The sequence below is a fragment of the Centroberyx gerrardi genome, chromosome 1 (assembly GCF_048128805.1).
Source record: "Centroberyx gerrardi isolate f3 chromosome 1, fCenGer3.hap1.cur.20231027, whole genome shotgun sequence".
Taxonomy (NCBI): domain Eukaryota; kingdom Metazoa; phylum Chordata; class Actinopteri; order Beryciformes; family Berycidae; genus Centroberyx; species Centroberyx gerrardi.
The window spans coordinates 37,071,048-37,143,136 of NC_135997.1; the positions used below are offsets into that span (position 1 = coordinate 37,071,048).

Below are 72,089 nucleotides of genomic sequence, written 5' to 3' on the forward strand. Positions count from 1 at the left end.
TATTTTGGAATATTTTAATATGCGTGCTAGTTGTTTTCTTTCAATACATGCTTTACGTTCTGCAATTTTTATATAATTAACAGACATCAATATGGCCTTAGCTAATCTTGCCACACGTTCAATTTTATCTTGAGCGCATACGACCTCAGATTCTTGGCGTGGTCCGGTTGAGGCCTCTCGTCCCCGGCAGGATGTAGGCCTACGGGATGATCCTACTTGCTGCCCTTGCCCCCGGAAGGTTGTACGGGATGATCCTACTAGCTGTCCTTTTTCCTGGGGAAATTCGTTGTCATCCCAACACTGGATTTGCGCTTCAGACCACCTCTCCGGTTCTGAAGACAGATGAATAGCTTCTTCACGGGCTGGTTCTGCAATTGCGGCTGGGGGTTCTGGATCTGTGCTTGTCTGTGGATTCTCGTCACCGGATTCTGAAATCGAAAATAAATATCGCCGTATAAGAATTTTAATTCACAACACCAGTTTAGCAAAATATGTCTCATTTAAAACATTAGCATCTCACCAGGCAGAATTTGTGCATCTGTCCATTCTTCTGAATCTGAGAGTAAGCAAATAGTTTCTTCCTGGTTCCAGGGTTTTCTTGGCCCTACGGAAGTCTGAGCCGCAGGGCGTTTTGCGCCCAGAGTTTCGTCACAGGCTGCTGAAACAGAAAATGATGTATAAGATTTCTTAATTGCCTACACGTCGAAGACTCTGTTTGTTGTCTATTTAAAAACAAGAGACTCTCACCAGGTTCAAAGTTCAATCTTTTACGGCGAAAGAGAGGTCGTCTATTCTTGGTGCTTGAAGCCAATATAAACTTTGTCAGCTCATCGATGTTGTTCAGGGTGGTATCTTAAACAATAAAACACATCATCAAAACCCTGAAATCAACAGGGTGTGTAGTAATATGGAGAAATTAGTCTAAATAAGAGACTAACCGTAATTCGGAGTCTTTTTGGTGGGGGAATTATTTTTGGGCAAATATCTCTTCAGAGAAGGCCTCTTGGGGGTGTCTGGAACAACGTTGCAGTTTGCTACAACGATATTATTATTAGGTTACTATTTAGACACCTCCCCCCCCCAGCAGTAGTCCATTTAATATTAAAAATATTGTAGGCTAATATTACAAACATTTACCTTCTGCAGAATCTCTCTGATTTTTTTCTCACAACCCCGGATTTCTCCTCTCTGTGTGATCTCCGAATGTTGTTCACGCCCGTTTTAACAAACCTTGTTGGATTTAAAATATACATAACACTCTTAAATAATATTTAAAAATACTTTGAAATAAGAAAGATCTCAGACACTTACCAGATACGGATGCCATGATAAAAATAAAAGATTTCGGTTTTGCAGGTTCTAGTAGATCTGGGATCGCGGTCTGTAGGTCTAGTAGATCAGCAGGATCGTCTGACAGAGTGGCTATCTGACAGCTAAATACAACGCTTAATGTCTGGAGGGGCCAGGTATATATATAGGTCTTGACCGGAATACACCCCTTTTTATTATTCTTTTGATGTATCTCCCCCTCTCTTGTTTACCCCATCCTTTTGTAAGAAGACAGCTGATAGAACCCCTGCTGGGTTGTGTGAAAACGCTCCTGTTTTCGTCTGTTATGGCTGTGGAAAAACTTTTTTTAAGCTAAAAATAAAGTAACTGGTTTTCATTATAAAACTTTTGCTGTTTAGTGAAAAGTATTTTAGTATTGTTTTTCACCCAATAAAATAGATCTAATGGGTGATGGGATAATAGTTAACAGACGGTGTTCCTGTTCTCACATATGTATATCTATTTTTAGATATAGAATTTATTATTTCATTCAGAATGGAAAAAATGTATTTCCATGTGGTGTAAGAAATCCTAGATGGTAAACTGGCACCTAAATCGTTACAATAAGGTTAGATTACTAACATTAAAAGTCCACAGATTTAAAAAATAAAACGGTATATAGGAAGGATAAACGGCGTCCATATGTCTATCATCCTTCAGTTCCCTGGAAGTCACACTTGATTGTAAACACCTGGGCCCTAAGACTGTTAGGATAACCAGACATATAGCCGCACTCAACAACACTATCCTCTCTATGATATGGAGATTTTAGGACCCATCCCGATACACATCTCTCGGGGCTAATGGCTTGTGTAGGAGATAGAATGAGCTACTTCTCCTTAACCCACAATTTATAATGGACACCTATTTCAAAACATCATGTTATTGTTACTGTTGTAATTGTGACCCCCGCGGAATACTGGAAGATTTTTTATTTTTTATTTGGAGCCTGTTGGAAACATGTCGAGACACATACCCCGAAACGATGTTTATAATGACAGGACAGCAACACGCAGACACCCTCCTTTCTCCCCCACACTCCCGACTGACACCCCCCCCCCCCCCCCACATAGCCCAAACGCGCAGTCTGACAGACATCAATGCATACATAGGATACACATTATCGAAACAAGTCATTATAACAAATACATCCGATGACAAACGGGCAGAGGTGGTAACAAATGTTAAATTATAAAAGGGACACTTCCACTGACACACAGACACCTAAACTTCCTCCCATCCTTTCTCTCACACTTTACTTTCACTGACACTCAGACACACAAACCAACAGCGCACGTGACCAAAAGTCTCCACGTGGCCGTTGCCGACACACAGAACAGCACACACAGAAACACACACACACACACACACACACACACACACACACACACACACAACTCCCCCCCCCCCTTCCCTCCGCCCCTCCGCAGACACACAAACCAACAACGCACCCCAGTAACGCACACACCTCACATGCACGCGCGCACTGCCTCGCGCGTGCGTGGAAAAAAAGCCGGACTTGAACTACTACTTACATCCCTAACAAGACAATGAACAAGATGACGTTCCAGACTACAGCACTCTTCCTCGAGAGAAAGGTGGAGTCATACCAGCAATAGAGGTACCCCACATAACCCTTGCTGTTATGCAAAAGTTGTATCAAAGTCTAAACCAAGTACAAGCGTTCATATTCTACACTGTCCGTGACTGGTGCTACAAACGTGTAGGGCCAGAATCCCGAATAGTTCTTTTATTTTGTTTCTGGGAGGCGCTGGCTGTGGCAAATCCCATCTCATCAAATGCATACATATGGAGGCAACAAAGATACTGCAACAACTCCCCAGATTACATCAGGAAGCAGACATGTCTATGCCCACAGTGCTACTGGCACTGCGGCTTTCAACATCTCAGGAAAAACTTTGCATTCCATTTTAAAACTGCCAAGAACTTTGAAGCCACCTTACCAAGGACTTGGAAATGCACTGGACGAAGTGAGAGCGACATTATCAAATGCAGAGATTCTAATCATCGATGAAGTGTCCATGGTTTCGAAGAACCTGTTTGCTTATGTCAACTGCAGATTTCAGCAGATCAAAAGGCAGCAAGAAACCTTTTGGAGGGATGTCGGTTCTAGCAGTAGGAGACTTAAAAAAAGCCAAACCACTTTGCGTGTATGAGGAGGACGTACTTGACCTGTGGCAAGACCACTTCCAGATGATCACCCTGACAGATCATGCGACAGAAAGATGATCTTGCTTTTGCAGAGCTCTTGAACAGAATACGAGTGAAGCAAAAGAAAGAGCCTTTGGCTGAGAGTGACAAAGCTTTGCTTGCACAGGCTGTGACTGACACCAAAGAGTGCCCACCTAATGTACTTCACATATTTGCAACAAACAAAGAAGTAGACCAACACAATGCTGCAACAGTATTTGCCCTCCATACCAACATCATAAAGATTGATGCAGATGACTACAAAAGACCCATGAACAGGACCGATGACGAGACAGACTACACCCGTCAAAAAGGAGATTTACCCGACACTATACAAGCCGCAGAGGAGTTTGTGTAATGCTGATTCGAAATATAGATGTAGAAGATGGCCTAGTGAACGGTGCATTTGGAAAGATAGCCAAGATTGTGACTGAGACACAAAGTGGAACAAACGCAGTAAAGATGCTTGGACTTCAGCTGGACAATTCAAGTGCAGGTCAGAAACACCGCAACAAGACACAAGATGGACCACACAACTTGGTGTACATTGAGAGAACAGAGGAAAGCATGAGTTAAAAAGGAGTAGTTTGCAGGCAGTTGTGAAGTTAGCGTTCGCGTGTACAGCCCACAAAGTTCAAGGTATGACACTGCAGTCTGCTGTGGTCTCCTTGAAACGTGTATTTGAACCAGGAATGGCCTATGTTGCACTAAGTAGAACAACATCACTTCATGGACTGTATATGACAGACATTGATGAAAATAAAATATATGCTGATCCTAACATCACAACTTCACTGGAAAACATGAAAAGAGCATCATTCAGCAGTATAATGCCACTTTTGGAACATGTACAGATCACAAACCAAGTCCAAACATTCAAAATCATTCACCACAACACCCAAGGACTACCATCTCACATTGAAGACATCAAACGGCATCATGAGTTGACACTTGCAGATGTTTTATGTGTAACGGAAACCAAGCTGTCTGGCTCATTTGTTTCTACAAACCTCCAGTTGGAAGGTTACAACATGTTTACACGCAACAGACACCTCTTACACAAACTATCCTGACATTGCAAGCAAAGATGGAGGTGGAGTCGCTATCTACTGTAAAAGCCATATTCAAGCCCAGGCCAAGCAGTACATACAAAATGTGACGGACCTAGAGTTTGTAGTCATCAAGATTGAGGCCCCAATCAGAGCACTGATTGCTGCTGTCTACAGACCTCCATGTTACAATGTTGGAAATTTCCTACGAAACCTGCAAAGTCTTTTGGATTCTTTGGAAATTATGGGTCACCATCCAATCATTGTCTGTGGTGACTTTAATGAGGATCTCTCATCCAGTGGAAATAAACCCATATTCCAGCTGTTTCACTCAAGAGGATATGCACAACTCATTAGAGCTGCAACCACTGAAAAACACACACTCCTCGATCACATGTACATCTCTCAACCACAACTCTGCCTCCAGTCAGGTGTACTGCAAACATATTACAGCTATCACAGTCCTGTTTACTGCGTTTTAACCATGTGATGGCCCAGGATGAGGAACAATGCACTGTTCTCAGCTCTTGGTACAATGATTTGCTTCTAGGTGTTCGGTTTCTGAACTGCTGAGCGGGCTGTCTCAAGCCAGCAGTGTCAGCTGTCCCTTTAGCTTATTGTTGTTTAAATCAAGAGTGAGATCACAGATTATTCACTCATGTTGGGGATGTTCAGGGTACAGCAGGCTCATACTGGCACAAGGATCTGTTTAGGCTGGACAGACTTCCTTCATTAATTATACTACAGCTCTCCAAGATTAACATGTCATGCTTATCAAGCAGTATCATGGCAGTGTGTAGGGGGCACACTGCCTAGATGAGATCAAGCAACATAAAGTAAACAAGAAGTAAGCAGCAGCTCCAAACGAAACGGAACACCAAAACAAACAAAAGAAGACATTGAGGTAAAAATTATGAATAGGATTGCTAAGTGCACAAATGTTGACATGCAATTGCATGATTAAATCATCAGTAGTATGGGTTATAGTGTACAGCTAAAGCCTACTGTAGAAGTTTGTTTTCATTACTAATATTTCCTTCTGTACAGCCATGGATATGTGCAGATGGGAAAACATCTAATGCTAAAAGTTGCAGTTTTTCTCTTTAGTATGTTGTAAAATGTTTTCACTATTTGTACAATTTCCCATAAAGTATGTTATCACCTGATAGGAAAACATTTTAGTAATGTCGATATAAAAGGACTAGGACTAATGGAGCTACTGATGTTCTGATTATTTTCAGACACAGGACAGCGGATACAGATAAAGGAAAATGCTGACAACAGTGAAGACCACATAGAGGACAGCAGCAGGGTTAGGGTTAACCCTAACCCGTGCTATTAACACGGCGCTGGACTGAGATGGACCTTTTAGGACAATATTTAAAAACACCGTCAGGTGCTGCTAAACTGTAAATTAACTACTTCTGTTAATTTGTGTCTTAACAAAGCCAACGCTGAATTTAAACCCTAACCAAATAAAAACCATTAGTCAACTGAATTTGTTCCTCCAACAAGAAGGGAGTGTGTAAAACCACACAACCACTCAGAGTTTTACACCATGCCATGCGGTCCTCTTAGGTGAGGGGGAGTTCAGAAATGAAGCCTCTCCACCTTTTCTTCCCTCTTTTGAAGGGGAAGGGGAGGGGCTTCCACAACACCAAAGACTCAATTAACTAAATGTCAGCACCTGATCTGTCCCTACTGATTGACAGGACAACCAAGCACTGAAGTGAAATGATTGACAGTTCCTAAAACAATGACAGACACATGAGCCATCAGAAAACAAAAAAAAGACACTTCTACAAGAAAACACTGTTCTTTTCAAAGATCCAAATGTGTTGCCAAAAAGAGAAAATTACTTTAGTGGACCATCTTAACCACCACAACCGTGTGTGTGTGTGTGAGTGTGTGAAAGAGAAAAACAAAGTGTGCAAATAAACAAGACTGATTGGGAGAGATAGTAAGTCTGACTACTACACTGACAGCAGTAATCAGACTATTGGCCTTATTCTAAATAAGACAATATCCGATTAAAGGATAACTCTGGTGTTTTTTTAATGCATTTCTTACAGTCAACAAATCCTATGAAAATAACAAAATCAGCAATGATTTTGTTTTGCCAACAAGTCTCGTCCATGTAGCCAGTGCCCAATAAAAGCCATGTCCCAGCAGCCATAGAACTCCATTGTATTAAAAAAATGATTAAAAACCCGTCACAGAGCCATGCTGCTGCTCTGCAACATATTTCATCATCACGATGCACCGGGCCGGCCGACTTTTTCCTCAAATAAGCCGACCGTAAACACGTTTGCAATCTCAGGAAAGTAGTTCCGTAGCACCGAAAATAGTCCCCGGCGTAATGAAAAATGTGTTCCCATTTGACTTTTCGTGGTAACAGTTAGCGATTTTTAAAATAGAAACTGTTTTTGTGAGTGTAACGTTTTTAGCTTACAATTGGAGCCAATGACTTCCGGGTTGAAGGCTAAAAACGGAACGTGGGAAGTCAGAAAGTAACGGGAGTAGAGCAAACGCATTGTTGATTTTGTTATTTTCATAGGATTTGTTGACTGTAAGAAATGCATTAAAAAACACCAGCCTTACGTTTAAGCTGTTTCCATGTGTTGCTTATAGAACTATTCCATTCATATTCCTGTTTACATGCTGCAGAGCAAAGTCCCATTAACAGCACAAAGGAGAATCATTGGAGACACGGGCAGTTTAAGACTTTACTGAGTGGTTAACTAGCTGACGTTGACACAGCACACCTGCTGACAATTTTCATAGTTTTGTGTAATGCCTTTAGCCTTGAGGACAACGCAGTTAGATCTGGTTTTAAAGGCACAGCTTTTTGGACCGCTGGACACCCATTCTACAATAGAATCACCCTCTAACTCGTCCGTCAGCTGCCCCAGGTATAGTCTGAGAGGAAATTAATACTCACCCTGCTGTGTCAAGATACAATAGTCTTTTGTTTAATTGCTCCATATAATTGTACAAGGCTAGACGACCGTAGGCTGTGGTAAAGGCAGGTGGGATGATGTACCTGTCATTGTATCGCCACTGCACCAGAGCTACTCGATCGTTTTGAAAGTTAAAGTAGCTAATGTCATATTTGTCTGAAACCAAATAGCTGAAAAAAATGTTCAGGCTCTCTGATCAGAGTGCTGGTCAGTAAGTTTGATCTTTGAGCAAATTTACCCCAGAGAGAGTTCAGGCAGAGTTTTGAAATTTGACGTTCGGCTGGGTTTGGACTGATTTTGTCTGCCTCTAACTAAAATCCTGATTCTCATAGTACTCTTGAATATACATTTATTTGCTTTGCTCCTCAGTGACATGAGGGGGGTAGCCTGACGCTTCCTGTTTGCCTTTCAGAAATGTTTTGATGTAGTCTGCAAAAATGCTATCAGCAAAGTGCCACACTTCAAAAATCTTAGCCACACGGCACCCCATCTCCAGAGCTTTGTTAAACTCTGGTGTGACCCACTCACCCATTAAGGCTTTCTGATCTGTGTGTGCACGGACCATGTTGATGATTCTGATCACTACATGTCCTGCAGAGGGTAAACACCAATTTACCGTTAAGTGTTTTGTAAAGCAGAACAGGGAAGAAAACCCCCAAGGCGGGTAGACTTTGGCATGGATGAGTCCTAAATAGTTTTGGGGGGTGTGAAAATCATTGTGGATGATGGTAGGGTGCCCAAGAGGACAGAGACACTTTTCATCGCTCATGACGTGTGGGTATTATAATCATAATAACCTTTATTTGTATAACACCTTTCATACACAACATGCAGCTCAAAGGGCTTTACATCAATACAGGGCAGATAAAAGACAGATGAAAAGATAAAATTCATATGAAAGATCAAGCAAAATGCATTGCATGAAAAGATATGTTTTTAGCAGTCGTTTGAAAATGCTTACAGAGCCCGCCTCTAATATTCTTTGTCAGGGTGTTCCCCAGTATAGGAACATAGCTAAAAAAGGCTGCATCCCCAATCTTCTAACAGACTAGTAGTAGAAGACCTGAGGAACAGCAGGGATTCTGTAATGTAGGCCGGTCCTAAGCCATTAAGAGCTTTGTATACCAGTAAAATAATTGTTAAAATCAATTCTGAAGGACACTTGGAGCCAGTGCCAATGAAGCTAAACCTGGAGTGATATGCTCTCGCTGATTATAACCCGATCAGGCCTCTCAGGTCATCAGGCAGAGGTCTTCTAGCTGTACCCAGAATTAGATCCAGGTCTGGTGAGGGTGCCTTCAGTTACTGTGGTCCTGCTCTCTGGAACAAGCTGCCTGCTGACTTGAGGTCCATCACAACTGTGTCCACTTTCAAAAACAAACTTTCCTATTCTCCAAAGCTTATGATTAGCTAGCGTGTGTGTGTGTGTGTGTGTGTGTGTATATATGTATGTATGTGTACTCGTATTGTGGCACTTGTTTCTTGTGCAGTTGGTTGCATGTGCGGTTATGCGACGGGGCGGGGGTTTCTGCTTGATTGTGTTGATGTTTTTGGGGTTTTTATTGCTGTGTGGTATGTTTAATATACGTTGGGTGTATGCTTCATTGGTTCGGTTTCTGCATTTTACTCATGCTTATATTCTTATATTTATGTTGCTCATGCTACCTATGTTCTCATGTTTTATGCCTGTATTTTTTGTCTTTCAATGTAAAGCACATTGAGTTTACTTGTAATGAAATGTGCTTCCCAGTCCCAGTGACCATCACAAAACTGGTCAGAAACTATTTTCATGATCTGCAGTTTTGCCTCACAACATCAGAGTACACCACATCTTGGCAATACCTGGAAATAGGAATAATGGCAGGATGCACCATCTCCCCACTAGCCTTTACCATGGCCATGGAACTGATCATCAGAGGATCCAAATGGGTGGCAGGAGGACAACGACTACCTCCCATCCACGCCTATATGGATGACATGACCACTCTGACCACAACCATCGCGTGCACAAAGCGACTCCTGGAAAAACTTCATTCTAACATAACATGGGCACGGATGAAGTTTAAGCCCAGCAAATCCAGGACCATCTCCATTATGAAAGGAAAGCTCAAAGACCAGAGATTCCATATTGACAGAACACCCATACCAACGGTGTCAGAGATGCCAGTCAAGAGCTTAGGGCGGTCGTACAATGCAAGCCTTAAGGACTCAGACCAGAGTAAGCAACTGAAGGAAGAAACCATCAAAGGCCTTGCTAACATAGACAAGACCCTACTTCCAGGGAAGTTTAAACTTTGGTGCCTGCAATTTGGATTGCTCCCCCGTCTGATGTGGCCTCTGATGATCTATGAGGTTCCCATCACCAAAGTCGAGAAGCTGGAGAGAACAGTCAGTACATACATCAAGAAATGGCTCGGTCTCCCACGCTGCCTCAGCAATATCGGCTTGTATGGGAAAGCGGCTCTTGAACTGCCTATCACTAGCCTTACTGAAGAATACAAATGCGCCAAGGTAAGGCTGGACATGACCCTGACAGAAATTTAGGACGCCACAATATGGGCGGCAGCTCCCAGAGTGGTAGCAGGCAGAAAGTGGAAACCATCTGAGGCGGTACAGCAGGCGAAATCCGCTCTCAGGTATGGAGATATTGTGGGCCAAGTGCAGCATGGAAGAGGCGGCTTTGGGCTAGGCACAAGTAGACCCACATGGCACAGAGCAACACCTGCCCAGAAGAGAGGGCTTGTGGTAAAAGAGATACGGCAGCAGGAGGAGGCAGAACGATGTGCAAAGGCAGTCTCACAGGCAAAACAGGGCCAATGGACAAGATGGGAAAACCTTGAACACTGGAAGCTTGCCTGGAAGGATCTTTGGGAAATGGAAGGAGGCAGACTTAGCTTCATCAGAGCCATCTACGATGTTCTTCCCAGTCCCAAGAACCTGAACCAGTGGCTTGGGGAAGACCCATCATGTCCCCTCTGCCAAACACCAGCAACCCTACGGCACATACTCACTGGCTGCAAGATCAGCCTTACCCAAGGACGCTACACCTGGAGGCACAACCAGGTCCTTCGGCAACTGGCACATGTACTGGAAGAAAGGAGGACTAACAACAATGCCCTCTCTCCCCCAACCCCTGGCTTTTCAAACACCATGGCCTTTATACCAGCTGGAAAGGTGCCAAAGAGGTCAACTGCAGGAAAAGATTCAAGCCTATTGGATACAGCCCGGGATTGGAAGATGAAGGTCGATCTAGACCAGAAGCTCACCTTTCCACCGGAGATCATTACAACCAGTCTTAGGCCGGATCTGATCCTGTGGTCAGCCTCACAAAAGGCCTTGTTCATCATAGAACTGACGGTGCCATGGGAGGATGCAGTTGGTGAAGCGTACGAACGCAAAAAGCTGAAGTACTCTGATCTAGCAACTGAAGCAGAACAAAAGGGCTGGAGAATACAGGTGCTCCCTGTAGAGGTCGGCTGCAGGGGTTTTGTGGCCATGTCGACCACCAAGCTGCTGAAAGGGATGGGAGTCCGAGGACAGGCTCTCCAACAGGCTATCAAGTCACTGGCAGAAGCTGCTGAGCGAAGCAGCAACTGGCTCTGTCTGAAAAGAAAGGACAAGAACTGTGCAGCAAGATGATCATCAGCCAGCAAGAGGGGTAAAAGGGGAGGGGGGTGCGCCTGGGACGCCAGGTATCACCGTTGAGCCCTCTTGAGGTGTCGTGGGCCTATCAACGAAACACCAAGGAAGGAGGGTGCCCACCCGATGACCCCAGTGAAGCGATTACCCCTACCCTCCCACTCAAGGAATGATTGCCGATTACAGTACGGGATTGTAAAATCTAGTCCTATGAGCTCAACTGATTAAAATACCTGGTACGTCGATCTACTTTCCTACCGACTACCAGCCGCCTTCAACCCAACAGGGAAGCAGGTCTGAAAAACATGAAAACAATAGATGTCACACACATTCAAACCTGACAGTATAAAACACTATACACAGAAAACAGCCTTAGGCCTACCAGTTGTTCCTGCACTCTCGTCTTCCCTGCACGCCAGCATGGAATGAGGTGTGCACCTGCCTCACTCCACCGGCCTGAACCAACAGTCGCAACCTGCATTCCTCCTGCAGGTATATATATATATCTGCAAACCTCACTAATTGGTGCACCTCCCCTTTTTTTTTACTCTGTGCCACCTGCCACACTAACCTTTTTATTTTTTAATTAATATTAGCACCAATGAGCTCAAGCAAAGAAATGCATCAAAGCGGAATGCCTTATTTGGGCAGAAAATGTACGCCAGACTGTGTGTTCCGTGGTCCAGGAGAGAAAGTTGCAGGCGTCCAATACTGCTGAGAGGTTGTACCATGGAGTCTATGGAACACCTGGTGCGTCCTATACAGACGCAGAAGGGAACTTTTAGCGTTGTTATAGCGACGCCAAGGGATTTGACGAAGAGTCAACATAGGACAAGTTGGGAATGAGAACGGGTTGGTGCCTCACATTTCCATATCAATTACTCAACAGCCTCTTGCCAACAACAGCCAGCCAGAGGAGACCAGAAGACAGGAAGTTCTGTGGGTGACTTTCCTTTCAAAATAAAAGTCTAACATGTGTCACTTTTGGGAAAGAAAGAATAACTATTGGGGTGTACAGAACATTGTGGGAAATAACATCAACTGTATATTTATTAATTATTGAACCCCCCTCATATATATCCTATATTTTCACTTTATACCATGGTGTGGGTGAATACTCGATTCTGATTGGCTGCAGGGTGTGCATTAATTCCTGATAATGGACACCTACTAAGTAGTTCCAGTGAAACTGTCTGTTCACCGTTCTAAATTAATGCGCTGTATCAGCCTGTAGCTAAACTGAGTAACCATAGCAACAGGGACGTAGTCAAAGCCTCCGTTTGAGCCTGATTTGTTCGTGAAAATCTTGATATTGATTTGGGGACAGTGACATGGCTGGATAGCTAGCTAGTCTTGTTGTTAAACATACTGTCAAATTATATTTACTGTTTGTCAACCGTACGCAATATTATTGACTTTGAATCTTGCTAGCATAACGTTAGCTTTCTGGCTCATGGCTGAGCCAAAGGGTTCTATGAGCTGAGCGGACTAGAAATATCTCCCGTTGCCAAGTCGTATAAGGTTCGTCCTATTTACTGGAGTAGTGAACAACGTTTCCATTGCTAACAGGCAGAAACATTAGAAACAGAAACAGATAGAATCAGCAGGGCTGGACAGGCTCGCTGCTCCCTCTGGCGGTGAGTCTGAAACCTGCAGGGAATCTGAGGAGAAACTACAACTCCATAATGTGAGAGGATTCTTCTAGAAATCAGAGGGGAGAGGTTTTAGAAAATATTCCTTCATTTACACAAATCTAAACTGGAGTCAGAGCCTGTTATGATTCCTTCCACTGACTTTGTTGGCCAGGTGAGTGATGTTTTCTGAGTCCTGCTGTTTCTAACAACAATAATGATCAGAATAACTCACTGTTCATTTACAGCAGATCTCAAAGTGCAAAGAGGAAAGAACGTCAGATCAGAATTAGATCAGAACTCTGTATCAGCAAGTACTCCAGATGAAGTACTCGTACTTGTACTCAGTCACCATCTCAGCTCTCTACTGTGTGTCTAAGACCAGCAGGTGGCGCTGTTTCCTCATTTCTCAGCACCTGAGTCCACTGAGCTTCTCTTTCAGCCAGCAGCATTCAGAAGGTCAAGAGAAGAGAAATCCTTCCATTTACTTCTCTTAGTTCCTGCTTTCCCGCTGAGCAACATTTGTTGTTTTTAACATCAACAGCAATATTAATATTATTCATCATCATCTTGTCAAAAATCTCACTTAACTCACTGTAATTCTCTTTTCATTCAAATAAAATCTTCAAGTGCTGAAAGGGCAAAACGATTCAGATCAGTTAGATCATCAAACACTCCATGTTAAGTCCCACACTTTGTCACCAAAATGAAACGGCTGCATCACAACTCTGCTTCAACACAGTAATATATACAGTTCAGTAATATATACAGTTCAGTAATACAGTTATATTCAGTGATATACAGCAATATATTCAGCTCTACTGTGTGTCTCTATGGCCAGCAGATGGAGCTGTTTTCTCACAAATTCTCAACACCTGAATCCACTGAGCATCGTTTTCATCTAGCAGCATTCAGCAGGTCAAGAGAATAGAATAGATTAGAATAGAGCATTAGGTCTCAACAGATGCTGTTGAAAGCGTAGCGGCTCCTGCTGTTTGTAGGAGACTGTTGACAGCCTGTTTGAAGTGCAGCGCTCTTTTAATAAAGTTCATATCTTTAACTTTCAGAGTGTGGCTCACCAAACTGTAAAAACATGGCTGTGCTGCATTGAAACCAATGAGAATCAGAAGGCAGAGCTGTAAAGACACAGACTGACTTCCTCCACTGCAGAAAGGCTGGAACACACTCAGCAGGATGGACACTTCGTTTTCCTCAACCACTTTTTGTCTTTATTCAGTTTTTTGAGTTAACAAAGAACAAAAATTAAAAAGAGAAAATATAAAAATTCAGCTGTATAACACTGTTCTCTTTAAAAAGCCAATTTTAGTAGAAAAAGTAGAAAAGTTTTAGGTCTGAGCTCTTAAATGGGTTTCTTGGGCCCTGAGCTCATCAAGATCGGACCATGCAAACTTTTAATTCAAGCAAAATCTTCAACTAAAAAAATGAGAAAGTTGAAGTTACACAAGGTGTTTACAGGATAGAAGTGATAAATAACAAAATGAATAATAACAAAATAAAGCAATACACAAATGAGTTTTGTAGATTTGTTTAGCATTTAGTTGACAGTTTTATCCAGACCGTCTCCTCTCTCCTCTCCTGTGTGGTAAAGTCAGTGGAGGTTCGGACCGTCACAGTCAGTACAAACACTCATGAAGATGAACGATAGACTCTTTAAAATCTTTTCACAAGTTTGCTTTTCCTTCCCAAGTCTGCTGACTGAAGCTTCACACAACATCACAACACTAAGCTTACACATCTAAATCAATACATTTGAAGCACATAATGATCTATTGTACAGAGATTTAAAAAGAGAAACAAGCTTTCCAGCCTCAGATCTTCAGGCTGGTCTAAAAATCAAAGTTTCTCTGAAGGTAAAAGCCTCTTCTTCTGTTTTCAGTGTCTCTACCAACCAGTGGAAAGCCCTCCAGCTATGAGCTGCCAACATGTTGCTGCTGACCTGTGAAAACCTCTTATCTCCAAAACATCAACTTTTCAGGAATTAAGAAAAGCAGCTTTGTTTTAAGCTTGACCACCATGCAGTTTTGAGTTTATCTAATTGGTTTAGAAAAGGTTTCATAAACTCAATGGTTGTAGAATTTTCTCAACCCATAGAGGAGCATGTGACACTTCAATTAAAATTAAAACAGGAAAGTCACCAAACTGAGTTATGAGGTTTTTCCCCAACAGCGACAATATATGTTATATAGGAACAATATTTCAATTTGGCAGCCAAGCAAAAGTACTAAATCGCTAAAATGACTTGTTACTTGCAGACGCAGCAAAAATAATTTCCTCAGGATCTTTATCACCAAGATTTGTAGACGAGCTTCTCTCCTCCCAGAGGAATGAATGGAGGCTGTAAAAAGAGCAGGACTCCTGCTGTCTGTTGTCAAGCCTTCACCAACTGACATGGAGGTCAGTATATATGGTCTACCAAGGTGATGCACCACTGATAATGTTTGTTTTGTTCTGTACTTTCTGTTTTTATTCATTTCTTTATAGAGATTAGTATTTAATAGTTTCCTGTTGTTGTTTTCTTCAGTTTCTGAATTGGACCCTGATGAATATAAATGTGTGACTCTTGTGTCTCTTTCTTCTTCACCTCTTACACACCTCATATTGTAGATATTATAAAACTGATAAACTGAATGAAAAAGTATTAACGTCAGACTGAAATGACAGTCTCAAAACTATTATCATCAATTTCTAAAACAGTATTTATGTCATAAGTATGTTTTTGTTCATTTCTGTCTTTGCTACACTCTAGAGACTCTCAGTTTGACAGGGACTGTTGTCATGAATATTTACATCAAGGAGTCATAACTGTGATCTGATTTGCTGTGAGCCTTCACTGCTGACAGCTGATTGGCTGCATTTTAGTGATGCTGATGGACAGACATTCAACACCTGCATTACCACATGACAGACAGGGGGCGCTCTTTGTTTTCACACATTACAAACTGGGAGTTTTGGGAACGTCCATTACAGCAAAATGTCCTGACTTCCTTTTCAATGATCCTGTTCTTCCTGCTGTGATTTCAGTCTGACGTTAAAGGGAACAGCTCTGTCACTGTAGAATCCTTCACTAAGGTGATGGACGGTTGTGTGAAAGCTGAGCGATCCATCTGGAAGTGAGATGAGCTCCTGGGAGATCCTGCTCTGTTCCCTGGGCTCCTGCCTCTTCACCCGGCCCGCCTTCAGCACCGGAACCACCGAGGTTAGAATAATCCAGCTCAATGTTCTCCTCTCGTCCTGGCTTCTGCCCCCTGGTGGCCTGGAGAGACACGACAGCAGCCATCTCTGTTACTGGATCACACCTCTCTTCTAGCTAAAAATATACAGTCTAGCTACTTCATTTAACCCAATCCTCTACTGAATAAAGATGTTCAGTACCTTGCAGCAGAAACGGAGGGCAGTGACCAGCAACACCACAGTCAGCAGCACGACAACTAGTCTGATGGTGATATCTGTTGGAGAGGCTGAAACAGATTCAGAATCATCACATCAGATCACCTGACATCATGAGAACAACAGCTCCCATTAAAGATAAAGTTTATGTTGCCCTAAAACCCTTAAAATCACTAAATGAAGGTCACTTTAACATCTCTGTTTGATTCAGTTCTTAGAGAATATGGTAATCTGATCCACTCTAAAGATTATATTGATGTTGTTGGACAAAATTGCCAGTTTTCAAGAATGAAGTAAAGCCTGCTGATTCTCTCATTAACTCTCATGTCTTGTTGAAATGATAAAATGGATTGTTAACACTGTCACATATTCCTGTTGGATTCAGCTTCAGATTCTCCTTCAGGTTACCTGAGACAGTGAGAGAGAGGGGCTGGCTCTCAGAGGAGAAGCTATGAGAGAAAACATAGATGTGATAAACACAGCTGTAGATCCCTTGGTGGGCGTGGTCTGCAGTAGGAAACAGGAAGTGGGCAGAGTGATTGACAGCTGGCAGGATGTGGTTGTGTGCTGCGGTGGAGGTGAGGTGGAAGGAGCCTCCTGGGTACTGTGGCTGGATGGAGCAGTTGATGGTGAAGCTGGAGCCCCTGGACACCAGAAGCCCCTGCTGCTGGGGCTCGGAGACCCCGTCCATGGAGGGAGAGAGAGAGATGATTGGCTGAACCAGCAGATCTGTAAACAGATAGATGATGAAGACTCGAGAATACATGTTACCGATATCCTAATACCTCCTTCCTCAGTGAGAAACTGACTGTTTTCTCCTCATCTGTTTTGTCAAAGTGATGAACGCTGATTGTTGAAAGGCAACAGGATTTCAATTACCAATGAAATACCCAATTTGGATTTTTTGGCCACATAAATTTGGGGAATTTTCGCTTACATTCTTGAAGAGTTTGATTTGTAGATGGAGAACAAGGATTTTAGAGCAGTCTAACCCATTGTATATCACATTGGCCTGTTTCACTTTTCAAATATTACTAATGTCAACAAAATTTATAGCCACAAAATACAGCAAATACAATTTAAAAACTCGCACTTGCCTGTTAACAATATTCGGCTTGACGCTCCACCAGGAGGAAACATCAACCCCACAAGATGCTTCATTCGGCCCTATAACTCCCTATATTTCAACCACTGGCCCATTTTTACAGCGCAAAGATTTTACATAGTAGCCACATGCTTGTACGAACTGCCTTGTGTCATCCATTTCTCTCTCATCAATCCTTATTCATAAAGGTGAAACATGTAATATAAACTTACAAACAAAGCTTCTCCAAGGCTCAACACAGGCGGATGCAAAGGATTAAACAGAGAAAGTTCTGGAGCACCTTACTGTGCAAATGTCAAGACAAAATGGCTGGTCTCAAACTATGACCTGACCCATGTGATCACAAATGACCAATAGAGAACAAGTACATTCAGCTGACAGCAGTAGGAGATGCTAAAATGCTCTTCACCTACATGTAACATCACAGTTTTCCAAAATACATTAAAAAGCTCAGAGACAAACTGCTGCCTTGACTAACGTAATACATTATTATGTTAACAGCTCCACTATAGCAGTTAGGGGGGAGCTGCCTTGCTGAAGGGCACCACAGTAAAAGAGGGGGATTTGAACCAGTGAGCTTCCAGCAACAAGCCCACTTCTCTTCCCTTTAGGATGCCATTGTCCTGGATGACTTTACAGTTCAGTCCAATGTAAACCACTGACTGTCACTGTGACAGAGGAAGGAAGAGACTGGAAACATTACTGTGATAGTTGATGTCACTGATGGTGTTACCTGAGCAGGTGATCTGCAGGCTGAGAGAGGAAGAGTCAGACTCTGTTGATACACACTCCCTCAGTGTAGACCCAGACTGAAGACAGAAAGATCTGATCCTCCATACAGATCTTACTGAGGAATCCTCACTCCTGTCTGTTGAAACAGCAGAGCCACAGTCCAGCTGTCTACACACTACAGCTGCTGACTTCAGGCTCCAGTCAGTGAACAAGTCATTCACTGGTTTCCAGTCTCCATGTTGTTTCATCTCCAGTCCACCAGCACAGCGGCTGGCTCCTCCCACCAACCTGACATCCTCAGGCTCTGAACAGAGACAAGAGAGTAATTAGTAAAAGAAGTAAAGTCACTTTGATTAGAACAGAAATGAAGCCAAATCCAAGCTGCAGCTCCTCTTCTACCTGAGCAGGTGAGTCCAACAGCTTTGCCAGGTGAGCAGGTGTTTCTAGCTGAGCCTGAGCTTCCACAGTCCAGGAGAACGGACTCATTGCCTTCACACTGGAACTCTTCGGTCCACATTGGAGCCTCCACTTCTCCATAGAGCGCCCCCTGGAGGACTGAAGGAGCCCCACAGCCAAGCTCCCTACAGACCACCTCTGCATCCTGCTGGTCAAAGTCAGCTTCACACACTGAGGACCAGAACTGCTTAGACTTCACCTCCAGTCTGCCTGAGCACAGACTAGTCCCATCCACCAGCCTCACAGACTCTGGAGAGAGAGAGAGAGAGAGGTTTACAACACAAACCGGCAATTTTGAAATCATTAATCTGATATTCCTCTGTAACTGTTAACCTTAAATTAATTTGACTGTGGCTATTGAAAATGAGACCACTTTGGATTATAGCAGGCTATAAGCGGCTATAAGCTATATTTAGTATTTTCCACTGTGACCTGACTTGCTCCACTGTACGTGTTGGGAAACCGGTGTCCTGTAGTCTGTATACTACAGACTTGAATAGGTCAGCATTTTGATGCTTTCTCCCATCTAAACTGCCAAGTATATTTAATTCTTTCATCACCGAAAGACAAAACTCAGTTTCCTCATCGCTCCAGAAGTGAGACGCTCTCGTTGCTGCCGTTGTTTGTGTTTTTCTGTTACGTCACTTGGCTGAAGCCGCGCCTGCGCAGGTAGTTGGCGGCGGTCAGAAACAGGGATAAGATGTTTACATGCAACAGTATCCCGGTTTCTTTCGGAGTACTCCAGCTAGCATAATCGGGTTTCTCAAAACCGGGATAAGGGCTTATCCAGGTTTCTGAAATCGGGATATGATGTTTACATGTGCAAACACAAAAACGGGATACTTCAAAAACCCGATCATAACCGGGATACTCAAGTCCATGTAAACGCAGTCAGTGATGGAAAAGGATCTTCACTGTCAGGATGCTGCTAACAAAGAACATTCCTTCTCTGTAAGCTGTAACAAGTCTTCACCGATCTCTCGCCAGAAAGACTTGTAAAAGTCTACAGGTAGACCATCAACACCTGGCGCCTTGCCACTGCAGACTTTGCACAGCAGCGCACAGTTCATCAGGAGACAGTTGTGACTCAAGCTCTGCATTAAAGTCCTCGTCAATCTTTGGTAGACCGTCATAGAATGCTTGTGCGCACTCTGGATCCTCTTTATGCTCGCTCTGGTAGAGATCACCATAAAACTCTGCTGCATACTTGCGAATCTCAGAAGACTCTGACAGCAACAGACCAGTGTTCGAACACAGTGAGTGAGTGATCTTTCTTTGGCCATTCTTGTGCTCTAGACTAAAGAAAAAGTGAGATGAGGCATCCATTTGTGTGGCATTCAAAAACCATGAGCGTACCAGCGCCCCCTGTGCTGTAATACCCAGCAGGTTCGCCAAAGCAGACTTCTTAGATTTGAGAGCCTCAATATGGCCTCGATCTCCTGTGGACTCTGCTGAACCCTGGACTTCCACCACTTCACTCTCTAGATCTCTCACAGATCTGACTAAGGCAGACTGCAGCGGATCATCCGGTCAGCAGAGAAGATCATCGGCTGCAACCTGCCGTCTCTACTGGACCTGTACCACTCCAGGACCAGGAAGAGAGCGGGAAAGATCATCGCTGATCCTTCCCATCCCGGTCACCACCTCTTCCAAAGACTTCCATCCGGCAAAAGGTTCCGGTCTATCAAGACCAAAACCTCACGCCACCTGAACAGTTTCTTCCCCATGGCAGTGGGGCTCACAAACAAGCCCCCTGCCTCTCACTGACTCTCTACCTCTCATATATATACAATGCTTGTATATATGTTAATATTTTGTTAATATTTTGATATTTCTTGTATTTGCTATATTTATGTACCTATGCACCAACCACACCAAGTCACTTTCCTTGTATGTGCAAACATACTCGGCATAATAAAAGAATTCTGATTCTGAAGTCCTTTGTGACATTGCATAACTTTACAGTTCAGTCCAATGTAAACCACTGACTGTCACTGTGACAGAGGAAGGAAGAGACTGGAAACATTACTGTCATACTTGATGTAACTGGTGTTACCTGAGCAGGTGATCTGCAGGCTGGAAGAGGAAGAGACAGACTCTGTTTCTACACACTCCATCAATGTAGACCCAGACTGGAGACAGGAAGGACTGATCCTCCGTACAGATCTTGATAAGGAATCCTCTCTCCTGTCTGTTGAAACAGCAGAGCCACAGTCCAGCTGTCTACACACTACAGCTGCTGACTTCAGGTTCCACTCAGAGAACCAGTCATCCACTGGTTTCCAGTCTCCATGTTGGTTCATCTCCAGTCCACCAGCACAGCGGCTGGCTCCTCCCACCAACCTGACATCATCAGGCTCTGAACAGAGACAAGAGAGTAATTAGTAAAAGAAGTAAAGTCACTTTGATTAGAACAGAAATGAAGCCAAATCCAAGCTGCAGCTCCTCTTCTACCTGAGCAGGTGAGTCCAACAGCTTTGCCAGGTGAGCAGGTGTTTCTAGCTGAGCCTGAGCTTCCACAGTCCAGGAGAACGGACTCACTGCCTTCACACTGGAACTCTTCGGTCCACATTGGAGCCTCCACTTCTCCATAGAGCGCCCCCTGGAGGACTGAAGGAGCCCCACAGCCAAGCTCCCTACAGACCACCTCTGCATCCTGCTGGTCAAAGTCAGCTTCACACACTGAGGACCAGAACTGCTTAGACTTCACCTCCAGTCTGCCTGAGCACTGACTAGTCCCATCCACCAGCCTCACAGACTCTGGAGAGAGAGAGAGAGAGAGATTTGAATTTAACAGCTCTTTATTAAAAACAATTTAGCAAGTTACAAAAGAAAAATATTTCATACATTCATTGGTCAGGAACAATAGAATAATCAACTTCCAACAAACAAAAACAAGTACAAGCCTTCCTTCAACTCAGTTCAATTCATCTCTAAAGATAAGCTCCTCCCCCTCAACAGAGCACAGCGCGCCTCCATAAGATCAGATACAGTATATATTAATTTATCCAGATCCTTCATAGCACTATAATAATTAAAATTGACCCGTACTCTGGCCTTTAGCATCCTGATGAACAAATCTTCTGCAGTCTAGTCTTCATCAAGTCTAAAGATTGTTCAATTTTCTTTTTCCAACTGACATAAAATAGCCAGTTTTGCCTGTCCTAAGATGAAGTTCAAGAGTTGCATTTATCCCTCGAGTTTTGACTGTATTTACAACCAAGAATAAAAGACTGTTTAGAAAAAAACTCTCCAAACAACTTAAACATCCTCTTTAACAGAAGGAACAGAGATGAAGGTCAAGCACATTCAGAAAAGCAATGAAACAGTTTCTCTCTGGACACAGTTGTCTGGGACAGTTGTCTTTGACATTAGAGTTTAAAACAGAGATAAAAGCACTGACAGCCACTGTGCCATGCAGGATCCTCCACTGCAGATCACCAGCTGTTTTTGTTAACAGTGGATTGTATTAGAGATGGGACCGATCCGATCCAATATCGGTATGCCGATACTGACGTAATTCACTCATCGGATATCGGACTGACGTCGCCGATCCACGTACCGATCCAGATTCCATTCCATAGCTTGCGCTGGACCATGAACCCGCCGTAACATAACATGAGACGGTGCTAGTAAGTAGTAGTAGTAGTGAGCTAGTAACGTTAGCAGTTGGCTAACTCAACAACATGTCCTTAGTTTGGAGATATTTTAGTCTCGAAACACCAAAAAGCAAGACAGCAACTTGTAATGTGTGTAAAGCCAACGTTCCGAGGGGTGGAAGTTGTGCTGCATCGTACAATAATACCAATTTAATGAAGCATCTGCAAGAGTATCACGTGAAAGAACACCAGGAGTTCATGCTAGCCAACAACCAAAAAGACAACTCCAGGCAGCAGACACTCACTGATGCATTCCAGAGGCACGGTAAACTTCCAGCAGACAACGCGAAGGCTAAAGGGATTACAGAGAAGTTGCTCAATTTCATCATACTCAATGATCAACCATTATCTGTCGTGGAAAATGTAGGATTTCGCAGCCTGTTGGAACACTTAGAGCCACGGTATAGTTTGCCATCCAGGAAATATATATCAGAGACTGCTGTACCCGAACTATACAACCGAGTGTCATCACAGTTAGCGGCGCAGTTAAAAGATGTTAAATCCACGAGCTTTACAACTGATATTTGGACCTCGGATGTGAGCCCAATGTCTCTAATAAGTCTCACTGTACACTGGGTGAACTCGGATACATATGCCCTACAGAGTGCGGTGCTTCAGGTGAAAAAGTGCAGGGGGGTCACACACCAGCAGTTCAATTGCAGCCTCCATTAAAGAGATGCTAAATGACTGGAAGATCCCGCTGGCTAAAGTACATGTGATTCTGCGAGACAATGCGAGTAACATGAAGAAGGCGATGGAAGAGATGGCAGTCCCTAGCTTGGGCTGTTTTGCTCATACATTGCAGCTCGTTGTGCACAAGGGGCTTATTTCATGACATTCATAACAAATGCAAGGAAGATCGTGGGGCATTTTAAACATTCGCAACTTGCACAGTCTCGCTTGGAAGACATTCAAACTGAACTGCAAGTGCCCACAAATCGTCTACATCAAGACGTTCAGACAAGATGGAGCAGCTCCTTCGATATGATCAAAAGCCTTCTTCAACAGATGCGAGCCCTCTGCGCCTACGCTGCTGACCACAACCTGCCTGCAACGCTGTCAGCCAACGAGTGGGCATTATTAGAAAAAACGGTGACAGTGCTGGAACCCTTCGAGGAGTTAACCCGGAACATCAGCTCAGCGACCTCCTCTACAGCCGATGTAATCCCAGCCATCACCGTCTTAAAACGTCTGCTTGCCCGGGAGAATACTGACAGCGGAATCAAAACAATGAAAAGTTCACTCAGATGATTCAGCAGCATCGAAGGTGATCCCCTCTACTCGGTTGCCACTTTACTGGACCCTCGATACAAAGACAGGTGAGACATTTTTTTTATTAATGCCCTAATGTTGGCTATGTTTTAAATGGTAAATGTGAAATCTTGCAAAACCAAAAATACATGTTGATTTCTAGCCTAAAAGTGGAGATTTGTAAATGTACAATCATGTGGAGAAGTGTGTGTGTGTGTGTCTCCTTGGCCTCTATGACCATCTAGTGGTTGCACTTATTCATCATTACTCATATTTAATATTTTGTGTTTGTTAGTGTTGATTGTCTTATTGTTATGACAGTCGAATTGTTGTTTAGTATACTGTATACTGCTGATGAGTATACTCAGCTCAAGGGTTTATCCTAATAAATACATTTTCAGAGAGAGAGAGAGAATTGGCTACACTATAGTTGTACTCAACCTATTTTATTTTTTGTGTCAGATACTTTACAGGTGAAGACACTGCCAAGCATGCCAAGGCTGCCCTGACACGAGAGATTGAGAAGATGGAGGAAACACTGCACAGGTCATCAACTGAAGAATCCGCATCACTGGCAGCAGAGCCAGCAGAAAAGGTGCCTGGCATGGAAGCAACTGGTCCAAGCAAAAGCAGCTTGACGAGTCCGTACGACAACCTTCTGGAGGAGCATGACGAACCTGGATCAGGGAGTACCAAGAGTGCTGTTGTCCAAATGCAAACATATTTGAAAGAACCAACGATTCTTCGTTGTGACAGCCCTTTCCAGTACTGGGGAAACAACCATGCTCGCTTTCCTATCCTTGCTGCTGTAACGGAGTTAGTGATTCCACTTGCCATTACTAGCCGTCTTGCTATTATTGAATGTGCACTGAATTTAATTTATTATTGGTCACCTGCCTTCGCCCACATCAATGTATATTTGCCAGAAAAGTCCGTGGAACACAGAGCTTTCCTTTCCAATATCCGTATCGGCAGATATCCAAATTCAGGTATTGGAATCAGATCGGAACTGAAAAAAAGTGGATCGGTGCATCTGTAGTTTGTATAATGCCCTCCACACTGGTCTCACCTCATCTTTCAAGCTCAAGTGAGCTTCAACATTTTCACAATCATGTTATACATCGTTTTACCTTTTACATCACCTAAGTCTGTATTAACTGCATCCCCCATTCCTAAAGAAGGACCCACACAATCTTTAAAATCAGGAGCAATCGTCAGTGATGGAAAAGGATCTTCACTGTCAGGATGCTGCTAACAAAGAACATTCCTTCTCTGTCAGCTGACATCTCCAGTTGTCAAGCAGCTGACTAATGAGCCGTGTGGATCTCACTCCCAGGTGAGACGCTAGTGCAGCAGCACTGTCCAGGTCTGGCCCGCCAAGTCCACTACGTCACCCAGTGTGTTTTTCACCACGCAGAACAGTTTTAAGACTGTGGGTCCAACCCCACAGGTTGTGGCTAAACGTCCTCCATAAACCACTGGTTCCTTTAAAAGCCAGTACAGAGAGTCAGACCATTACAGTCTCTCCTTCTTGAACATACTCCACACTCTCAACAGTCCACGTCTCATCTCCATTTGCTAAGATGTCCTTCAGCTTTCTCTAAAACATTTTCCCAGTTCTTATTTACAAAAGACTCAGTCCCCAGAAACACTCCCAGATATTTAAATCCTCCTTTTTTCCAGGTGAGCCCACCGGGTAAACTGAGCATCCTACACAACCGCTCTCCAACCATCAGTGCCTCGCTTTTACCCCAGTTAACCTTTACTGACGAAATGAAATTACATTATTACATCATCAGCATAAGCAGAAAGTTTAAAAGTTGAGTTTATGCAGCAGGGGCTCAATAGCCAGAGAATACAACATACCAGACAAAGGGCAACCTGCCTGACTCCCCTCTGAACTTTAAAAGGAGCACTCAAACCACCGTTCATTTTAAGTACACTCCCAATGTCACTGTACAGAGTCTGGATCTTAGCTATAAAACCTGGGTTGAAACCGAAAGCTTGTAGAGTTTGTCATAATTACTGGTGTTCAACCCGGTCAAAAGCCTTTTCCTGATCTATGGAAATAAGACCAGTTTCAAACCCCAATGAACTAGAGACGTCCAAAACATCCGAATTAGAGTGATATTGTCTGTGATCAACCTGCCGGGCACACAGCAGGTCTGGTCAGCATGAACGACCTGGTTCATCACTTCTCTCAGTCTAGTGGCCAACACCTGAGAGGGGATCTTATAATCGGTGCAGAGCAGAGACACCGGCCTCCAGTTCTTTATCTGCTGCAAGTCTCCTTTTTAAGACAGGAGAGTAAGGACGGCCCTCCTGCAACTCAGTGGCAAGCGCTCTTTAGTCAAACTGTCTCTCAGAACAGACAACAAGTCTTCACCGATCTCTCGCCAGAAAGACTTGTAAAAGTCTACAGGTAGACCATCAACACCTGGCGCCGTGCCACTCTGCAGACTTTGCACAGCAGCGCACAGTTCATCAGGAGACAGTTGTGACTCAAGCTCTGCATTAAAGTCCTCGTCAATCTTTGGTAGACCGTCATAGAATGCTTGTGCGCACTATGGATCCTCTTTATGCTCGCTCTGGTAGAGATCACCATAAAACTCTGCTGCATACTTGAATCTCAGAAGACTCTGACAGCAACAGACCAGTGTTCGAACACAGTGAGTGAATGATCTTTCTTTGGCCATTCTTGTGCTCTAGACTAAGGAAAAAGTGAGATGAGGCATCCATTTGTGTGGCATTCAAAAACCGTGAGCGTACCAGCGCCCCCTGTGCTGTAATACCCAGCAGGTTCGCCAAAGCAGACTTCTTAGATTTGAGAGCCTCAATATGGCCTCAATCTCCTGTGGACTCTGCTGAACCCTGGACTTCCACCACTTCACTCTCCAGATCTCTCACAGATCTGACTAAGTCCTTTGTGACATTGCGAGTGTACTGCTGACCAGTAGCGGCCTTAGCTATGTTTCACCCGTTTCAACTGAAACGGGCCCCGCACTCCCAAAGGGCCCCCGACGTGTATATATATATATATATATATATATATATATATATATATGTATATGTGTGTATATGTTGTGGCGAGCTGTGGTTACTTCAATCAAAGATAACACACCGGACACCGTTTCAAGGCTAACAGCTTTAATTGCAATTAGAACCAGTTAGCAGTTCAATATTTACAGCAAAATGGTAGGCGGGTCATTTCTTTCACTACGAACATTACTAACGGTGTCAACTAATACGAACTAGTAAATTCTCCAACTAAAGCAAATACACATAATTAAAAGAATCTCTATAAGCAATTATTTAGGGTTAAATAATCCTACCAGGCCAACAGTGCATGAATAACAAGCTCTCCAGGCCTGACGGAGCTGACCACGGTGCTGAAAGAGCGAAGCGCAATTCATTGTAAACAACCAGTAGATTCAGTTCTTATTTGTTGAAAGGATAATACCAGAATATTTTTTCCTGTCGCCATTATCTCCCATGAAAAGTCAGAAGCTCCTACTGTCTGTTCTACTGCAGGTTTGAACTCATAGACTCCCATTGTTTTCCAAAATACATTAAAAAGCTCAGAGACAAACTGTTGCCTTGACTAATGTAATACATTATTATGTTAACAGCTCCACTATAGCAGTTAGGGGGGAGCTGCCTTGCTGAAGGGCACCACAGTAAAAGAGGGGGATTTGAACCAGTGAGCTTCCAGCAACAAGCCCACTTCTCTTCCCTTTAGGATGCCATTGTCCTGGATAACTTTACAGTTCAGTCCAATGTAAACCACTGACTGTCACTGTGACAGAGGAAGGAAGACACTGGAAACATTACTGTCATAGTTGATGTCATTGATGGTGTTACCTGAGCAGGTGATCTGCAGGCTGAAAGAGGAAGAGTCAGACTCTGTTGATACACACTCCCTCAGTGTAGACCCAGACTGAAGAAGACAGGAAGATCTGATCCTCCATACAGATCTTACTGAGGAATCATTTCTGCTTTCTGTTGAAACAGCAGAGCCACAGTCCAGCTGTCTACACACTACAGCTGCTGACTTCAGGTTCCAGTAAGAGAACCAGTCATCCACTGGTTTCCAGTCTCCATGTTGTTTCATCTCCAGTCCACCAGCACAGCCACTGGCTCCTCCCACCAACCTGACATCATCAGCTGAACAGAGACAAGAGAGTAATTAGTAAAAAAAAAAAAAAAAAGTAAACTTACTTTGATTTTGGAAAAAAAAAATCAAACCAAATCAAGACAGCTGTTTCTCTTTTTTTAATTCTCCATTTATATTTATTTTCTCTATTTACCTGTTGAATTGTGTTTTTCTTCAGCCTGGAGTCCTGAGCAGAAAAAGCAGAAAATAAATGAGTATCATGATTTGATGATTTGTTTTCTCATGTCATTGTCAGGCATGTGCAGGGGGGGGGGGGGGGGCTCTGGGTGCTTGGGCACCTGCCTCTTTTTCTTTTTCTTCTCTTTGCCTCTTTTTAATTGAACAAAATGTCCCTTCCAATATAAATGTACTATTTTATTTTAGGTAGCGATTGTGTCGCTAAATTGCAGCGATACGAGCAAAACTATTTGAGCAAATGCAAAACACAAATGACATCGTCTGCACAGTGCATCGCCCCTTCTCTGTCCTTCTCACATGTGGACATTTAGTTTTGTTTTTTAGTTTTATTTAATATTTAGCACAGGCAGACAGAAATGCAGAGAGATGAGGGGGAGAAAGAAGAGGACAGTGAGACAGAAAGACAAGAGATGGAAGCAAATATAACAGATGAGTAAAGTAAAGGGATATAACAACACCGCATTGCTGCACTACGAAGACACAGAGGTTATTCCACAGACTGTTTGACACTGTGATGCCCCTTTTTTTTTATTTGAGCACCTGAAGAACTCTCTGCACGTCCCTGGTCATTGTCCATGTCACTGTCCAGTCCACTGTTTGTCCTGGCAGCTGTCGCACGCTCAGCCGTCCCTCTGGGACTCGGCCCGCCCGAGGTTTCTAACAGTTTTTCCTAATAAGGTTTTCTTGGGAGTTTTTCCTTGTATGCTTCGAGGGTCTAAGGCTGGTGGTGCTGGGTAGGTTAGGATATGTACAATAGGTGGGCTTGCTGTGTCTTGCTGTAACTTGCTATTGTGTGTCTTGTGCTTTGTGTTGCTTCCATAAGTTTGTGTTACATCATTTTGTTCTATGATTGATTGTTAAATCTGTTGATCAGTTAGATCTAGGTCGGCTCTTCCTCTGTAAAGTCCTTTGAGACAGGCTTGTGATGAAGGTTATAGAAATAAATGAACTTGAACTGAAATCAGAGCCGTGGACAAACTAAACGCTCAAGGAGCACTGGAGGATCTCAATTACAAAGCACAGAGATTATGGACTGAAATGGAGCATCGCGTTAGTTCAGGCAGAACACTGAAGTCGTGCACGCTATCAGCTGATTGGCTGTCAGCTGTCCAATCCAAGCTGACTCTCATCACCAATCACATTCAAACAAGTCAATGAGGCGGTCTTTATAATCTGCCAGCTCACACTGCTGATCATTCATGCCACTGCTGCTGTTGAAGTCGATGCAATTCCTTCCACAACGTGATCTCACAAAAATACCTGAAATGAACACGAACTCTAAAACGGCGATTTACATGTTGTGGACACGTGTTATGGGAAAAAAACGTGTCTCCGCCACAAACTGAATTATGTCCCAAAGGTCAGTTAACGGTTAAATTTAGGCAACTAAAACAAGTTTGGTTAAGGTTAGGGTTAGGGTTAAGGTTATGGTAAAATTTAGGCAACTAAAACAACTTGGTTAAGGTTAGGGAAATGGTTTGGTCGTGGTTAAATAAGAAAAGCGTTCCTTAAAAATTAAAATGTGACTTACGGTTGCATGTCCTATGGAAACGCTGGGAATCGACATCAAAGGCAAACATATTCGCCCATCCACCAGCCCGACCACAACACCCTGACGGGCCACCGTGCTACTTCAATGTCACAGTACTTCCTGTTTATAGTCGTGTCTCCTTCACAGAACCGTATCGTGCTGGGAACACGTAAATTTAACACTTTACATTCCACCAACACGTAATTCGCTGTTAACATGTCAACATGTCATGTCATGTCACGTTTTTCTGTGAGATCAGTCTGTCCTTCCACCACCCTGCTGTGCAAGCTGTCTCTGAATTATATCTGGTTTTATGTTGGTTCATATTATTAATGATTTGTCTACTATGCCTTGGGGGGTTTATTGCGCTCCCTGCAGAATCTCTCACATGCTGCTTGGATTCATTGGGAAGCTTCCTCAGGAGCAGAGCCTTCTCCAAATACAACTGTCTAACCATCAGTGCTATAATGGTCCAAACTCCTTTGACGTAAGTCTCTGACTGAACTCAGCTGTGATTCATTTTGACAAGGTCACTGTAAATCAATGTGCATAATTTGACTCATTAAATATAGATGATGAGATGAAATACACTGAATTAAATCCAGAGGGAAACTCGGGTGTCACTACAGCAGTCAGCAGGGAAACACTCAACACCAAACACACAAACACTCACTACACTACAAAACACACATTTCACAATACAAAACTCAAACACACTCCTCAGCTAACTAAATTACAATGTTGTGGCAATAAGTGTGTTTACATTCACACTAATAATTCCATCTTAACCCGATTAAAGCAATACTTTGACTACTGACAGGTCATGTAAAAGCCTTTATCTGATTATAAGATCATAATCACAGTAACATAACCATAACATAACCCTTAACAACCTACTTTCCTGCTCAATCTCTCCATGTATTGGGGCTTGTAAAGATATTGTGGTTTTTCTCACACTGTGCAGGTCAAAGGTCAGACACAGTCAGGTTATTTCTTTATCACTTGTGATAATAGTGAAACCTGCAGTAATAACAATACTTGTGTTAGAGCAGCTCTGCAGCATCACATACTTTGACATTAAGTCTTTTATGCAGTAACTCTCTTGACCAAGACATTACCACAGATAGAAAACACTGTCAGAGTTTTACCTGCTATCAAAACAACATGAATCAATTGTTGTAGAATCAAGCATTAAAATGTGTTACTTAACTTTACATTTGAAACTGTTGATGACGTCAACTAGTCTGAAACCACAAGGTTTTATCAAACGAGAATCATTTGTCACATTTCCAAATAAATTACTCAACAGCCTCTTGCCAACAAGAACAGCCAGCCAGAGGGGAAAAATAATAACTACTGGGGTGTACAGAACATTCTGGGAAATAACATCAACTGTATATTTATTAATTATTGAACCCCCCTGATATATATCCTATATTTTCACTTTGGTATATTATATTACGCAAAAATGTTGTAGGTTCATCAATAACGGTTTTATTTTGAAAACTGTGAACTGAAATCTTATTTTTTATATTCTGGTTTGCTTGGCACAGGAACTGAGCTCTAAACACAGAATCTATCGCACACACACACACACACACACACACACACACACACACACACACACACACACAGCCTCTCTCTCTCTAACAGTGAAGTTGGCCCAGTTCATAACAGTTTAACTTCCACAGATCTTCCATTGCAGCCTGGTTCTCCCAGATATCTGCCTCAGAGCCTTTCACACATCATCATTAAATCAGAGTCCTACCTGAGCTGCAGAGCAACATGAACAGCATCAATATGTGATCCATATCCAGTCAGTCAGGAGTCTGAACCAGCCTGTCGGTCTGAACCAGCCTGTCTGTCTGAACCAGCCTGTCGGTCTGAACCAGCCTGTCGGTCTGAACCAGCCTGTCGGTCTGAACCAGCCTGTCAGCGTCTTAACTCGGTGTCTCTTGGTCTTCTGGGTCTTTATGTTTGACACTCAGCTCTCCTCTGCTAGTCAGATGTGTTGTTTCCTGTCCATCCTTTATCTCCTCATCAGGTTCATGTTTCTCTCTAATATCTGTAATGACAGGAAGCTGCTAGCAGTAACCACAGCGACTTCCTGTAGCTTCATGACGTCTCCAACATCTAAAGTCCACTGTCCATCATTCAGTTTGATTTAGAGAACCACAGCTCCAGTTAGTTATGTGTGAGTTGATCTGCATCACTATCCATTGGTTCTGGGACGTCTGAGTTTACTGTTGAGCCTCATGGAGCCTCTGGATGATCCAATAATTTAAGGAAATCTTAACTAGTAGCCGAGTCTTCCATTTATTTGTACTGGGATGGTGAGTGATGCTCATCTTAGCTGCTGCTTTGAGCAATATTAGCTGTTTGTGTAAGAAACACATAGAAACAGCTAGAAACAGATTAAAAACAGAAACCGATAGAAACAGAAACAGTAGAAATAGATAGAAACAGATTAGAAATAGAAACAGGTAGAATCAGCAGGGCTGGACAGGCTCGCTGCTCCCTCTGGCGGTGAGTCTGAAACCTGCAGGGAATCTGAGGAGAAACTACAACTCCATAATGTGAGAGGATTCTTCTAGAAATCAGAGGGGAGAGGTTTTAGAAAATATTTCTTCATTTACACAAATCTAAACTGGAGTCAGAGCCTGTTATGATTCCTTCCATTGACTTTGTTGGCCAGGTGAGTGATGTTTTCTGAGTCCTGCTGTTTCTAACAACAATAATGATCAGAATAACTCACTGTTCATTTCCAGCAGATCTCAAAGTGCAAAGAGGAAAGAACATCAGATCAGAATTAGATCAGTACTCTGTATCAGCAAGTACTCCAGATGAAGTACTCGTACTTGTACTCAGTCACCATCTCAGCTCTCTACTGTGTCTCTAAGACCAGCAGGTGGCGCTGTTTCCTCATTTCTCAGCACCTGAGTCCACTGAGCTTCTCTTTCAGCCAGCAGCATTCAGCAGGTCGAGAAGAGAAGAGAAGAGAAGAGAAGAGAAGAGAAATCCTTCCATTTACGTCTCTTAGTTCCTGCTTTCCCTCTGAGCAACAAATAATAAAATCTTCAAGTGCTGAAAGGGCAAAACGATTCAGATCAGTTAGATCATCAAACACTCCATGTTAAGTCCCACACTTTGTCACCAAAATGAAACGGCTGCATCACAACTCTGCTTCAACACAGTAATATATACAGTTCAGTAATACAGTTATATTCAGTGATATACAGCAATATATTCAGCTCTATTGTGTGTCACAGCAAACTGATTTTTTAAGCTTCATCTTTCCTATTAATTTCATTACCGAAGGCCATATTTTGTTGCGTTATTATTTGAGGTAAACCAACACCCTAAACCTAACCAACCCAACCAACGAAGGCAACGAGTACTAGCCAATCAGAGGCAGAGTAGGGCGGGTCATGCCTGCAGCACACTACTGAATGATGCGCATCAGAAGGGATTTAGAAGTAGGTATACGCAATGCCGACTGAAAAATAAATAGGTATACGGCGTATACCTGCGTGTACCTGCACTACACCACTGCATCTGCATGATTTGGCTCTACAGAAATGTATAGTTATGTATCATCAGCATAGCTATGGAAGTTGATATTATGCTCTCTGATGATTATGTTTGTTACTGCTGATTATTTTGGAAAAATAATTAGCTTTTGCATCTTTTTATTGCTTTATTATAAGAGGCTAGAAGGTCCTTTGTGTATAAGTAATGGATTTGTAATTTAGTGTTTTTCCTCTTTCTCTCCTTTCTGCAATTATTTTTTAAATATTTTCTCTGGTTTTCATTCTAGCCGTGTAATCGGGAACTGATTTAGATCTGGGATCCCAGGTGAATCCAGTTCATTTCATTCCAAAACCAGTTGCCTCGTGCTCAGATCCATTTGAAAGCAGGAAATCCAGAGATGTGCAAAAACAATGACTCTTCTTTTTATTTAGGTTGAGAATTGTGTGAAAATGTCTCAGTCACTGAGTGACTGTGGAGTTGATGTTTGACTGTTCAGTTATTGTTACTGTTCAGTTTTTGTTAGCTGTAATTGATTTCTTATGTTCTATTAACATTATATTGCAATCACCTACGTGATAGTTTCTATGTTGAACTTTAGTTTTAAGATTCCTTTTTTCAGGTGTAGTTTTGGGTTTTTCTGCAGTTTTATCTTCTTTCATATTGTCAACATGTTTGTGCCAGTCGAGCCCTGGACGCCTGCCGCAGCACCAAGCTGGAACTTAAATCTATAATTGAAGTATTTCAGTGGGAATGGGGTGTGTTTATTCATGATGTGTTTAATAAATCCCTTTACTCTGTGATCAAAGTTAAGAGTAGCTGTTAAATATTTTGTCTGAAGTCATGTTTTGATTTTTTTTTTCTTGCTGTAGAAAATCTGTTGAATAATCTGAGGAATACCATCAGTGTAATCTCAGTTTGGTATTGAATTTTATGGTTTTGTAGAAATGGCGTAAGATTCTCATTTATCCTTTTTTTTTTTCTCAACACAGCTGAGTGTTAAAAAGCTTGAACTGGTGCAAGGTTTCCACTCTAGAGACGAGTTCAAACTTTTTTTTTTCTTCTGCCAATATGGAGGAACCAGGGCGATGATCCAGCACACTGCAGGGATCTGTACGTGTGTTTCAGATCTCCAGCTGTTGTCCTACTTCTTTTACCCTGTAGAACTGATATATGTATATTTTGTTCCAGCTCATTTTTTTTTCATTACTGTACATGCAAAAGCTGTTCGTGTAAGGATGGTAAGCAGCGCCATCTAGTGGTAAACAACCTCTAGTCTGAATAATACTAAACTAATCTGAGCACTGAACATCACTACATGTTGTATTCACATACTGCTAACACTCAGTCAGGTTTTGTCATCAGGTGACAGAAAGTAAATGTTCAAAGTGTCACTTGCCTATTTGCTGCATGTCTACAGACCATGTAACCCTGAACACTACGAACCAAACCCCTACATTTTAGCTCTGAAATGTCCTTAATTTCTCCATTACATAAACATTAATTATCCATTAAAAATAACACAGCTTTAAAAAAGTGAGGTTAGTATCATGGGTTTATTAGGGATTTATTCATGGGTTGAGTCACAGAGACTCTAGTAATTAAGGGATTTTTCAGGCCTTTTGTGCAGGTTTACAGGTTATTAAGTGGAAATTTATGGAAAAGTTCCTGTCTCCCTGAATTTTCCATTAAATGAGAAAGTAAGGAGTCAAGATTAAGGGGAGTGGAGGTTTCCATGGGATCTCCTCCATTAATAACTCCCTTGATTCATTTTAAGGGGATGTTGCATCAATGAAGGGGTGAATTAATGAAAATGTAAGGTTATTTTAAGGGATTACTGGTTCGTAGAGGAACCTGACCTTTTCATGGCTTCTTATGTGTGCAGGTTCCTCTGTCATCTAATGACACTGGGCAGCTGAATGTGTGTTACTGTAGGGATGAAGCAGGAAAACATTAAAACATTAATGTTATTAAAAATACTCTCTCAGATCTACACAGAGGAAAACAGCATGGAACGATGCTATGCTGCTACAGTTACATGGACTGCATCCTGAAAATAGAAAACAGTGATGTAGTTTACCACATATTGAAATATTGAAATATTGAAATATTTGCACTCGTTCTGCCATTTGCAGAGCATTGCATTTGTCAGTCTTTCCCATAATGGTATCATTCGCATTACTCATTTATTGCACTTTATAATTGTCATAACCTTAAATATATGTATAATATATTACATTCAAGTACAATAAGATAATAAAAGAGAAGAGGTAATATGATAAAACAATAGAGGTAATGTACAAAATTATAGAGACAGTGCAAAAATGCTAATAATAATGATAATTGCGTATTCATATATATACATAGGCCTATATGCTACTATCTTTATAATGTTACTGTTATACTTTCTGCAATAGTTGAGTTTCGATACATTCGCTGCTACTTTTGCACATTTCAATGAATACTTTGTCCGACCTGCCCTGTATATAGTCTTTACATATATATTTTTATTTCCTATTTTGTATTTCTGTTTTTATTCTTTTTATTCTCTAGTATTGTACTTTTGGTTGTTTACGTTGTTTGACCTGAGCCTCACCCTAAACATTTCATTGCACAGATAACTCTGCATTTCTGCACATTTGACAATAAAGGACTTGAACTATTTGAGGGTATAATATAATTTATTGTGGTACTTTCCTAAATCGGCCACCAGAGGGCGCTGCTGTTCAGCTGATGAGTTCAGCTCTGGTAGACTCACTAGCATTGACTAAACTATTTTTTGCATACTCCAACCCCCCCCCCCCCACACACACACACACACACACACACACACACACACACCCTCCACCACCATGCTGATAACAACTACAACCTAAGTGATCTTTAAACTATTTGAAATGACATGAACATTCACACAACACATGAAAACATCTGGTGGCGAGATGGAATCCATCTGTTCATGACTTTTTATGTAATATTATATTCTCCTGCATTCATGTGCCAAATTTCACATGAACGCCATTCAGAGTCGGACGGTGAAGTCAGAGAAAGTTTTGCTGCCTGTGTGTCCAAGTTATGACGCACTGATGACCTTTAACCTCCCTAAGTTTTGTGTCCGTCAACAGTAAGAAACCACTTCTATTACAGAGTTGAAGTTTGCCAGACTGACCATCATAACTGACTTTTGTTTACCATGAAGTTTTGATTGTCTGACAGAATAGCATGTGAAAGCAATGCGTGTTGCTTGCATGTTCTTCGGTTCTGTGGTTCTTCTTGGTATCTGTTGCATCACATCCTGTGGCTTGGTGAATACACAGTACATGAACTCTATTTTAAGGATTTTCCCTTTTTAAAATCTGGAGTTCTGTCAAAAACTGATAACTGTGATAATCAAACCGATCCTGAACTGAACCTTTGTGAAATTTGTTGCTGTGAAATTACTGCCAGGAAAAGATCCATCAACATTACAAATACTTTAATATGGGGTTGCATTGTATCACATCGCTTTGGGCTCTCATGAGTCACGGACTTTTGTTTGTGTGTCTGCCGGGGAGATGGGAGATGGTGTGTGTGTGTGTGTGTGTGTGTGTGTGTGTTTGCCTGGCAGTGTGTTCCCTCTGTCTTATACTGGATGTGTGATTAGAGGGCATGTTGGGACATGTTGGCTGCGGCGCTTTCAGAGGATTTCATGCCTGAGTCGTCTATCCAGAGCAAGCGGAGAAAGAGGGAATCCTGGGTAAAACTTTATTTTACAGTGGGCTTATTCCAGTGTAGTAACCTGCAGATCAGCTTAAGGAAACGTGTTGTAAGCATCATCCACATCTGTTTAAGAATGATGAAAACTAGAAGAGAGCAAACGGAAAACAATTCTCCAACTTCAAAGCTGCAGCCTCCGTGACGCTTTGTGTTTGTTTATCGTTTGTCTTCCAGGTTTGATTTTCCTTCAAAATAACATGTGAAAGCAACGCTGTTTATAGTTCTGGATTTCGGACTTTCCCATCAGCAAATGAATGCAGCATCATAGTTAAGGCTAAAAAAACAAAATTGTCTAATGGTGGAAATCCCAGATCCAGATTTGACACCAAAAGAGAGCGAGAGAGAGATCTGTCCACCAGATGTCAGACAAATCTGTTTGTAAAGTTTTGAGAAAGCTTGCAACAGAAAGGATTATCGGCGGGCCGTCCCACCCGGCCCCGTCCCGTCCCGGCCCAGCCCCGTCCCGGCCCAGCCCCGTCCCGGCCCAGCCCCGTCCCGCCCAGCCCACCTCATCTTCCAGGCGCTCCCCTCTGGAAGGAGGTTCTGGACTGTAAAGACTCGAACCACCTGCCACAAGAACAGCTACTTCCCACAAGCAATAAAGCTCCTAAATGTTTAATCACTATTACACTGAACCCCCCCCCCGCCCCATCACTACCACCAACTGTTATCTATTTATGTATTATTTATTTTATCCAACATAGTGCAATATTCAAACAGTGCAATAACTATTCTGTATTTGTTTCTGATCTCATCTTTTCTTCTACTGTTCCTATTTTGTTTTTGAGTTGTTTTATATACTGTTTTATATATATATACTGTTTTCTTGTTTTTTTATATACGGTTTTTATTGGTTTATATTGTGTTTTATTCTTTCTGTCTTTAACATGTAGACAAGCAACCATTAAGCTAAATTCCTTGTATGTGCAAATATACTATGCCAATAAGGATTCTGATTCCTACAGAAAACAAAAACCCTCTTCCAACTTCATCAGCAGCGGTAATCATCAGTTTACAATGTACTTCCAAGACTGCGACAACACAAAGTGAGCACAAAGTGTGAGAATGTAACGTACTTAAATTGTGTTGTTCCACCCTTGTGAGTAAATTAACTGTAAGGGAGATTTTCCATAAGTACTTCCAGCACATTATCGAGTCCTTACAATGCTCCTCCAGAGGTAAACACAGTGGAAGAAGGCCAAGTGTTACCAAACTCTCCTCCGGTTCAGCCAGTCCATAGATACAGTGATAACAGCCGGCCAACAAAGACTCATTGAAACGGGGACAAAAGGAAAACCTTATCGCTGCAGCAGCACAACAAACCCCGGCATTATAAAGATGATGAATACGAGCCATCGCCATTTCTGCCGGGGGAGACCATGTGACCCGGGAAAACTAAGTCCATTTACTCAAGTCCTGCACTTCAGTTCAGTTTGAGGTTTTACTTGAGTATTTCCATTCTGTGAGACTTTCTACATTTCCTCCACTGCATTTATCTGCCGGCTGGAGTCACTAGTTACTTTGCAGAATAAGGTTTTCTCATAAAATATGTTGCATTGTTAGTTTAAACTCCCCAACAGTATCTGCAGCAGTTAGACGACAACATTAAAATACTTCTGACAGGTTCATGCTTCAATAATTTAACTCTCTGACAGAATGACGACTTCTACTTTGATACTTCAGTTCATTTTACTGCTAATACTTCTATACCTTTACTGAAGTCAACTTTTGAATGCAGAACTTTTAATTTTTAATGGAGTATTTTTTCCTTATGGTATAGCTACTCGAGTACTTCTTCCACCACTGGATATCAGTGGAGGGTGAACGATGAACTAAACCCACTCTCCACACCTTTTCATTTGCAGAAGAGAGTTTACCAGCTTTTTTTATGGCTGAGATAAGTTTTTATGTTTTTATGATGTAAATGTATGCTGTTTTTCATAGCAAGTAGCTTAAAACTGATGCAAGTTTTATAAGGACGGGGTCTTTCAAGGAAGAATAATAAAAAAAAAAAATAATTCTTTACAGATTTTTGTTCACATTGGTTGTTTTACTGCCAGGTGTCACACTTTACTTCCTTACTCTCTCTTTATTTCTCACTCCATCACTGCTCAGAGAGCATTGTGAGCCTCCATCACATTAAAAACATGAGAGCACCATAGTCATTTTAATCAGATCATGATATAATATGATATATGGTGGCAGGGAGGCTGAGTGTTTACAGAGAGCGGTCTGTCACAGGTCTTAACAGATAATGTGTCCATAAACACATTATCTGTGTGTTTAGCTAAAAACACTAAAAACTAAAAACTTATCTCTTCACTTTAGCCTTTAACTAGCTCTGACTTTCCAGATACAGGCCTTAAACTCTTTTTTTTTTTTTTCTCACTTTGCTTCGCACTTATGCACTGCTGCACTTCTTTTAAAATTTGTATTTTACTTGATTTTATGCATCCTATGTACTCTATTTTTTAACTTTATTTTTTTTATTATTTTACAGTGGATTTTATTTTCCATCTTACGTTATGCATTCCTCATATTTTTACTATTATTATTCAGTGGGTTTATTTTATTTATCTTATTCTCACTATCATTATCAAGTTTTATGTGAAGCACTTGGTGCATGTAATTTCTCTGTTGTAAAGCACTTTGAGCTGCATTTCTTGTATGAAAGGTGCTATACAAATAAAGTTTATTATTATTATATTATTATTATTAAACAGCCACTTGTCCTCCAGAAGTGTCTGATAACAGTGTCAGCATGAAGTGTAAAATGTAAATGTGATATACTGTAGTGTAGCATGTAAAACTTAAAATGCAGCATTCAAAAACTTCAGGAGTTCATCCTGACTGGAGGCTCCAAACCCCCCAGGTTCCTCCAAACCCCCCAGGTTCCTCCAGGTTCCTCCAGGTTCCTCCAGGTTCCTTCAGGTTCCTCCAAACCCCCCAGGTTCCTCCAGGTTCCTCCAGGTTCCTTCAGGTTCCTCCAGGTTCCTTCAGGTTCCTCCAGGTTCCTCCAGGTTCCTTCAGGTTCCTTCACTATTTTACTTGCTAACTAGATGTTTTGGTTCTTGGGTGGAGCGTCTCCATGAGAGCCGGCTCTGTGTGTTTGCTGGTTTGTGCGTCACAGTGACGGCACTGAGGGGAATTACAGCTCGCACAAAGCAGATTCTGACAATATATAAAAAACGAGTCATGCTGCTGAATTGTTTTGAAGTGAATCTCTTTCTTTATGTTTATCAAACCTTTCAGTTTGAAGTGGAACACCAAAATCCGGTGGGAGGAAACTTACGCTGATGGAATAAAGAAAATTGTATTTTTACCAATAATTGTAGATGTGCGAAATAAAGGGAGAGACTCGTTTGTCATATATAGTCAGAATCTGCTTTGTCGGCGTTCCTTTATGTGCTAGAAGTGATTTTCAGACTGTTCCTCCAGACAACGGCAGTGAATGGAGAGAGAAAAAAAACACAATTCTCCAGTCTGCTCTACCGGAGCAACAGATCACAGAATCACTGATTTGGGGGTTTTATCATGGAGGAAGAGACACGACCCAAGAGACTAAAGCTCAACAGACCTTTAAAAGTTCTGCAGAAGGGAAACCCAGCGTGCACTCGTACACCTGTTAGCACTTTGGTGTTAACAGGTGGAGTTTTTAAAGGTAATGCAGTTTCACACACTAGACTCAGGCATAACCCCCCCTCTACACACACACACACACACACACACACACCCCACCCCTCCACCTGAGCTCCTAGAAAGCGCCTGTGCAATTGTTCAGACTAGAATTTGAGCTCTGCATGTTGTTTACCTGTCAAAGTGTCCGGTGTGAAACTTACAGCCAAAACTGACCGGACCCCCTGGTGGCTGCTGTTAACTTCCAGCCCTCATTACAGTAAATTCCATGTATTTTTCTGACGTGATTACAGTTTTTCACAATTGTCTACACACTACAACTGGAACTTCGGACACAATCACTAAAACCTGAAACTCATGTATCAAATCCCTAAACCAAGTCTGCAAACCTACAAGCACATTTTCTGCTTTTCACTCAGTTTGCAATTCTGTCACACTACACACAGTAATGTGTAGTTTTCTCTCATTCTCTACATTAGGCACAACATTCAAAAACTAAAATCATGTTCATTTGGAAGCACTGCCATCCCAAATGCTTCACTTCATTTACCAACTGGCAACATCTACTCATCACACATATAAACACTAATATCTGAATTGTTCACAGGTGAGGTCTCCTGTTTTTGAGAACAATGTTGCAGTGAGAGCTAGAGGAAGAGGAGTGAGAGGAAGAGGAGGAAGAGGACAAGGAGAACAGTTATCTCAGATGAGATCCGGGTCACTTTAGTTCACCATGTGGTCCACATGGGTTGAGCATGAGGGAGTCTGGGCAGAGAGTCCAGATCAACCTGAGCTTCACTGCTGCTTCCATCATCCAGACATTCAGACATGAGAACAGGCAAGGAGCCTCCTGTCTGCACCATGCTGCTGCTCTTTATACTGTAATACTACATATCAGCAGACCGTGCTGCTGTTCTTTACTGTATAGTATACTGTAGTAGTAGTAATAGTAGTAGTAGTAGTAGTAATAGTCCTACACATCACTATAGGCCTGTGCTACTCAGTGATGGTTGTCTAATGTTACAGTAATGTGTCATTTCATATTGAAAAATTTAAATATTCTTGGACCACAGCCAATCACATCATGTTTTCATGTTTTTAGATCTTCTGCAGAACTGAGAGCTGCCCAGTCTGTGTGAACAGCTTGTGATGTAGACGAGGTGTCCGACCCAATCAGGAGGCAGGATGCAGCCTCTTTTTTTATCCTTTTTTTTTTTTCTTTTTTTACAGAAAACTTTTTTTTTTTCTGTTTTTCACCTACTGCATTGTGTTTTGTATGTAGAACACTTCACATATCCAACACATATTCAAGTGTTGAAATAAAGTATTTGTGATTGAAATAATATTATATTATAATATTTGTGTATATATACTTTACTGTAACAGCCTTTTACAACAGGCTGCTGTGCATGAGTCTAACTCTGAAAATGCAAAAGACATAAGTCTACTGATGAGATATTCATAATAGTGTTTTCTGTTAAGCACATCAGTGTGTAGTCGGTTGTTAGAAAGATGTATTCATTTGATGGTTGTGTGTGTCATTTTATTGCAAAATAACATTTTGAAAGAGATAGATAGAGATGGTTTCATTTTGCCAGTGATTTGTGGAGTTTTGCATTTTGTGTTAGTGGTTTTGTGTTTTGTGTTTTGAGAAAATGAGCCGTAGTTTCAGAAAATGTGTGTAAGCAATTGTGAAAAACTGTATAACGCATGTGCTTGTAATGCGCCGATGAATCGCTTATGATGCCTGAAAATGAACAGAGTAAAATTTTGCTGTTTTGAAATATCTTTTGGTTTTTGTATCCAGGTGATTTAAGTCCAACCTGTGAGAGACTTCTGCAGCAGCTGAGTCACTCTGCAACCGAGCTGTAAAACAGTAATTGTTTGCAAGTAAGAACAGCACCGACAAACTCAGCCAGTAAATTCTGACATTTGCTTTTATGTGTTTTGTCAGGGATTTCCCACTGAGATATGGGAACCAATTCCACATGCGGCGTATTAAAATCCTTTCTTCTACCCTTTGGTCAAAATAAAATTCACTGTCAAGTCTGTTGCTCCTTTTGTGGAAAGTTTCTCTCAAAGATTCAATGCAACGCTCTACTGAAACATAATTAGTTGTTTCATCTTGGTCGGTAGTTAAACTCAAGAGAAATTAGAAAAGTGGAAGAAAAGTTAACAGAATTGTAATTTGATTTGATCTGGAATACTAAGAAGAGTTGGATTATTTGGGATTTTAAGTCTAGACAATGATTCCTTCTTAAATTGGCTTGACTTAATAATTATTCATAACTCATGTTGAGCAAAAATACAGAAGACAAAAGAACAAAAACAATACAAGCTTTCAGATGTGAGGCCAGGTGTGTGTGTGTGTGTGTGTGTGTGTGTGTGTGTGTGGATTACCAGCAGGCTAAACACAGCCTGCAGAGGGTTTTCATGGCTCAAAAGTTCTGTCATCGCTCCCTCGCGGCCCTCGGATCACGTGTCAGAAACGTTTTGTCACATGTTCTGTGTGTCGCTGTGGGTTCGACCCTCACGCTCCTCACTGCGGCTTTCTTCTATGTTAATGATCTGAGAAGAACTGAAGCTTCTTCTGCTGTCGACCTCAGTGGAAGTCACTCTGGAGAGGAGCGTCTACTCGGTGTCTAAAATGTAAAATGTGAATGTTCAGCCTTGTTTGCGGTGAAAGCTCTGATCCGGCAGAGAGACGGATCGTGTAGCGCTCTGCTGTGCTGACGGGAGTTTCGTCTTACCGGCCTCAGGCTCTAACTCTTCAGCTGTGGAGACGCTTTCTACAAACACATGAACACATGAACGCATGAACACATGTCACTGGTGTTTTGATGATTCGCTTCATAAAGCATGTTACAGCTCAGCTTTGTTCCCCCACCCAAAAAAAGACATTCTGCCCTTGTATCCTTTCTAGTCACTAATATCTGTTAAATGGCTAAAATGCATAATCAATCAATCCAATCAATCAATCAATCAAATACTTTATTCATCCCTCAAGGGGCAATTCAAGGCAAGTGAGTTCATGAACAACAAGAAACAACAATATACAATCATTCATACACATCAAGACAAGAAGAAAACAAGAGATATATAAAAATATAAAAAGTAATCAAAGGCTAGGCCACAATATAATAGATACTGTGCAATTCTATCCAGTCCAGAATTGCATGGTATCTATTATGTTGTATAACAAAATAACCTGCTGCTGTGTGGGTTGCTGCAGACGTACGGTGTGATACAGAAGCTGCTGGACAGCCTCTCTAACCTGCTGCACAGGTTTGCAACTGAACGCAAAACTAATCCATACATGTAAATGAACAGCAGACTAAGTGCTTTAACATGAACATTCAAATCCTAACATGCCTCCTTAGGCCCTTCTTACTTATTTAACCAGGCAGAATGGTGAACTTTAACCACTTTCAGGCTATTATACATGATCAATTATTGGAAGAAGCCTAGAGGCCAGAAAACATTCAGTTATAAATCACCAGGATGAAAAACGTAATAATAAATCTATATGAATCATCTACATTTGATGAATTATAGCACGACCCTTAAAACGGTGGCTCGACCCCCTGCGGTGTCCCGCCCCTCGGGTTGAGCACCGCTGTGTTACAGGACGGGAAGCATTTCTGCACTGACAGGCTGAAAGCTGCGGGACACGACAGGTGAGGAGGCTGCAGAGCGACGGATGTGATGACATCACACAGTGAGCTCACAGGAAGCATGAGGTGAGAGAGTGACGGATGTGATGACATCACACAGTGAGCTCACAGGAAGCACGAGGTGAGAGAGTGACGGATGTGATGACATCACACAGTGAGCTCACAGGAAACACGAGGTGAGAGAGTGACGGATGTGATGACATCACACAGTGAGCTCACAGGAAACACAACGCGGTGAGAGAGTGACGGATGTGATGACATCACACAGCGAGGTGAGAGAGTGAGGGAGCTCCGCCTCGCTTCACCAGCTCAACTCACTCAGCCTGAAGTTCAAGTTCAATACTTTACTGCCATGTCAACATGGTTGATTGGGATTTGTTTTGGCAAGTTCACTTAAAGCAATATTCCACTTAGTTTTAACATGGGGGTTATTCGGCTCTGAGAGAGAGAGAGAGAGAGAGAGAGAGAGAGAGAGAGAGAGAGAGACCACATCCACACTAATACATTTTAAAACGCATAATTTTTGCTACGTTTACGCCTGGCGTCCGCACTACTCCGGCGTTTTCTGACCCCTAAAACGGAGACTTTAGAAAACGCTGCTGACCCCGTTTTAGTTCGAAAACTCCAGGATTGTGTTTTAGTCCGGACGGGCGGAAACGGAGACGTTTGAAAACGATGACGCAGACGCCCACGTTCGCTTCCTGATTGGGTCTTATCAGTCACGACGTCCGCCTCGACCGCCTTATACTCGCGTGTTACTTTCAGTAACAGTTCCACCTCGTCGGTCCAAGCAAAGAAATCTCTGGTCGTACTTTTCGCCGTCGCTGTTCTTCCTCCGTAGTATTTTCTGCAACTAAGCAACCAACCGCAGAGTACACAATCTGCTTCCTGTTTACCCCGGCACGCGCATGCCCAGTGTACGTGAATGGTCATGTGATATGCGTTTTCAGGCGTGTTAGTATAGACGGAGATTATTTCTGAAACGCTCGTGTGGACGGAGATCGTTTTCGTTTTAAAACGGCGTTTTAAAACAAAAACGATTATTAAAAACGTATTAGTGTGGATGTAGCCCAAGGCAGATCCAAGTTGGCCGAGTCACGACTGAACTCAGATGACCCACATTCTGTTACTAGCCAAGGAGAGCGAGAGACAACGGAAAACATTATCTGACTGGAGAGAGAGAAAGTCAGAGATAGGAGAAAAGAGAGAGGGTAGAGAGAGAAAGCGAAAGAAAGGTGAGAGTGACAGGTGTGAACAGCGGAGGAGAGCGAGGAGAAAGAGAACGAAAAAGAGAGAGAGAGAGAGAGAGACCTCAGATCCAGAGACGCCCCTGTGAAAACACATCAGTCTCCATTCAGAGCAGGATGAAGCGTCATGGCCGCCCCGCCCCGCCCCGCCCCGCCCCGCCCCGCCCCGCCCCGCCCCGCTCCCTGTCTTCAGCAGCAGGAGCGTCGGTCAGGATCTGCCTGTCAGACTGGAAGAAGGATTACTAAAAGGCTCCTGAAGGCCCATGCTTCATTTGTACTGTGTTGTAAACTCTGGTGTGTGTTTATGTTTACATCAGGCAGCAGGTTGGTGGAGTGACAACCTGATCTCACAAACACATGAACTGAACACGACTGTAACGGGCAGCAGAGTCTCAGTGACAGGCAGGGTGCTGTGGGCGGGTGGAGGACGGAGATGAGTTTGACTTCAATGCCGGAGACCGGAGTTCAATTCCCAGCTTGTACAAAGGAGTCACATTTTTATTTTTTACCTAAAGTCCAAAGCCTTTCACTGACCTTAACCAAGTTGTTTTAGTTTCCTAAACTGAAACGTCAGTCAACCTTTAGCTGAAAATGTCGTGTCCAATTCATGTTTTTGTCACAGAATCCAGTTTGTGGAGGAATGTGATTTTAGACCAGTTCCTGCTCATTTCACAACTTTTTATGAGATCATGTTGTGTAGTGAGACCGTCACCCATGGGACCCGGGTTCAAATCCCCCCCCCCCACCCTGCTGAAGGTTCCTTGAGCAAAACATTGAATCCCTACCAGCTCCAGACCCTGACCTCTGACCTCCCTGTGGAAAAAGAGTGTTTCCCTACCTGGATCAATAAAGAATCGCATTGTGATTATCATTGGACAGGATTTGAAGTGTAATTCCTCACATCATTGATATTATTTTAAAAGAAATTTCAACAGCTGGCCAAGTAATCACTGAGTCACTGGTATTGATCAACAACCCGATCAACCCCTGCACATATATTATGGTCTGTTTGTGATATGGGACAGTTTGTGGATGGGACAATAAATCAAAATTCAATATATCACAATACAAGAATGTGTCAGGAACATGAATGGTGATATCAGCTCCATGTTATTCTGCTGTCAGGAACATGAATGGTGATATCAGCTCCATGTTATTCTGCTGTCAGGAACATGAATGGTGATATCAGCTCCATGTTATTCTGCTGTCAGGAACATGAATGGTGATATCAGCTCCATGTTATTCTGCTGTCAGGAACATGAATGGTGATATCAGCTCCATGTTATTCTGCTGTCAGGAACATGAATGGTGATATCAGCTCCATGTTATTCTGCTGTCAGGAACATGAATGGTGATATCAGCTCCATGTTATTCTGCTGTCAGGAACATGAATGGTGATATCAGCTCCATGTTATTCTGCTGTAGTAATCACTAATGAGACTCTTGACCATCACAGTTTCACAAGCTCTCCATCCAAATTATATTATTGTCACTTTGTAATGACATTTTTAAATTGTTTACATTCTAGCAGCCAATGGCATCGCTGGAAAGATTTGAGTCTCAGAAATAAACAGAATTCTGCACAGTCAGACTTTGTTGTCACTGAACTTTTATTGATCACATCGTATCCTGGCTGTATTGATCCTGAACCTCAGATCACGTATCTAATCGTATCGGGAGATAAACAGATCGTCCGTCACTAGTAAAAAATCTTCAATCGTCAAAAACGAATTGCTGCTTCATTCACCAAATAAATCAGATGAACCTGATCCTGTACAGTCTAATCCTGCTGGAGAGACTTCTCTAATGAGTGTTAATCTGGCAGACAGATGGTGAATGTATGGACAGACAGTATTCACTCTGTACATTACTGACTAACAGGATTAAGAGCAGCCTGCATCACTGCAGGGTTTTGGGACAGTTTGTTATTGGATGCAGAGCGAATGGAAACACCACGACTTCTAATTATTCAGACCATTAAATACATGCGGACCCAGCTGCTGTCACATGACTCAGAGTCAGAGCCTAAAGCAATCTGAAACAATACAACCTCTTATTAGTAATTCCAAGTCAAGTCATACTTTATTTATTTTGTTTATTTAGCACATTTCATTCACAGGAAAACTCAGTGTGCTTTACACACAAAAACAATGAAAATAGCAGCAACATTTTAAAATGGTAGTAATAAGAACAAGCAACAAATTCCAGTCCTTAATTTCATTTTTTTTGGTTTAAGTATTTTTTATTTATTTATTTTATTAAGGATTGGTTTGAAATTCATGCTTATCATTTTGACAGAACAGATCTTAAAGGTCCATCTGGTGTAAACAGGACTCCCTCTCCTCTGTGATGATAAAGGAGTTGGATGTGTATCTAAACATGGTGAAAGTATCAAAACTAAATCCACACAATCCATATTAGAAAAGCGAGCCTCTAAACGAGCCGTTTGGACTTCCGTAACTTTGTGGCGTCACAAAGGTTCGCTCATTATCATTTCTGTAAGAAATAATAGACTAACAAAGTGTTTTTTTCAAAGCGGTCGAGCGGTCGTCATCGTTTATTACCGGAGAGTTTTCCCTACCTGTAGCCGCCGGGCCGCGGCGTCTCACGTTTCGCTCTCGAAACGGTTAGCCGATCGGAACGGAGGGTCGTTAATATTAATGAGCCTTAAAGACACGGCGACAGAAACGGCCTGTTCTTGGTAAGGCTCAGAGAGATGCTGGAAAATGAACGTGGAGAAATGGATTGAGAGTGTTTTTGGTTCATGACACCACACACACAGCTTTGAATGGACAGAAAGACACAAAATAAAACTCAGTGGAGAATATGGAGCTTTAAAAATCCACCCCAGGATGTGATGTGACGACCTTGAGCGCATCAAGAGGAAACTATAACTCACCTTCCTACTGTTCCTTTGTTGAATTTCAACAACACAACATCTGTCATGTGCTGGAGGCTTTTATCAAATGAGTGTTTACATGCTGTGTGCAGCGTGGGTCGGCCTGAAGGGAACTGAACCCCCGACCCTGCAGTGTGACCGCCGGCCTCTACAGGGAGCGGGACCAACACCAGATCAACTTTCTCCCAAAACTGGAATCCAGAAAATCAAGACTTTGACTTTTTTGGATCAGAATATTAGCTGGAGCTTCAGTGCTGCTCATTCTGAATCGCAATATGTTTCCATGTATGGAGGGTAAACATCAATCTTTACAGTAAATGGTATCAGACTGATTTAAGTTATGAGAACACAGTCTTTTATAGGAAAAAAAGAAAACAAATTCATGCTTTTCTGAAAGTGTCATTGATTTCTCTTCATGTTGGTTCTGATGATAATCACTGGAGGTCAGTTTGACAAACTTATTATTTACCGCTACATCACTGTTCATATTCCATAGAAAATGACTCTCACTGCTGCCAGTGTCCAGAGTCAGTCTCCTATTCACTGATTATGGACGACCTCAGTGGGAATTGAACCTCCAACCCTTCTCAGGGATTTGATCTCCAGATGACAGATGTAGTGCTGGACCCGGTCGGTCGGTCGGTCTGAGCGCAGCAGCAGTTTGCCACAGCTGTCTCATCGTCTCAGCGTGCAACACTACAGTTAGTTTCACTTCCTAAATCCCCAGTATTGTAATTCAAATGTGTATCATCCCAAGGGGGAAATGGGTTCTGCAGTCAGGTGACAACACAAACACATCAGCCAGGTATCTGCATAACAACAAAACAAGATCACATCACAGGTGGAACTGCTTCACTCCGTACGGAAAAGTGCAAAAAGAGCAAATGTTAAAGTAGCAAGAAAGTTCATGAATAAGTGAAAGCTGTTTGTGTTCAGCCTGCAGAACAAAGGAGCAAACAACCAATCACAGCGAGCGCCAGGGTCAAAACTTTAAAATATATAAAAAAATATTCCTGCATGAGAATGAGTTTCTATAGAAGTTTGGTAGTTTCTTCTCTCCTGGCTTCCATTAAATCTGTTGACTGGTGCCAAGGAGGCCTGTAGTATGTGTTTACCTGCTTCTGATTGATTGATTGATTGATTGATTGATTGATTGATTGATTGATTGATTGATTGATTGATTGATTTCTTTCTTTCTTTCTTTCTTTCTTTCTTTCTTTCTTTCTTTCTTTCTTTCTTTCTGTCTGCTCTTTCTTTCTTTCTTTCTGTCTGCTCTTTCTTTCTTTCTTTCTTTCTTCTCTCTTGTTGTGGTAATTGCCGCTGTTGTTTTTTAGTTAAAATTCTTGGGAAAATTTATAAAACAAAAAGAAACAAGAAAAGGTTATTTTAAATCATTTAGAGAGTTCTATTTAAATGGGATATTTATATATAAGGTTGTTTGTGATGGTGAAGCTGTGCATCCGGTGTGTGTGTGTGTGTTGCGGTGTGCTGCAGGATCAGGCGGTGTGTGTGTGTGTGTGTGTGTGTGTGTGTTGCGGTGCGCTGCAGGATTGGGCGGTGTGTGTGTGTGTGTTTGGGTTTTCCTGTCATTTGCATGGAGCCTCTTGTCTCGACCTGCGTGCTGTAACTGAACTGCCGTCGTTCAGATGGTCCGATGATGGAGGCTGAACGTCCACATGCAACGGTTGGAAGATGTTATCAGAGGGGCGGGGTAGGGGTGTGTGTGTGTGTGTGTGTGTGTGTGTGGGGGGGGGGGGGGGGATGTGTGGGTGGGGTGTTGGGTGGGGGGGGGGGGGCAGCAGAGCGCGACGCCCCGCCTGCAGCCTCAGACTGGACCCAGCCGCTGTGAGGAAGCTGATAAGGCTGCGAGTCACTTCCTGTCTTTACGTTGAAGCGTTCAAACGCTTCAAGAATTAAGCCACGCCCACCTCTAGCCCACGACCCCCCCCCCCCCCCCCCCCCTCATATCACCCTGCTCTACTTGTTCTAATTTGCTTCCTGTTATGAAAAACAAGCCCTCATTTCCTTACATAGCACATTTCTATCGTACAGAACCATGCTGGAGAGCCGGGTGCTGTGACCTCTGACCTCTGACCTCTAATCTCTGACCTCCTTCCTGTTGGCTGCTTGTAATGTTGCTGATCTGGGAACTGAAGCTGATTCTGCTGCTGTTCTGTCTGTGAGACGCTGAGTGGATCCAATGAAGTCTGACAAAATAAACTGCTGTAAACATCACTTCAGTAGATCCTGAACCGTCTGTCTGTCTGTCTGTCTGTCTGTCTGTCTGTCTGTCTGTCTGTCTGTCTTCTGTCTGTCTGTCTGTCTGTCTGTCTGTCTGTCTGTCTTCTGTCTGTCTGTCTGTCTGTCTCTCTGTCTGTCTGTCTGTCTGTCTCTCTGTCTGTCTGTCTGTCTGTCTGTCTGTCTCTCTGTCTGTCTGTCTGTCTGTCTGTCTGTCTGTCTGTCTGTCTGTCTGTCTCTCTGTCTGTCTGTCTGTCTGTCTGTCTGTCTGTCTCTCTGTCTGTCTGTCTGTCTGTCTGTCTGTCTGTCTTCTCTCTGTCTGTCTGTCTGTCTGTCTGTCTGTCTGTCTGTCTGTCTGTCTGTCTGTCTCTCTGTCTGTCTGTCTGTCTGTCTGTCTGTCTCTCTCTCTGTCTGTCTGTCTGTCTGTCTTCTCTCTGTCTGCCTGTCTGTCTGTCTGTCTGTCTCTCTGTCTGTCTCTCTGTCTGTCTGCCTGTCTGTCTGTCTGTCTGTCTCTCTGTCTGTCTGTCTGTCTGTCTCTCTGTCTGTCTGTCTGTCTCTCTGTCTGTCTCTCTGTCTGTCTGTCTCTCTGTCTGTCTGTCTGTCTCTCTGTCTGTCTGTCTGTCTCTCTGTCTGTCTCTCTGTCTGTCTGCCTGTCTGTCTGTCTGCCTGTCTCTCTGTCTGTCTGCCTGTCTGTCTGTCTGTCTCTCTGTCTCTCTGTCTCTCTGTCTGTCTGTCTGTCTGTCTCTCTGTCTGTCTCTCTGTCTGCCTGTCTGTCTCTCTGCAACAAGTCACTGGAGCGATTCATAAAGCAAGAAATGAATCCTGGGTATTATTTATTTTCACTGGCCTTTTCTTAAATGTTTAATGATTATACTTTAACTATACTTGTGTATTATGCCGTTACACTTTTATTTGTGTCTCACGTTGTTTTATCGTTCTATCATCTGCTTCATAGTGTTGTGAAGCACTTTGTAACTCTGTGTTTTGAAAGTTGCTGTATGAATAAAGATTTACTCACTTATTTACTCTGGTTATTGTTTCTGTTTTGTGAAACAGCATCTTCAGTCTGTCATCTCATCTGAAAACAAGCAAACAAAGAGCAGGAGCTGCACCCCCCCCCTTCCTCCACCCTCCACCCAGACCACATATCCTCACTGCTAGGACCTCCCTCCCTCCCCCCCCCCCCCACCGCCCCCGCCCCCCTCTCTACCCTTGGAGCCCAGCCAAGTCGACCCCCCCCCTACACACACACACACACACACACACACACACACCCGTCCGTCCGCTGCTCCGCTGGCTGAGTTGTGGACGGAGGCTTCTGGGTCAGCATGAGGTTACTGTGCATACTGCTGCTTTATGGGTAAACACATTGCACAGTGACCAGAGTGAGTGTGTGTGTGTGTGTGTGTGTGTGTGTGTGTGTGTGTGCTGAGAGGTCTCCATTTTCTGTAAAACAAAGGAGGGAAGCGTCCTGCTGACACTAAGAGCTCAGAATCACAAACTTCTGACTTTTTCTGATTAAAACTGAGTTCCCGAATGAAATCCAATGTAAACAATGTACTTGTGCAAATGTGCATTGAATTCACATTAACAAAGTGTCGTGGTTTGCACGTGAGCGCAGAAAAGAAACTGCACAAGTCTGCAAGCCGTGACTCTTTCTGTCCACACACCCCTCTGCACACTGTTGATGTGAATTCATGCATATTTGCACATCATGTACATTGTCTGCTTTATTATTGCTTTATTGATTTATTGCTGCTGCAACAAGCTAATTTCCCCACAGGATCAATAGAGTGTCATCTTATCTTCGCCACATACTCATGATCTTTGAATGTTGCTTTATGCTTGTGGTGTGTAATTAAAAAAAAAAAAAAGAAAAAAAGAACCTCTTGGGGTTAAATATTTCATAAGACAGAAAGTCCACAGCAGTCTTGGCAGCTCAGATGTTTGACTGAACTCCACCCAGATAGAAACTTAGAACTCCAACTCACGATTTATAGATGTAGGAAATATTCCACCCCGTGCCCAGCGCTCCATACATCACTGCAGATGGGAACACAGAGCTTTAATATATACATCAGACTGGCTGCACACACCCAGCAGCTGCAGCCAAACAGTCTGAGCCAAGTCACACTCATCAGTTAAGACACAATTCACCACTTAAAACATTCTGGATGATTTGGTTAATGACTTCATTCTGTGTGGAAATCAACAAAGAAAATATATCTTGGTTTGAACTGTGTCACTACTGCTGCTTCACAGCAGAAGATCTGTTACTTTGCTGATATTTTACTGAAGTAGAAGTAAAAGTACCGGTGTAAAAATCTACCGGTAAAAGTAAAAAGTGTGTGATTTAAAATGTCCTCAGAGTAAAAGTTCCTGAGTTCCTCTTTAGAACAGAGAGCGTTGTTAGCTGTGATCTTTTCCATGTGATTCTAACAGGAGAGAGGTCAGAGTTCAAACTAGATTCTTTTCACTGGAAACATTAGAAACGAGGAAAAAAAAAGTGCAGAAACAAAGTAAAGTCAGATTCCTCTTCTCACTGTGGATGGATCCACAGTTTGTCAGTTTCTGTTGATCCAGTTTCTGGTGATCCAGTTTCTGTTGCTGATGGAGAGACACAATCTGTTCTGTAATGGATGGATTTAAAATGTACTGAAGGACAAAACTGCAGGAGAGATGGACTGAAGGGAAAGTCAAATTACTGACTACTAAAAAATACTAAAAAGTATAAGTACACAAAAAGCTCCTTAGTTACAGTAACAGGAGTAAATGTAAGTAGTTTCTTCCACTCTTGTAAAAATGTAAAGTATGAAAGCAGCAGGAAGAGTTTGAGCACTAAACTTGACTTTGTGTATGAATATGAGCTATATGAGCTCTAACAGAACAGACTGGAGTTCAGCTCATTCTGCCTCTGACTGAATAAACATTATAAAGCAGCAGAGAGGCGAGAACAACCCACATTCATATCATTTATCAACTTCTATAAACACAAATACTATCGCTGAAAAGCTTCTATAAATATCTGCCGAGCTGCGGCGTGACGCTGCCTTCAGGTGCTGTCGGAAATATGGGAATTACGAGCTGCGGCACACCGACGACCAAACAAAGTTGGGAAAGTGGGATTTTTTCTTGCATGGAAGCCGTGCCGACAACTAATGGTAAATGATGTATTTTATATTCATATTCATATTTATTATGTTATTGTTTGGAGTTCTGTGTGATGTTTCTGTCACTCTCTGTTTAGCCTTTACTTGTCACAGGGTAAAACATGCAAGACAATATTCAACAACTTTTGACTCATAAATTAAAACATCAAATACGCTGATGTGTATTTTGTCTTCTTCATTCTGCAGTCCAAAGTCTCTCTGCTCTTACAAAAAAAAGAGCTTCAGTAATCCTAAAAGGATAATATACAAATACAACAGTAAAACTAAACATGCAGCAACTACCGGTGAAAACTTAAACCACAGAAAATCCTTTAGTAATACCAGAGGAGTGCTGTAGTATGGTAGGGTACTATAAACTACCACAGGGACACTATAACTCCTTCTTCTTCTTCTTCTTCTTCTTCTTCGCTGTAGGTGAACAGAGTAAAAACTCACTCATCCTTATATCGTGTCTCAGTGTGCTAACTGCCAGTGAAATTGAACTATTCCTCATTTTGCTGAAGATCCCAATAGGAATATTATAGCGATTTTTCTGTATTTCCTAAAATAAAACAACCTCAAAATACTATATATAGCTTAGGAGGAGACCCTGAAGGCAGCACAACCTCTCTCTCTCTCTCTCTCTCTCTCTCTCTCTCTCTCTCTCGCTCGCTCGCTCGCTCTCTCTCGCTCTCTCTCTCTCTCTCTCTCTCGCCCACCTCTCATGAACCCGGTGACTCGTCTGCAGATGAAAACAGGCCCGGCGAGCGGAGAATGTTCCGGCAGCCTATAGGAAACCAGAGCGGCGCTGCGTCCACACTGCTCTGTTTTTCTTCCCCCCCCCCCCCCCCCCCCCGCAACCTGATGAATTCATGTAACATTCATAGAGAGAGTATGCATCTTTAATTAAGGGGATCCAGCCTGAAGAATCAAAACACTGGGGAAAAAACATATATACTTTTCACTTAATATGTTAGAGATTTGTTTCAAGATGTAGGACGACGATTTTCCTGCCTTAGCTGGATAATAAAGTTCTGTTCTGTTTTTCTCTCTATTCTATTCTATTGAAAAACTGGTAATAAAATGTATTTGCACTTGATGTAGATTCATTCTGGAAACTGGAGATACATTTTCTTAGACGCAGATGCCTTTCAAAGTATATTGAAAAACACATTTTTTCCTCTCAAAATACATTTGAGTAACTATCATCTACATGTACAGTTTTTGTAAACATCTCCGCACATTTTCTCCTGTTTATTATCTGTTTCCCTGCAGTTGGGACATCAGCAGACAAAACAGCGACTTTCTGCCATAACAAACAACATATCAGCTGAATTCTTGGAGTTGCTGCAGCCTTCCACAGGAATGTCCTGTGCATACATTGATATTCAACAGTCGACCAAGGTGGGGGCAGGGAGCGCTATAGGGACAAAGCTGCACACACACACACACACACACACACACACACACACACACACACACAGCACTATCAGCAGCACTTCACCACGTGGAAACAAAGGAAGCCAGCGGCCTCAACAGAAACACCGGCTGCTTCTGAAGAGAGAAACGTCTGAACTGCTCTGAACTGGTTCTGGAGATAGAAGTTATTCTGAGAAAACTCACGGCACCTCATTACGCTCTGATGAAGGTTTTGTACCGAAACGTTCGATAAGAAATAAAAGACGCAGCAGAGATTAATTTTGTGGAATCTGCGTTTGTTTTGTGATTTGATCTGGATCTTTCCCAGCTTTCCATTTTTATCATAAGATAGTTTCTGTAATGCTGATTTTCTTTTCCCTCTCTCTCTCTCTCTCTCTCTCTCTCTCTCTCTCTCTCTCTCTCTCTCTCTCTCTCTCTCTCTCTCTCTCTCTCTCTCTCTCTCTCTCTCACACACACACACACACACTTCACTCCCTCTGTACAGCCGGAGACACACACATCAGCTCACTGAGCTGCAGCGAGATAAAGAACCGGCCATGATGAGAATAATTATTCTGAAATGATGATGAAATTCAGTGGAGCAGTCCAGTGGAGCTTGATCTGTAACAGACACACACACACACACACACACACACACACACTGGTGACCTACAGTATGTACAGGACAGGAAACTTATTTGGCTCATAATTCCCCAAATCCCCGCTCTGCTTTCAGTTTCTCACTCCCAGCTGGATGTTCAGAATACCACAGGACTCAGGTGAGGGTTGGTTACCTGTAGACCAGACCAGTGGTTCCCAAAGTGGGGTGCGGGGACCCCCAGGGGCCCTTGAGGAAATTCTGTTCTATCGAACAACAGAAATCTTCTCAGATGAGAATGTGTCTGTGGTCTAACGCAGCGGCTCTCCACCTTTTTGTCTCCAGACTCCATAAAGCGAAGCGACGTCTCTCCTCCATTCAGCTGATTAAAGATGCTGAAAACTATTCAGCATTTCACAAGAAAAAAGCAAGAATGAGGAAAAAAAATCAGAAAAAACAGAAATATGCTTTTTCTTATCCCATAAATCATCTCGCGACCGCCCCCAAAATTATCTCTTGGGGGGTCCCGACCCCCAGGTTGAGAACCACTGGTCTAATGCAGATCTATCTGGGGGGACTACACTATCTTACCAGCCACAGACAAACATTAGGGACATGAGAGACGGCGGCCATGTTGGATGTATGTATAAATAATCTAATTGGGACTGAAAATGTTGCTGCTGCCACAAACCCAGATCAGACCAGACCGGCCTCCTGGTTCAGAGGCTTTTCCTGAAAACAGAGCAGCCCCCCCCCCTCAAACACACACACACACACACACACACACACACGGTATGGCTGATGAGCCTGCATGGTGTTTCGTCTCATTAGCGCTGTAAGTGTATAAATGCGGTGGACGTCTGAATAGCTGCAGGGGGAGGAGGCTCCGCCTGCAGAGGCCTCACGCGAATCCAACGCACCCCCGCCACGCCCTCAGCGGAGACACCCGCCCGGGGTGGAAGGGTGCATGTGGGCATTTGTCATTTGTTTTTAACACATCTGTGTGTCTGCAGGGGGCCGGAGTCTGGAATCAGGGAAACCAAGAACTACAAGTCTGAAAAGTCCAGAATCACAAAGAAAACCCCAAAGTCTGCGACTGAAGAGAAACTGTCAACTGAATGGTGGAAAAGTCTCAAATCACAAGGAAACCAGCAGCTAAAAGTCTGAAAAGTCTCAGGGAAACTGACCATGCTGTCAGACTTTCCAGACATTTAGCTGGCACTTTTCCTTTGATTGCTGACTATTTAGTTGGCATTTCTCTGTGACTTTTCAACATTTCAAGGGAAAAGTCTGGAATCAAAAGGAAACTGACGGACTAAATGAGTGGAAAGTCTTACATCAGAGAGAAACCGCCAACCAAAAAGTCTGCAGACATTTCCCTGGCAGTTTCTCTGTGATACCAGACAGGGAAACCTGAAATGTCTGAAAAGTCAAGAAATAAAACATGTTGTCTGTTATCCCTCTGACTCCGGACTATTCAGAAGCCTGGAGGTGCATCTGCTCCTTCTCAGCATGAAATAACGTGATAAAATAGACTGAACTGCAGCAGATGGTGTTAAGATGAAGAATTTCGCTAAATCTGATCTGCCAAATGAAGTGTGACTACTACAGCACAAATGTAAATTCTGTCACATACAGTAGGTAACCTGCAGGCTGACAAACTGCTCACACCTTTACAGACCTGATACTCCAGTTTTTAGAGATATTGAAGGATGAAGCTCAGGTAAACAGTTTTTGGAAAGTAACACAAATGTGTTGCATCTCAAACTAGAGAACTGGATGTTAAAGACGACACATCCTCTGTTTCTGGAGAGATGATTGGTTTCAGTTTGTGCAGAGAGAGAGAGAGCGAGAGAGAGAGAGAGAGACTCCTGGGAAACAATGTCTGGAACAGTTGTAACCTCAGTCCAAATGACTCATGTAATTATCCTCAGTTCTGCCTCAGTCTGCAGTGGAAAATGTTTTATAGCGGCAGGCGAAGCCTCGGCTGCAGCGCTGCAGCAGATCAGCTCTGGACGGAGAACGCACCTATTTATAGAAGGATTACTCAGAAGAGGCTGAAAATATACATGGTGTTAGAGTTTTATTAAGCCAGGTAGTCCCACTGAGACCGGGACACTTCTTCATGAAACCAGCATCAGTATAAAAAGTTGCAGACGAACAGCGGGCAGCGTGTAAAACTGACGACTTTATGGGTCTCGTTGGGGAGTTTGTTCAGCCTGAGGAGATGCGTGTGCTGCGTGTTACAAGTTCCAGGTTTCTAGGTGAAATGTGGTGGGAAAGGTAAGGTGTAAATATGACAGCGCATCATATCGCCCCCTAATGGACAAATTATGCCGTTTCTATCATGCAGCTTTCTCGTTTTCACGCCAAAATGAGCAAAAAGTTACGGATGTATGACGAGTTTTTGAGCAAAGTTCAGGAGATTAAAGTCGACAATTAACTGAATATGAACTGCAGATTTATTAATGTGCTGTGCATCTTTTGACTCATCTCTGAGCTTTCCACAAACTTAGTGAAGACGATGAACACACTTGGCGAATTTTAGGAATCTGGCGCCAATGGTTACTTTTTGTGGAAAAAACCATTATGGTGGACAAAAGTTTGAATAACTGTAATTTCTTCCTCTTTAAAGATATCAGCTTCAGCCTTGGTGAGACGGTTCGCTGTTATGGTTTGGACAAATGTGAAAAGTTTCATGATGATGTGACACTTAGTGGGGAAGTTACAGTAGATTAAATTTAAAGTGCAAACAAGAAGAGAAATGTCATGTTTTGGCCACATAAAAGTTAAGTGCAAAAATTTGTTGCATAAGTGCATAAAAGGCAGCAGTCCAGCAGCAGAGCGGCAGGGTCAGAGGTCAGGGGTCAGGGGTCAGGGGTCAGGTCTAAATAGATGTCTGCTAAACAAAAGCAGTGGCGGTTTCCTCAAGATCCTTCGTAATCCAAGTAGTTCTATTTAAAGTATCTATGAGAATTAAACTGCTGGACCAAAGTGATTTATCTTCTACGTAAATTATGGGACGTTTAGTCTGATCTTATTTATTTAAGGAAAGCAGCAACTTCCATTTTATCCAGTTACAGTTTTAATGTAAACTTGTATCCTAAATATATCAGCTGAAGCAGAGACAACGGTGGACACAGAACCACTTGGTGAAGTCAAACACCTTACACACAAAATGTTGTCCGAATGATTTTAATTTTAATTTTACAGCAGCTCATTCCTCCCCGTTCCTCAGGCTGTCACCGGCAGACTTTGCTGTGTTTGAAAACCCAGCTGTTGCCCCGTCGTGTTGTCAGCTGATCTGCAGTGTCTCGATGAACTCGTTCCCCTCCTCGCAGCGTCTGCAGCGCCGAACGCCCTCGCCGCCCTCGCCGCCCCGGCCGCCTCTTATCAGCAGCAGCAGCACACATGCCGCGTTGATGATTAATCGTATGTATATACAGTAGATCTGCTGCTTCCTGCTGCAGAACATGTTTCACCATACAGGAAAGTGAGAGTTGAGTCAATAGTTGTGCTGTAAAGTTTCTAAGAGTTGTTAAGTGCTGATTGTACGGAAATTGACCTTCAACAGTTATTATTTTATTACACTCGCATTGACAGAGAGAGAAAGAAAACTGACTCACTGACTGTAAAAGTCAGTGGACACGACCCGGCCATAAAAGCAGGGCGACACGGTCAGACCTGGCAACCCAGGGAGGCAAAATCTCATGTTATACAATATGAGAGACATGAAGACACAAGAGCGACTTACTGTGACAAAATATGTCAGATATGGATTGAACCATATAAGTCTTTGATACTGATTTTTAAACTGAAGTCACCAATAATCAATATTTTGTGCCGATATTCAATATCTTTAAATTTGACCATTTTCATGCAAAAAAAAACCCTCCCAGCATTCAGTGTTTCCTCCACAGTTTTCTTGTCATCAGGGTGAAAAAGCCTCTGAAACATTTAAACCATCATGGGACACTAAAACTCTCCACTGGAACCTCCATACCGCTGATATCTGATATCTGATATCTGATAAAAGGCCGATATGGAGCTGATGTATCAGTCAGACCCAACAGACTCCTCAGCCTTCAGAAAGTTCCCTGTTTATGTGGCGAGGTGAGTCGTGTTTTATTATCGTCACATGAAGGGAAGCGGGCCGAAGATCACTGCAGAGTCAAACTGTTGATTTGAGTCTGAAGGTCTTTCATTCTGTCACTTTCTGTTTGGCAGCGTGTGAAATCTCCTCGTTATACCAGTAAAATATCAGAGAGAGAGAGAGAGACAGGCAGAGAGAGAGAGAGGGGGGAGGGTGAGAGACATAGAGAGAGAGAGAAAGACAAGAAAGAGGGAAGGAGGAAGGGCGAGAGTCAAAAGAACCGTGAGATGGAGAGAGAGAGAGAGAGAGACAGATTCTATGAGAGTGAGGGCGAGTGACATAGGGAGAGAGGGAGAGAGAGAGAAAAGAAAGAAAGACAAGGAGGGAGGGCAAGGGACACTGAAATAGAGAGAAGACAGACTTTGAGAGAGGGAGGGAGGGCGAGAGTCAGAGAAACAGATGGTGAGAGAGAGAGAGAGATACTATGAGAGAGAGAGAGAGGAAGACTGAGGGACATAAAGACAGAGAGAGAGACAAGAAAGACAGAAGGAGGACGGGGGAGAGTCAGAGGATCAGATAGTGAGAGAGAGATACTATGAGACAGAGAGGGAGGGCGAGAGACATAGAGACACAGAGAGAGAGAGAGAGAGAGAGAGAGAGAGCGTCTCCCTGTTGGTCTGGTGGAGTTCAGGCTGATCTGCAGTCAGTTTTTCTCTGCTCCGCCCGTCTCTTCACATCCTGCTGCAGAAATGAAACCTCTGTTCAGCTCAGGAGGAAAAAAAAATTAAATCTCTCCCCCACTTCTGAGAAACGACAGGTGACTTCCGAGCGGCGGCAGGGGGGCGGCAGGGGGGCGGCAGGGGGGCGGCAGGGGGGCGGGGCTTATCACCGACAGGACAGGACGTTACAGGGAGCAGAGTTCTCACACCAACAGATCTGGTGCACCTTGGTCACATGTCCAGCTGCTTCATCTGTCAAATCAAATCAAACTGTTTGATTGACAGGTTAGACAGTGAACATGACTCTGGTAATGTTAGGTTGTGGTTAAGGTTTGGGTTGAGATTAGGTTTGGGTTGATTTTTTTTTAATGAAATCATCTCACTGCACTGGCAGATAATTTTACCGCTTTCAACAAATGTGACTTTTTTTTTCAGGAGAATGTAACTTGTTTCAGGACATTTACATAAAACTGTATTTTCTTCATTGTTTTTGATGATTTCTTGAAAGAAGTCATATTGGTATGAATCAAGTGAAATGTATTGAAACCAGCAAGATTATCTGCCAGAGCAGTGAGATAATTTGACTGAAAATATCATGAAATAATCTTGCTATGGTCTGGAAACAAGATAAAATCACTGGACAGCTTGTCATTTTTTACTCACTGCTGAAAACTTCTTTGCATGAGTCTGGATTCAAACTCGGGGGCCGAGTCAAAGGCAAGTTTATCCAAACTGTGAAGCTCAGCCTCCATGTTTGTGACAGAATCCAGTTCAGACCAGGTTCCTCCTCCAGTAAAGGATTCTGGTCCAGCAGCAGGAATTGTTCTGGACATTTCCACCTGTTGGTCATGTAAAGGTTAGCTAACGCTTCAGTTTAGCAGCTGAAACAGTTAGCTTCAGGTTAGCTTCAGGTTTTGCTCACGGTTCAATAAATGAAAGCTTGTTGTCATGAGTTGGGAGTTGAACCATCCGCCCCCCGACCTCCGACCTCCGACCTCCACACCCTGACTGTCCACCATCAAACTACTTCCTGTTTCCTGTCCTGTCTCCTCCAGCTGATCCTTTCTGGTTTCTAACACTTTTCAGCAGAGTGGACTGTATTTGCCTCAGGTCGCCTAATATAGGAAATATTTCACTCCCATCTGGTCAGATAGTTCAGTCCACAATCCTTCATCATAAAGCCAAACACTCCTATAGGTTAGAGAAGCATGCTTGTATTCAGACGGATTCTGGTTCAAATCCTGGACCAGCTGGGAAAATCTAGATTGGGAAAGTGAATAAGAAATTAAATGTGTGTCAGTTCTTTGAGACACTTTGACTGCAAGAACCACAAACTGCCTGCGAAACCTTCAGCTGTGGATGCACGGAAACTTATTAGATCTAATATTTCTTGTCTTCTAGGCAATAGCTTAACCAGCTGTGAGATGCAAGTGTCTGTTGTCCCCCTTCCCTATCCCAACCCCACCCTTTTCTTATTTTTACTCTGCACTTTTATGTTTTGTAATGCAGACTTCTTATTGGTGAAAAAAACAATAAAAATGTTGATCACAAAAAAGAAAGAGCCACAAACTGCCTGAGGTCCACAGAGAGCGTGCATGCTGTGAACACCGTGAACCCCGGAAGTACGAATCCAGTATTAGGTCAAAAGGAGGAAGGACCAGGATGGAAAAAGTCCAGGACTGGTTGGTGCTAGCATTGACGCTTCCTTCATATGCAAGCAATATGTGTTTTTAAATTAATCCAGAAAGAAAGAAGGAAAAAAAGAAAGGCAGAAAGAGGCAAACAAACCACAAAAGGAGACTTAACATGAAGGTTACTGGTTCAAATCCCCGGACTGTCTGGGAAAATGTGGGTCGAAAAATTGAGTAGGTAAAGCACTTCCCGCTGCTGAGGAGCCCTGGAGCAAGGCAGCGAACCCCCAGCTCAGTGTCCGGCAGCTGTCAGGTGTAAATATGTGAAACTGTGTGAATGTGAAGCCGCTCGGTCTCAGTCACGCTTCCCTGAATAGATAAACTATTGAAAAAGCCCCTCGGCACCGCTTGATTAAAACGAGCGGTGGCAGGATCTCAGCCCGCCCGCGCTTCACGCAGCCAACTCTCCTCACGTTTATTTTTGGTTTAGCGATTTGTCCGTTTCTCTCTGGGAAACGGCTCTGAAACCGAAAGCAGAGACTTGTGAAACACATTGACTCAGACCAGGAGTTACACCATGTTCTCATTTCACAACGCTGATATTCTATGAGAAAGAAGCGCTTTCCTGTTTGCATAAGATGATTGCAAAATTAAATGGATGGAAAATCACACACATGATATTGGTTTTGCACTCGTAAATATGTGATCATCATTGTTTTTGTCTGAAGCTGGGAAGAAATGTCCGACCGGCCCGTTTCCTTTTGACTAACTGGTAAAGTTTGGATTTTCCATGCGGGAGAACTGAATTCGTGGAGGGAAATTACAACCAGCCACAAGCCAGATTTATTCTTTTCTACCAGTCACTTTGGAAGGAAACTACAGCAGGCGTCGCTTGGAGTCACATTCTGTTTTAATCATCTAGTTGGCCGGTAAGATGGTGAGAGTGTCAGGTGGGTTTTGGGTTGAACAGTCACTGTGCACAGAGGAATGAGTTTTCTACCTGCTGCCAGCATCCAAAACCCGATTCTCCTCCACAGAGTGAAGCTCCAGACCGGAGCAGAGACTGGAAGCCTCTTTATTAATTTATAACTCCACGCTCTGCGATAAGGAAGAGTGAACTTTGCCCTGAAGACTGAGTGTACAGTTCCAGCGTACTGCTGTTGTTCTGAAAACAAACGGACTGGACAAACAAACTCCACACCTCCAGCCTCGATAAGAGAACTGAGCGCTGCGCTGGTCAAGGACAGTCGCTCGTGAGGCATTATGGGTCCATTTAACAGTTTGTTGTGTTTTTCTTCTTGGTGGATAACCGGCCAGTCGTAGACGAGGTGACGTCACCTCCAGATATTTCCAGCAGCTACAGTGGAGTTTGATATGAGAAAATGTTTCAGGATGTAAAACATCAGCGGTAAACGTCAGGTTTTGGTGTCAGTCCCTCAGAATCAAAGAGCGAGGGCTTCTTTCTAGAGCCGCCATTTTGCACCAAGAGACGTTCAACAATCATACAGGGAGAAATCCATCGTAGAAGAGGAGAGAGACCAGTTTCTCCACCACAGGAGCAGGAGGGAGACCAGCATGCACTGCAACAGGACATGTTGGGTTTAAGTAAGGGGCGTGGCCGCAATCATAAACACGACCCAATGTTCACAAACTCACAAACGGGCAGATAAATATAGCTAGATATATTTATCTGCCCGTATGCCCACCTTTGATTGAAAGCAGCAAGTTCCCGCCCCCTCTGTGGAGGCTGTCGACAGGCAGACGGCAGGTTGAGGGAAAGTGGGTTCACCAAAACAGAAAATGACAACACTTCATCACTAAATGTATTGAACATCACAGATTGATGAGAGAGCTAAAGTTTTCCTTTAACCTCATGAGCTGCATCACCTGACCCTTAGACGGCTTCCTGTTGGCTGGTCCACAGTCCAGATTAAAAACAACTGATTGGGTCCCAGACTGTTGATTGATCTGCCTGAGGAGCTCAGACTGCTAAATCTGGATCATCTTTTAAATCACTCCTTACTACTCACTTTTATAGATTTGCTTTAAGTAGCCGAATGGTCTTTTATTACTTGTTTCAAAACTCCCAGTTATGACTTACTCTTGTTTCCTTGCTTCAGTTGATTTTCCTGTCGGTTTTATCAGTTTTCCCTGACAAAAAGTCACATGAGAAAACCCACATGTGGATTCAAAGACCATGTGCTTCATGTGCAGGTGTTCAGAGGCAGTGTGAACATGGGGAATTTCCCATGTGAAAATGCCTTTTTCACCTGTGAACGTCATATAATAATCATATAATATAATGGCAGGTGAAATGTAGAAAGAAACATTTCTCACCATGAATTGAATTCACATGTGAAAATGTTTCCCAAAAGCACATTTGCTTTGAATTCACATGTTTTCACATTATTGTTTTGTTGCCCCTCTGCAAAGCGTTTTGAAACTGTTTTGAAGTGTTATGCTATATCAATAAAGTTCTTTATTATTGTTATTATTCTTGCTGTTGTTATAACATGTATATATTTATGTATTTACTTAATAATAATTTCTGTTAAACGGGGTCGCTGCGCTCCGGAGCGCATCAGCAGCCAATGGACGCAGCGGCTGCTGATGACGTCAGGCTGCTGCGCGCCCCCGCCCCGCCCCCCCGGCATGGCACGGCTCGGCTCTGTCACCGCGCAGAGGGATGGAGGAGCGGAGGAGGTGATGGACTGCGGAGAGCCGGGCAGAGAAAAGTTCAGCAGCATCACGGAACAGACAGACGGTCCGAGCGGCAGCGGCATGGCGTCTCCACCGAGGAGCCGGTAACCGTGTAACGGGAGTTTCCAGTTGATACACAGCTACCTCCGGCATCGCAGACAGGGGGGTGTCGGTGGAAACTGCATTGCCAAATTTGTTTTTATTGAATGTCACCGGGACGCGTCGGTGCCGCGTATCAAGGGATTATGGATCATTTTGCAGCCGAGTGCCTTGTGTCCATGTCCAGCCGGGCTATAGTTCACCCGAAAGCGGAGCCGGCTCGCTCTCCGCGGGCCGGGGAGGACAGGGAGCCGGTGGTCAAGGACAACTCCTCTCTGTTTGTGGTGGCCAGGATTTTAGCGGATTTTAACCAGCAGCCGCCCACCGGCGGCGCCGAGCCGGTGGCGACGAGAGAGGAGCGCGCCGAGGACGGACGCGCCGACACACCTTTCCCCGAGCCGCAGCCCGGCAGGACGCAGCGGGGGAAGCGGGTCAGAGGGCGGCCGGAGCCGGAGTCCCCCCAGAAAAAGCACAGATGCCATTATTCAGGCTGTGAGAAGGTTTACGGCAAGTCGTCCCATCTGAAGGCGCACCTCAGGACGCACACAGGTCAGTCCCGACACGCCGAGACATTCATGATCGCACTTTACGCACGGGAGTTGGGAATGAGAAATAAACCCGTAAAGCGGGGTCGAGTTTGATTGTTATAGTTTTAGTGTTTTCACATCAGCCCGCATTTCATCACCTAGTTATTGGCCAATTAAACAGCTGTGAGTTGCGCCCAGTTTGGGTCAAATGGGAGGGAGCCAAGTATCAAGTGTCTGCACCAACCAACCCCTCCCTGCTGGTTTATAAAGCATTTAAACAGAAATAAAACTATCCCCCCCCCCCCCCCCCCCCCTCTGATCCCCAGCTGGGTGTGATGTGATAAACTGAAGTGAGTAGTGAAGTCAGATGGAGGCTGAGGCGCTCCGAGAGTTTCTGAGGTGGGAAATGTTCATGAAGCAGCAGCAGGCAGTGATGAAGAGGAACTGAAACAGAGCGAGTCGGCTGTGAAACTACAGGAATGTTCAAGATGTGAGAGAGCAGGCACAGAAACACACACACACACACACACACACACACACACACACACACACACACACACACTCAGGTTTCTCATTCAGCCTTCCAAGAGCCAGTTTCTGTGCAGAACTTGTGTTCTCCTCCAGGAGAGGATGGGGAGAGAGAGAGAGAGAGAGAGAGAGAGAGAGAGAGAGGGTGGTGTGTGCGTGGCTGTGCGTGTGTGTGTGTGTGTGTGTTGGATGGGGGGGTGGCTGGTAAGTTGTGACTCTCTAAGCTCTTTGTTGTGATGTACCACACCCCCGACAGCCAGGCTGCCGGCTGATCTGGCCAGCAACAGACTCTGCTAGCTGAGCTCAGAGAGAGAGAGAGAGAGAGAGAGAGAGAGAGAGAGAGAGAGAAGAAGAAGAAGAGAGGAAGAGGACGTGTTTATACATAGTTTCCATATAGTTTATTGTACTGTGGCGCTCACTGTAAGGCTTTGGGGGTGAGAGCCTCAGCTAAATGAACCATAATGTAATGGAACAGAATGGTTCACAAGAGTTTTCATGGCACAAAACCCCCAACAGACTCATGAGGACCTCAGACCCCCATTTGATCAGATTTAATCCCAGGGACTCATGGGAAGATTTTAGTTGTTATTGATTCAGTATTGAATAGCAGAACTGTCTATAAGATGACAGCAGTGAGAGTGAAACCTAGCATTACAATTGTCAGTCTTATAAATTCTCTAATTGGGATCATTTCTATAGAATCCAATTATAGTGAAATTAAACTATTCCTCATTTTGCTGGGGACCGCCTGGAACCTCCTCAAGGAGCTCCAGTGGGTCCCCGGGCCCCACATTGACCACCACTGGTGTAATGTTTCTTTAGATAATGTAAAGTAATGTGGAGGGGATCATTCATAAGCGTTTCTCCATAATTGCTGAGGCCATGTCAGCCCCTCATAGTGACCAGCAGTGACCTGCCCCCCTTCACCTCCCCCCCACTCCCCCACGACCCCTGACCCCAGACTAAGCTGCACCATGCATTATGCACACACACAATACAGACGGACACTGACAATGCTGCGGTCCAGTGATGGTGAAAACCACAGAACTAGAACGGATAGAACGGTCATTCCCATTCAAATCAACGTCCCAGGACGGTCGGAGCGGCGGCCATCTTGCTGTGACCCGTCGGACTAGCTTCTGTATGAAGCGACTCACAGCAAGTCACTGAGCTGAGAGGTTTTACAGCAAAAACCAAAGCAGCTTCTCTGTCTCCTTGCTGCCATGGATTGCTAACATGCTAATGTTGACTAGAAGAGCTAGAGAGAGAAGTACAGTCTGTGATGAAGCTACGTTAGCCTCGTCGCTAACGTTAGCTTCCAGTTGAGTTCTGACAGTTTGCTAACAGACTCATCTGCTCAGTTCTCACAGTGACAGACTTTACACCTTAATGTCCAGACTGTGTTGTCACCATGGCAACTAACACTTAAAATTCCATAATCACCATTTTATGCTGAACGAGCTAAATTACCATGAGAAACAGTGGAAGAACCGTTCTATCCATTCAGGTTCTGTGCAACACTGAGCTGCTCCTCTCTGCTGCTTCAGAGCTGCAAACAGCTGATGTGTTTCATGCTGAAAGCCTCGGTGAAGAGACTTACCGCCGCTCTGCCTTTGATGATCAAAGAAATAAGACGCACGCGGTCCTGTCGGGAGAGTCGCACCCACAGGGGGCGCTTACAGCAGGAGACGCACTTTATCAAACCTCATTTAATAAAACAACAAAGAATCTGCCGCTCCGGAGGTTTCCGACTTTTCAAAGGTTAACGATAATCAGGTCTGCTTCTTTATGTGGAGCGATGGGAGAGTTGTGTTTCGAAATGAAATCCACCATTTAGAAAAAGGGACACTCACTCAAAATGACTGATGGCACAACATTAAAACAAAATGGTTCTTTTTAAAACATGGAGCTCAAGTCACTGGCTTACAAATTTACAGACTGGATCCTTTAGACTTTAGAGATATGAATGATGAACCTTAGGCAATGATCTTTTTAAAACAACATGGATATATGTGTAGTGTTCTGGAATACATTTCAGTTGTGCTAAAGCAGTTAAATGGATAATATTCAAAGTATTCACCTTTGTTTTTTCAGTAAGTGATAAAACTGAAAGAAAGTGAAGAAATACAATGCTGTGATATAAAAACAGAATGATGAAAAATATAAATTTCTGCAGTGGAGGAACAAACCTCAGCTCATTAATACATTTCACCTCTAAACAGTTTCAACTTTTGGGGGTTTTAGTCAGCAGGCTGGCTGACAGTTTCCATCTGTGGATCATTTGCATATGGCCCACACTCCAACTGAGGCTACTGAGGATAAGAGTATAGTAGCCATGGGCTAGTGAGGGCAGATTATAATCCGCAGGACAGCAGGCGAGTCGAGTTTCCACTCCTGGTGTCAACTCGCCCCGGCTCCCCTATGACAGCGACACCAGACCACGAATGGGGAATCGGAGACATTTAGTCTCTCCTGGTTTGGGGCTAGTGGAGGAGAAATTGTCTTCTGGTTAGCTAATTCCTGCAGAGTGTCCTCTCTCCACTGGCCGTTTTCTAAAACTCTGCATCGTCCTCTGGTGTGTCCCAGAGAGGCTGGGGCGTCCCGGCCGGGCGGGGCTTCGCCTGGCCGCGCTCCACCATGGGATTCCTCTGCCAAGAGAGAAACCAACGCATCCGGAGTGATTTATTGCTATCTGCTGCAGTGTGGCTGGGTGTGGAGGCGACGTGGAGATATATATACGTGTGTGTGTGTGTGTGTGTGTGTGTGTGTGTGTGTGTGTGTGTGTGTGTGTGTGTGCTCGAGGGTTAAACCAGGATACGAGCAGCTCGTACGGGCCGGGGAACAGCAGCGCTGTGTGAGGTGTTTCCTGCCGTTGTCGAGCTGCCGCCGCTGGTTAATATCACATCAGGACGGTGTTTAGCTTGGAGAGCAGCAGAGCTTCACAGGAAGACGGAGGTCAGGCAGCGGGCTGATGGAGAACCGGTCCGGTCCAGACCTGCAGGGTGGCGAGGATTCAGTTTGACCAGGTTTCAGTCCAAACAGTCTGCTTCTCAGTTCGCTTCAGTAGAGGAGGTTGGTTGCAAAATGAGATAACTTCTATTAAATTAGGGTGATGCCTAGGGCTGCAACTAACGATTGTTTTAATTTAATTATTGATTAATCTATCGATTAATCATTTTATAGAATGTCAAAAATAATGACAAATGTCCATCACAGTTCTCAGAGTCTGACCAGCAGCCAAAAAACCAAAGTATTCATTTAATAATGAGATGAAACAGAGAAAAGTGGCAAATCGTTGGTATTTGGTATTTTTACCTGATAAACGACTAAAACGATCAATCGATTATCAAAATTATAATTGATTAACTTTCTGTCGATCAAATAAACGATTAATAGACTCATCGTTTCAGCGCTACTCTTTAGAAACGTTTTTTAAAGAAAAGCAGGCGGCCAAAGTCCTCGGTCGACTGAATGAGACGCGTTTCTGACTGGATCCTCTGGAGTTTAGACATATTTGAACTAAAGGTAGTGATTTTGTTTTGTTTTCTGAAAGTAGAAATGCTGCAGAGTGATTTGGAAATGAACTCTTGACTTCCTTCACTGCAGGTAGGAGGTTTAATCATCATTTCACATTTTGGCTCTGAGTTCGTACAGCTGTGGAGGGAAGAGAAAGCAAACAGTTTCCACTCGGTGGTTACAGTTCTCTACCTATGTCTCTCTCTCTCTCTCTCTCTCTCTCTCTCTCTCTCTCTCTCTCTCTCTCTCTCTCTCTCTCTCTCTCTCTCTCTGTCTCTTGCTCTTTTTCTTTCTCTTTCTCCTCGCTCTCCTCCCCTGTTCACACCTGTCAATCTCACCTTTCACTTTCTTTCTCTACCCTCTCTCTTTTCTCCTCTCTCTCTCTCTCTCTCTCTCTCTCTCTCTCTCTGTCTCTCTCTCTCCAGTCAGATAATGTTTTCCGTTGTCTCTCGCTCTCCTTGGCTAGTAACAGAATGTGGGTCATCTGAGTTCAGTCGTGACTCGGCCAACTTGGATCTGCCTTGGACTCTCTCTCTCTCTCTTTCTCTCTCCCTCTCTCTCTCTCTCTCTCTGTCTCTCTCTCTCTCTCTCTCTCTCTCTCTCTCTCTCTCTCTCTCTCTCTCTCTCTCTCTCTCTCTCTCTCTCTCTCTCTCTCTCTCCACTCAGCAGTTTTCTTGCCAGCCCTCAGCAGCAGAGAGGGAACGGGGGAACAGGGAGTTCCCTCTCAGCTCAAACCGATTAAAGCACAGAAAATAAAACCCTGTTTCCTTTTAGTTGTCTCAATTTGTTCAGTTCACTTTAGTTTAGTTCAGTTTGTCTCAAACCTTCACTGACCCAGAAGGGAAACCTGGTTTGCAGACGGGGTGTAAAATCACAACCAGGGTTCGACTGATATTGGTTTTTGAAGGCCGATACTGATACCGATATTTTTGGATTGAGGCTGCTGATAGCCGCTATTTTGTAGCGATAATCAATATCTATAAATTTGACCATTTTCATGCCAAAAAATGACATGGATTCAGTGTTTCCCCTGAATTTTCTTCTTGTCAAAACCTTTGAAACAGCATTTAGACATTTATCATGGGACACTAAAACTCTCCATTGAAACCCAGAATATGAATAATAATAAAACAAATTCATGCATAGTTGTGGGGAATCTGATCGACATGCATTAGAATCAATTCAGGTTATGGGTTTCCCACAGACAACAGTATTGATCAACTCTACAGGAAATGTATTAATTTCATTTCAGACTGGACCAGATTCAATTGTAATAAAAGAGATATTGGCAACATATATCGGCAGATCAATATATTGGTCTATGCCTAATATCACCTAATAATCACCACATCATACACAGACAAACCTCAGCTGTTAAGGGCCGGGCAGGGAGTCAACAGCTCCATACAGTGGTTTAAAAATTCACTCTTCAAGGCAAAATACAAAGTTCTGCTTTTGTGCAGATTAACAAACTCATCTCTGAACACCTGGAGGTTCTCACTGGGCTCCAGCCTCCATTAACATTTAAGATTCAGGAGATCTATGAACACCAGCGTGGATTTTGAAGTTCCTCCTGCTGTCGAACTTTTAATATCCCCCAGACTCCGACTGTAATTGCCTTTAGATAAGGGTTTGGCGTGTGAGTGTCTTCTGCGTGTCTGTCTGAGATAAGTTAGTAAAAACAGCCCGGAGCTTCGTTCGCTCGCTGTCAGCCGGGAGTTGATGACACCGCCTCGCTCTCCAGGATCAAACAGCAGTCAGATTTCAGACTGTAGAGAGATGAAATGTCTGGAACATGCTGTTGCCTTTTAAAAACCGTGTTGAAAGAAGTGTGTGGATTGTCTCAGACTTCAGCTCGCTTTCATTTGATGCCAGCGAGGACCGACAAACCGCAGCCTACAGGTGCCTTTTTTCTGTCTTGCTGTGAAATAACTGAAATTTGGTAGTTCAATGTTTCTTTGACCGCTGGCAAAACATATGAACCTCGTAGAATGTGACTTCAGGCTTTTTCCGGATTGCTGGTTCACTCCCCATTTTGGCATAGATCTAGTCCACCAAGCAGCATGAAATGAGTTCGTCATTTGTCACCTTCTAACAAAATACAGATGGGGCAGTGCAAATCAGTTTAAAAATGGTATTGAAAACTGACATTTTGAACTGACGTCACACTCAGGTGAACTCAAAAAAACAATGACAGCTGTTGTGTACCAAGATGTGCATCATGCAAACGTCAGGAATCTGACATATTTTTCATTTCACAGATACCCCTCTGAAAAATGCATTAGAAATAAATGGATCTCAAGAATCTGGAGGGATATATGTTCACATTTTAAGGTAACTTTTAAGGTCCAGTAGCTATAAGTCTAGCATGTAGCTAGCTAGTAGCTAACTAGCTAGTAAGCTAGCTAACTTCCCTGTCAAGCACAAGTTGTTCCCAAGATTGCCAGCTAATTTGATAACTGTTAGATCTATCTGAAGTCGTTGTAACACTAGTTTTATGCCATTCTATGTGATTATATGAGTTTGCAATCCTGAGTGTGACGCAAGTTCAAAATGGCTGCCGTGGGTCAGTGCTGCTTTGTGGATCGCATGTATGCTGAAAAGAAAAGTGGACTGTAATAATTCAGAAAAGGTCTCAAGTCGTGTTCCAGGAAGTATCTGTCTGCTGAAGGAAACATCAACCTGCCACATCAGCAGTTCCTCACCTTCCCTCCACACAGACAGAGGGAGAACAGTTAACGCTTCATTTTACTAAACTGTAACACAGTAAGAAGTCAGCGAGTCACCAGACAGCCAGTTCGCCCTTCAGCCTGAATATAA

At 43.2% G+C, this 72,089-nt stretch overlaps 2 protein-coding genes across 2 annotated transcripts in view; one reads left to right on the plus strand and one right to left on the minus strand.

Annotated features, from left to right (window-relative positions):
• Positions 1-15,904: 15,904 nt before the first annotated feature.
• On the minus strand, positions 15,905-31,198 carry LOC139933087 (scavenger receptor cysteine-rich type 1 protein M160-like). The gene is made up of 11 exons (XM_078284384.1): positions 31,081-31,198; positions 27,738-27,770; positions 27,292-27,594; positions 20,975-21,280; positions 20,577-20,879; positions 19,567-19,746; positions 18,464-18,769; positions 18,066-18,368; positions 16,636-16,956; positions 16,213-16,298; positions 15,905-16,093 (listed from the first exon to the last, which is right to left on the minus strand). The coding sequence occupies exons 1-11, from the start codon at positions 31,121-31,123 to the stop codon at positions 15,905-15,907; spliced, it is 2,373 nt and encodes a 790-aa protein (XP_078140510.1). The 5' UTR covers positions 31,124-31,198.
• A 33,396-nt stretch (positions 31,199-64,594) lies between these two features.
• LOC139933086 (Krueppel-like factor 13) overlaps positions 64,595-72,089 on the plus strand; it is a 29,776-nt gene continuing 22,281 nt past the window's right edge. The window contains exon 1 of the mRNA XM_071927103.2: positions 64,595-65,247. Within this exon, the coding sequence (XP_071783204.2) occupies positions 64,806-65,247 (442 nt within the window). The 5' untranslated portion in view covers positions 64,595-64,805. The remainder of the gene's footprint in view (positions 65,248-72,089) is intronic.

What these genes read in the sequence shown, in the direction of transcription:
- LOC139933087 (XM_078284384.1), bottom strand. Translation starts at nt 31,123, where the DNA reads ATGGATCACATATTGATGCTGTTCATGTTGCTCTGCAGCTCAG. An exon ending in TGTTGGACTCACCTGCTCAG is followed by an intron (nt 18,369 to 18,463) that starts GTAGAAGAGGAG and finishes GTCTCTGTTCAG; the next exon opens with AGCCTGAGGATGTCAGGTTG. An exon ending in CCTCTCTCTCACTGTCTCAG is followed by an intron (nt 16,299 to 16,635) that starts GTAACCTGAAGG and finishes AATCTGTTTCAG; the next exon opens with CCTCTCCAACAGATATCACC.